The sequence below is a fragment of the Manis javanica genome, chromosome 3 (assembly GCF_040802235.1).
Source record: "Manis javanica isolate MJ-LG chromosome 3, MJ_LKY, whole genome shotgun sequence".
NCBI classification, from domain to species: domain Eukaryota; kingdom Metazoa; phylum Chordata; class Mammalia; order Pholidota; family Manidae; genus Manis; species Manis javanica.
The window spans coordinates 192,300,469-192,372,557 of NC_133158.1; the positions used below are offsets into that span (position 1 = coordinate 192,300,469).

Here is a 72,089-nt window from a genome sequence, read left to right on the forward strand (position 1 = left end):
GACATGATGAAAACATATTTCTGCAGAAAAGGAATAGGACCATTTCCTGTCTCTATGTAGAGATTTTGGAGCTGGGGATCTAGTTTTATAAGGAAGAAGACAAATTGGGACTCAAGACAGAAACAGTCTGTGGGTCAATGTCATTCTTTGCTTCCTCTAATTTATATTACCCCTCTTTTCTTTAATAACAGAATCCTCAACTTATTCATTAAGGCATAGTGTCAGAATAAGATTTCATTTATCAGTCTCACTTGCAACTCTAGATAGGCAGATAAAAAGATAGATATAGATAAATAGATGATAGATAGATAGATAGATAGATAGATAGATAGATAGATAGATAGATAGATAGATGGATGGATGGATGATAGATATATAGAGACAGACAGACAGACACTAGATAGATAATTATAGTCAATGAGACCTAAACAGGTGTTTACTGGGAAATCCAGACAAGCTCTTTAAAACTGGCATCTGATGTTTGGCTCATTCTCTAACCCTTTCTTTTTGGATGTATCAGTTTTCAGTTCAGTATAACAAATTATTACAAACTTAGTGTCTTAACACAATGCACATTTATTATGTCACAGTTCTTGTGGGCCAGGAGACTGGGCTGGGTTCTCAACTTCAGGGTCTCACCAAGCTTGAATCCATGTGTTGACTGGGGCAGCAGTCTCACTAGAGGCTTACAGGGGGTCATTTTCTTCCATGTTCCCTCGGGTCATTAGCAGAATTCACTTCTTTGCAGCTGTGGGCCTGAGGCTTTCGTGTCTTGTGGGAAGTCATCTTCACCTCTTAGAATCGGCCAGCATGGGGTTCCATGTAAGTTTCTCCAGTGGGGCAGTTTGCTTCTCTAATGCAGGAGAGGGTAAAGACTCTGGTCAGTCTGCTAGCCACATGGAGTGTCATATAATGTACTGTCATCAGGGTGTGACATCCCATCACCTTTGCATATTCTACTGTTTAGAAGCAAGTCACAGGTCCTTTCCACATTCAAGGGAAGGGCATTGTGCAGGGTGTGAACAACAGAACAGAGGGGTCATGATGCGTCACCTTTAACCTTGCCTGCTGCAATGTGTTCACAAAAATGTGTTACAACTCCCACAACTGTCTTGTGGTCTTGAAGATGGGAGTTAAGTAATAAGGATAACAAATATGTGTCCCTAAGGACTTCATGAGATACTGAACCAACTTTAGAATGCCTACCTCTGGTCGTCTTGTTACATGAGAAAATTAACCTCTACTTTTCATAAATCTCTCTGTTTATATATCTGGCATTTATATTGAACATAATTATTTACTGAATTAAACCACTTTTAAAATGATGTATCAGGCATGTAGTTATATACATCATCTCATGTCTTCCTACAAAAGGTCATAAAAAGCAGGTGTTCTTCCCCTTACTGTAGATGACCACATCCCTTACTCACTATAACCTAATTTGTTCCAAAATGGCATCTCTCTTCTCTCCCTGTAGAACTACGGATTTCTTCACTGTGATTTTCCAGGGAACTTCGAATTCAAAGGCACTTTCTCAACTCAAAAATTTGGGGGTAGCTCCTGCATGTGATGGGGCATAGCTCCTTCAAGGTTTGAATGAGTGGTGCTCATGACATAATCAAGATGGAGAAGGAGACTCATGGTGTTTCAGTACAAATAAATGCCAAAAGTTATGCTTGCAAGGGAAGGAAACTCTCCTCTGTAAGTCCCACATGGACCATTGGCAACACATTGTCCTTTGTGGTGGAGGAGCTGTGCGACTTTTAGATGCTTCGGCAAGACAAAAGCAGAAATCAAAACAGAAGAGCATCTATAGCTCCAGGAGCAAACATGCACATTCCAGGATTTGAAAATTCACTTTCTGCAACCTTCCAGCATAAATAAGAGGGAAGGGGATAGTCACAGTTCACCACATCACCAGAGCTGTGCTGTCCAACATGGCAGCTGCTAGTGACATGTGGCTACTGTATGCTTGCCATGTGGCTGGGTGGGTGGGGAGGTTGAGAGGGATAAAGGGGCACAGAAATTCTCATTCGTAATGTAGGTTGGTCATGGGGGATGGTAGTGTGGTATGGAGAAAATAGGCAATGATTCTGTAACATCTGTCTATATTGACAGTAACTGCACTAGTGGGGGTGAGGATCTAATAGTATGGGTAACTATTGAACCACTGTGCTGTATACTTGAAACCAGTATAACATTGTATATCAACAATACTGAAATTTAAAAAAATTCAGTAGGAAAGCTATCAATTCCACCACAACAGCAACTCAACTGGAAGAAATTTCTCCAACAAAATTGGTTTCTAGAGCAGATATTTTAAAGAGTATGTTGATTCTGCCGTAATCAAGCAACCCTTTAGTAAACAATTCAAAAGCATGTTTCCATTGGCAAGTGCTGCATCTGATTTGTTTCTGCCACAGACGGAAACATTCATTAAGGAAAATAATCTGACAACTCATGTGAGCAGAAATATTGCTTGACAGAGATCAGAAATCTATCTCCTTTATCTACTTACTCAGACCCTGAAAGATGAGGGACTCCCGTAGGGTTAAGGGTAAGGATGGAATGGAGAAATCACGTCCAGTTAGCAGCTCCAGTTTGTGACTTTCAAGGGCAGACTGTGAAGGAAAACATGCCTGACTGGGTAGATGTGTTCTTCTAAGTGGTCACCGAAGTGTGAGGTTCCTTTGTATAAATGTGCTGCAAAATATGAGACAGCTTACTATCAGGGAGCAAGCATATTAAAAACCTTCTCTGTTTACTTATCTCTTCTATAAACTTCTGAAAAATTCATATACTTCCTATGAATTACGTAAAATTCTGTAGCATATCTGGCAATGCCTCAAAATTTCAGATGTATTTAGGAAAATGCCCAGGTTTCTGTGGTTTGTGCTTTAAGAAATCAAAAGTTTTAAAATCAGGGACTTGAGTGCCTAAGGCTGCTGGGCGGGCTGTGGCCGGCTTACTCGAAGTGATGGTGGTCGTGCTGGTCTGCTTTGGCAAAAGATCTGGAAGCAAAAAGTTTCCCAAGTCCAGTTACCTGGAGGCATGATAATTCTAATCTTTTCCTGGCTTTTACCCTTCAAAAGGGTTTAGAATAACCAAATAGTACTGGCTGATGACAGAAAGTGTATTTTTTTCTAAGTATTCCAATGAATAATTGTGAAAGGAATGAGATAATTAAAAAATCACTCATTTGCAACTTCTAATGAAATACATGATGCTGGCAGCAATAAAAATCTGCCAAGCTAAGGTCCAGAAGAGATGATCTTCATCATGAGAAAGCAGATATTACCTGACTGGCCCTGCCGTGGTCTAATGCTTTTTCTACTCTCTTATGAATTCCCTGCACTGCCTATCCCAGCCCCTCCTTCCACCTCCCCCCTTTCTTCCTTCCTTCTGTCAATCCTTCCTTCCCTCTTCTAGTAACTGCTTATTGAGACCATGTTGTCATTGGCATTGAGGATGTGAAAATCTAACATCCTTTCTCTATTTTGCCCTTGAGGAACAGTATTCAATAGAGAAAAGCTCAAGGACCAGGCACAACTAGATTGGAAAAACATTCTATTGCTTTCAAGCTATGGGATTTCATGTGTGTGACTTGAGCTCTCCACGTTTTGAGTTTCCCACTTCTCAGCGTAATGGTGAGGGTAAAAGAGAGAGAATTGGTAAAGCACCTAACATAACCACTGGCATATAATAAGCACTTGAAAACATTAAGTTCATGATCTGCCCCCCACACTGGTGAGTGAGACCAAAAAGGGCTTCCACTCTTGTCCCCGTCTCTGGAAATACATTTTCTTCATGACCTGATACCTCTACTAATTGAAAATAACATTTGTTTGATTATGGACAAACATGGAACAATCTCACCCCTTTGGGTCCAAACTCTTTCACCTCCAGCCTGATGTTGAACGATCTCCGTAATTCTTGAAAAACTTGAACATGTGTCAGCCCTTACATGTGGGACAGCTGGTTGTTTTATATTCCTCACACCCTCTTTACTACGCTCAGTATCTTCTCTGTGACCAATAGCTTTTAATGCTTAAGAGGGTTTTAGTTTTCTCTTTCCGCTTGCTGCTCGTGGGTTAGATGATATCAGACAAGGGCAAATAGGTCTGATGAGCTCTGGGTGACTGTCCTAAGGGCCAAGCCACCATAAAAGAAGCAGAGTTCACACTCATGCGCGTCTCTCTACCACTCTCCTAGGACGGGCCTGCACACGATGACCTACTTGGGTTTTTTCTTCCCCTTTGGTGGCCAAATGCAGCTCCCTTGGCTCTTTCTGTACACAAAGTGGGGCAGCAGGCTGGTTGTGGGCTGAATGGCTCTGACACTAACCAGCAGAGTAATGCTGGATAACACACTTCTGTTCCTTGGCCTTTCAGTTTACTGACCTGAAACCAAGGTCTTTAATCTAGATAACGTCTTCCAGCTCTTACATTCTGCGACATTATTATGACTTTGCTACTTGTGGAAAATCTTCAGAAAAATTGCTGTAAACAAACAAATAAAATTCAGGTGTGATAACAGGGCAATGTAATATAAACAACAGTGGGATTCTATAGGTTGGGTGTTCACGGATGGCTTTGATGAAGAGGTGGTATTAAATTGAAAATGGCGAGAAGGAATCTCCCTAAGGTCGGGAGAAGAGCACTAGGAGCAGAGAAAACAGCCTATAAAAAGGCTCTGAGGCAAGAAGGAGGGTAACAAGCTGGAGAATAGGAAGGTCATTTCTGCTGAAACAAGGTAACGTTGGAGGGAGCGGTATGAGACGAGGGTCCAGAGGGTCCAGTGCTGTGGTGGGCCAGGGCAGGTGTGGCCGGGATTGTCTTCTCCGGGAGTTCCAGGAGTTGTGAGTTGAGGCAGGTGTTGAGATTGCTTCTTTAAATCTGGAATGAAGTTCACCATAAAAAGCTCCAAAAATGAGGCTTAATATTCTAATACCACGATGCACGGTAATGCTGATTTTTCAAAAGATTTACATCCAAAGTTCACCCTAGAGCTTTGTAGATAAGGGTAATGCATTTTTCAAAAATCATAGTTATATTCTAGTTGGTCTTTTTCTTTTTCTTTTTTTTAACCTGGGATGCTTTTTGTTGTATAAAACTTCCAATAGAAATAAATTACAAACAAACTTGAAGGTAAATTACAAAATTCAAAATGTAATTCTTCTGTGCCACTGAATATGAATGCCCATTAGGTAATAACACAGGTTTTGCTCATAGAACTGAATATAGGGATATTATTTATTTCTTTTTTACTTAAGAAACAACAGGGAGTATAAACTTTTGCTACTGGGAATTTCAAACCCAACTTCTATTTGTGGTTCTATAATTGGTATAATAGGACAGGTCACTTTCATAATTACAGAAATTAACAGAAGTACATTTTAAGAGTAGAATGGTAATGGCATTGTTTGATAATATAGATGGAGAAAAAGCATTATTTATTAATAATTGTGATTTGGTAAGAAAACAGTATTTCTCAAGTGTGATCTAGTAAAATGCACGAGGGCTTAGCAGACAGGATTGTGTTCCAGTCCCGGTTCTCATGCAGTAGTTGTCTGAACTGCTGAGTCCTTTGACACTGCTTAGCCTCAGTATCTTTATCAGTAAAGTAGGGATGACAATGTCTTATTTTTCCTTTATAAATGAGACAGTGTTTGGGAAGCCTCTGCTAAAGGGAATTCATAATCAGTGGTCCTTCCACAGCTCATCCTGTGTGAGCCCATCACCATCCCTCTCTCTATTTGCACTCCCATCCCAGCCATAAGTCACATTTACGTAAGGTGCCAGGGACTGGTATGTTCAATGTGGTTCATTTTACTTGGGTTTGGTGAGTTACTTATTATAGTGACTTATGATGGATATTTTGCAGAACAGTTTTAAGAAAGAATAACTTGATCTTTGTCCAGCCATTTCCTGATAGAGGAGATACCCATCACAGTAATATATTAGAGTTTAAGTCTTATATCTCATGAAATAAGAATTCCTTGAAAATGTTAGCACAACCTAATACACAGCCCCCAAATAATAGGAGAGAATGTACCAAATACCAATATTTATTCATATACCGTGTACCCATATATGTTCATGTAGCCTGTATACATATATATATATATTTATTTATTTATTATATTTAAGGAATTAATAAAAGAAAGCAAAGAGATAATGAAAATTACTATGTAAGAAAAGGAATGACTATGTAAGAATAACAGACATGGAGATGAAGCTTCAACTGTTTAAGTCTTGCCAAACCAGGAGCAGGACTTATGTGTTATAATTCATGAAAACAAGAATCTTATCATCTGCATGCCAGACTGAAAGACATGGCATACAATGAATTTGCCTGCCTTGTTCTTTTGCAGTGTTTCAAAGCAGGCACCTTATCTCAAGGAAAATACATGCAGCTTGCTTTTAGTCAGTTTACTGACTGAACAAGGAAAGTCAAAGATAAAGATGCTCAAAACACGTGTCCTCAGATTTGGCGACTCATTTTACGTTTCACAGACCGCACTCTGCCCTGTCCTGCCACAGATCATTATCCACACTACTACTTCATTACTGCAGGAAACATCACCTTCACAGGCTACGTTCTTCTCTTTTAGTATTACGAAGTAAAATACCTTTTGAAAATAAGCAGGAGCAAACTTTAATAGATACATTACACTTATTAATTACTATATCACATATTGACCTATATCATTATTAAAAGGTTTGGAATGGAAAGCAATCTTACCTAAGGACTAAAACGCAGGAATGGGTAAGGTTATATAGAAGGACAAAAAAAGGAAAAAGCAAAAGCAAAACAGGAAAAGTGGTGAACTGCTATCAGTAATTGCCAGCCTGGCCTGAACTGTTAGTAACTAGGCAAAATAGCAAAAAGCTGGTCAAGATTTATGGCTGCCAGTGCACCTGATTTCCCGGCCAGCACTTAAGAACCTAGAAGAAGACAAATTTCTCTTAAGAGAGAACTTTTTCCCATGTTTTATATTTTACATGGTCAATATTGTGAAGCATTTGTCACACTCAGATGCCCTATCACAGCAGGTAATCCTGCACTTTTCTCTAGCTGATGGGTAAATTCTATTCGCTTTTAGCTTCCACCAGCCTCATCCCTTGGTAAATCTGATTATGGTATCCTATTAAGGAGGTTACTTACTTGATAGAGAAGCTGACTTTTTCCTGAAGGAGTTTGGCTTCAAGTTAGCAGGAAAGAAACTTTTTTTAAATATGTATAACAAATGGCACAGATATTGAAATGGTAAAACAAAATACATGATTCACATCATTGCTGCAAATAAATGTATACAAGATAACTTAAAGTTTGAGAACTGTGATTACCAACACAGGTTAAGTGTAAATATTATAGAACACCCTGAAATAGCCCAAACATCAACTGTATATGAAATTTCTTTTAAAAATCACCTTTAATAAGATACTCTATTTTTTATAGCCTTTATAATTCCATTATAGTGTGCATACTTTTATTTTTTTCATTGTGGCAAAAAAGAAAACCCCACATAATCTAAAACTCTTTCTCCTAACAATTTCTAGAATGTGTATTCTTAATGCTGCTCTTGGGATCTATCAAAATTTTGAAATGCCTTTTTGGACTCAGCAGAGACAAATGCATTCAACATAATTTTAGGACCACATTATTTGCTGAAGTTCAATACCTTGAGAAAAACACATTCACACAAAGTGGTTTTTTTTGCCCCCAAGCTTGCCACCTTTTAATTGAGTGGGAAGGAGAATTTGTTAAGAGTAGAATCTTTCCTGGAGACTTTGATTCAGTGGTTCTGGGTTAGAGAGAGGAATCTGGATTTTTAACCTTTGCCTCAAGTGGTGGTTTTGGTCAGTCTGTTTGGGAAACACAGAAGCAAAGATGTTTAAGTCTATTATTAGAATATCTCATTCCCCACCCATCCATGAATGCTGGGAAGCATATTGTTAATACTGTCTTCTTCACACATTATTGAGCAATGGAAGTTTTCTTCATTTTTATAAGGTTCAAACACTTCTGAGTTCTGATGGGCTATTGCTGTCACCTTGATTCTCTCTCTGCTATTTTAACATCTAACACCAAGAACCTGCTATGAGGTTAATGGGTCAGTGGCCATTATTACATGAGTAAAACCTCGTTATTACATGAGTAAAACCTGTGTTTCTACCAGTCCCCTTTGAAAAATCCAAAAGGGAAAGTACTGAAACAAATCTTTAGAAAAATTATCCACCCCAAAGGGAGAGATTAGTTCAACAAATAGTTGCTTCACAAAAGGTGTATGATAATCTTGAATGCTTTGTTTGGAGTTTGCAGTAAACTTTTGGATATTGAGATAAGTTTTTTTCTTTATAAATAACAATTAATTTTCTATGTTTTAAGCTTTTGACTCACTCATGTTTGTGTCAACTTTAGTAATACAAGTGATAAACATGTAGCTTTTAAACAGAAGAAATGTTTACATAAGCATAATGTAAATAATAAATCACAGAGAGGAAAAACTGAGCTATTAGAAGCTTATGAACAGATAGTAAAGCAAAAAAAAGCAAGTTTATAAAATATGTACAATTTATTTGCATTATTTTACAATAAAAATATGAATAGAGGAAAATAGAGACTGGAAGGAAAGATACCAAAATTCTGATGGTAGATTGTTTATTCTGCAATTATTGGTAATTTTAAATTTTTCCTCCATTTTGATTTGTATTTTAAACCCTTCTAATAATTATATTTATAATAAAAGTTGTTAAAAATTGTTAAAAAATAACATTGATTTTCCTGAAACATTACCAAGACTTTATTTTTGTGAACTTGCTTTTCAATTTCCCCTTTAAAATTGACCTTGGAAATGTCTGATATTTATACATCAACCTTAGCAATAAATTTATGCACCAAAATCAACTGCAGAAGAGTTCAGACTGAAAGGTGTGTTTGATAAGATGACATTAATAGTATATTGCCAATTCTAAATTTATGTATCTTCCAACTCATTTGGAATTTTTAGCTCCAGATGAAAACAATTCAGTCTTTGATGTAAAAAGAAAATGGGAACAGTGCTTAGAAGAACTAATTTAACAAAAGTGTGAAGGAAAAGATTATGCATATAATCACCTTACATATAGGTTATTTTTAAAAATCCCAATCTGTTTAATTTCAAGGTAAAAAATGCTACTTTTCCACATTGTCATTCAGCAAAAACTTCTGATTAGATACAGGGCCCTGGATTTTAGGACCGGCATTTCCACTAAAGGAGTATGGTGATGATAGATTAGTATGGATTTCCTCAAAGGTTTACTGTGAGCATAATTATGTTCCCTTTCAACATCATATGGAGGTGATGTAAAAATAAAATTAAAATAGATAGAGATTGTTTTGAAATGTCAAAAACATACTCTGAAAATCATACATGGTCTGGCCACGTTGAAGCAAGATGTTCCAGATTGACTCTTCCACCAGAAACAACCAACACATAAAACAAAATATATGAAATACTGTTTGCAGATGAACATTGTGCAGCACAGGGAGTGATCTCAAAAAGAGGGGAGAGAAACACTGCAAACTCCATGGTTGCTTCAGCTTACCAACTGCAGGGAGAACCCAGGAAGGGAGGTGAGAGGAAGCCTGTGCTGTCCTTGAGGCATGTTGAGAATATGGGACTGCTAAGGATGCTTCAATTATTGGTGGAGTACTTAAGAGGAGAAAACTTAGAGAAAGAGAGAAACTTCCAGAGAATTGCAGAGGCTCCACTTTGTTTTTAGCTGAGAACTGATCAGGTCTTGCATTTGGGGACTTTCCTGGATGCTGGGTAAGTAACCCCTTTTAACCCTTAGAGCTCACAGAGAACTACGAACAGTTTGTTTTCTTAACAGTCATAGTGGAAAGACTTTTAATTCACAGAGTATATTACTTAGAGGATTGCCTCAATAATAAGGTAAAATTAGCCTTAGACTATAGGCTACTGTTAGTTCCCCTAACAAAATTGAAAATATAAAACTGTTTCCAAGTACCTTAAGTGCACTGCAGGGCATATATCCAGAATACTAATTGGATCTAAAAATATCTAGCACAGAAAATGACATAATTAACAATTTACAGCATCAAATAAAAAATTAAGAGACATGCAAAGTAGTAGAAAAATAAGACCCATAGCTAGGATGGAATTCAATCACTAAAAATAAGCATAGAAGTGACCAGATAATAGAATCAGTAGATATGAACTTTTAACTCTATTTCATACATTCAAGAAGGTAGAGGAAACATGTGGAAGAAAGACTGCAAATATTTAAACATGCACAAACCCAAATAAACCCAACACCAAATAAAACTTCTAGAGATGAAAAAACAATGTGAGATGAAAATACACTAGAATGAATTAACAGAATTTTAGACATTGTAGAATAAAAGATTAGTGAATTCAAAACATAGCAATAGGAAGTTACTGAAATAAAACAGAAAAAAGACTAAATAAAGTGAACAGATCATCAGTGAGCTGTCAGAAAAGTTCAAAAAGTTGGCAATATATGTAATTGGAATCAACAAAGGAAGGAAGGAGATGAAGAACAGAAATAAAGATAGAACATTTTCCAAATTTGATGAAAACTATAAAAACAGAGGTCTAAGGAGTTCAAAATCCTAAGTATAAGAAACATGAGGAAAATGATCTCAAGGAACATCATAATTATATGGCCTAAAAAAGTGATTAAGAGAAAAACTTAAAAGTAGTCAGTAAAAAAATGATACACTAGGTACAGAAGGACAAAGAATGACAAGAGACTCTCCACTGGAAATGATGCAAGTCAGAAACAGTGGAGTAGCATCACTTAAATTCTAAAAGGGGAGGAAAAAACCCAACCCAACTGTCAAACTAGAAATTTATATACAGCAAAAATATCTTTAAAAATGAATGGCAAAAAATACAACTTTTCTGGATATATAAAAGTTGAACAAATATGTCACCAGCAGACTTGCACTACGATAAATGTTAAAAGAAGTCCGTCAGCAGTAGGATTATGATAGCAGATGGAATCCTGATCTACACAAAGGGATGGGGATCAGTGGAAATGGTAAATATGTGAATGAAAATATTTCTCTTCTAAATCTCCTTAAAATATACTTTATTGTTTAAAGCAAAATTAATAACTAGGCATTGGGAGCTTTCATAACGTACAGAAATAAAATGTATGACAATATTAGCCCATAGATAGTAGAAATAGAAGTATTTTGTTGTAAGTAAAATGGTTTGTTAATACTTAAGTGTAGATTGTAATTATTAAAAATATATAATATAGGCCAGGGTTTGGCAGACTTTTTTGTGAGGGGCCACATGGCAAATATTTTAGGCTCTCTGACCACACAGTCCCACACATTTCAAGTACTGAAATATGCCATTATAGAAAAGACACTATATAAGTAAATGAATCTGTCTTTGTTACACTAAAACTTTACTTGCAAAAACACAGGGTGAGTTAGATTAGCAGGTGGACTATAGTTTGCTAACTCTTGATATAGACCCTGAGGCACATACTCAAAAAAAAATTACAGTTAAGAATCCAACAAAAAAGATAAAACAAATTAGGATTAATTAAAAAAACTATTAGTCCACAGGAATGCAGGAAGAGAGGAAAGGGAAACAAACAACAAACAGGACAGAGGGAAATCAAATAAGCAGTAGATGTAAACCCAAACACATCAACAATTGTATTAAATATAAATGACCTTAAAACTTGAATTAAAAGGCAGAGGTTTTCATATGACCATGAAAAAGAAAGATTCAACTGAATACAGCCACAGTAACTCTAATTTTAATATACAGAGACAATAAGTTAAAAATGAAAGGATGAAAAATATATGCCATGTTAACATTAATTAAAAAATTAAAATAAGGTTGGAGTGGCTATATTAATGTCAGACAATGAAGATTTCAGAAAAAATAATTTTGTCAGAGGTGAACTGGGTCATTTTATAATCATAAATGTGTCAATTCACCAAGAAGACATATATTAAATGTGTATACACCTAATATTAGTGCTTCAAATACTCAGGAAAAAATTTGATAGAGTGGAATAGCAAAATAAAGATATTGACAATTTTAATGAGACATTAAAACACCCATTTGCTTTATTAGTGATAGAACAGGTAGGTGGAACATCAGTAAATATATAGAAGACTCAAACATTGTTACCCAATTGGATCCAACTGACATTTATAGACTCCTTCAACCAAAAATAGCAGAATACACATTCTTCTCAAGTCCCCATGGAACAATACCAATATAGAATGTATATGTCAGGATACAAAATAAGTACCAGTTAATTCTAAACAATTCTAGTTATGCAAAGTATGTTCTCTAAACACAAATGAGAACAGAAATTAGTAACAGAAATACATCTGAAAAATCCCAAATATTTGAAATTATCTAAATAATCAGTTGGTTAAAGGATAAATCAAGGAGAAATTAGAACATATTTTGAACTGATTGAAAATAAAAACTACAATGTATCAAAATGTTCAGGAAAAGGAATACTTAGAGAGAAAGTGAAAGCATTAAATGCCTATTGCAAAAAAGAAGAAACATTTCAAAGGGATTACATCAGGTTCTACCTAATCTAATCTAATTAGAAAATAAAAAAGTAAGCAGAAAAAAGAAATAATCCAAATTAAAATCAATAGAAAAGACAACAGAAAAACAAAGTAAAATAAAATTAAAAAATTGTTCTTTGAGAGTATAAATAAAATCAATATACTCTTATCTCTGATGAAAAGGAAAAAAAATTAAAGAACACACAAATTGCCAATAGTAGGACTGAAAGATGTCACAACTTATCTTGACACTATTTAAAATATAAAAAGGAATATTATGAAAAAATTTATGACAGTCAATTTGACAACTTAGATGAGATAGAAAAAATCTTTTGAAAGACAATACTGCCCAAGGTCACTCACTCAGAAGGAACAGATAATATGATTTGGTCTATGTTTACTAATGAAACTGAATTTGTAGTTAAAATTTTCCACAAAGTCTAGGGTCAGATGACTTCACTAATGAATTCTTCTAAACATCTAGGAAATAATACCAATTCTACACAAACTCTCCCAGAAAAATTCAATATGTTAGAACATGCATTAACTTATTCTATAAGGCCAGAATTACCCAGACAAAAACATGTAAGAAAATTATAGACCAATATCCCTCATGAGCATAAGAGACAATTTCTAAATATAATTTCAGCAAAACAAATCTAACAACATCTGAAAAGGAAAATACATCATAACCAAGTGGGTTTTATCTCATGAATGAAAGGTTGGTTTATCATTTAAAAACCAATCAATGCGAGCTAGCACTCAAAAGATGGTGGCATGAGGAGTGAGGCAAAAACATCTTCCCAAAACTACATATAACATGAAAATACAGCATACACAACTAATCCAAAAAGAGTGACCCAAACACTTCAAAACAGACTGCCTACATCTGGGGAAAAGAGAAAACCTCACAGAAAAGGATAAAGTAACAAAGCCATGATCCAGCAGAACCCAAGCTTTCCCCTCATAGCCAGCTTAAAGGCAGAAGAAAGTGAAACAGAGCAGGGAGGGAGCAGAAGCCTAAGATTGCTAAAAACCCAGCCCTGGAGATCTAATCCAGGAACACAAATGCACATTACGTGGTGTTCTGGAGATTAGTGGGGTTGAAAAGCAAAGATAGGCAGAATACTCAGAGAAGCTGAGATTCCAGCCACTTGTGGGGAACCGATATGCACAAGTTCCTGCTCTGGGACAAAAGAAAGGTGAGCACTTTGAAAGGATTCCCAACAGTGAGAGAAGTGCTAACGGGGCAGAGATTACACAGAGCTTGCTGCTCAGGAGAAAGAGCTGGTGGACAAAATTATCCTGCCACACTCAGCCCAACAGGTTAGGAACTTTCAGGAGCTTCAGATGCTCCATCCCCATGACTGGCAATGCAGCTTCAAGGCTCCCCACTGTGATATGCAGGCTGCCACACCTTCTTCCAAGCATATACCAGTCAACACAACTGCAGACCCCACCATTGGGCCAGGCCAGCCAGAGGGTGGCCCCACCTATAGCAGCTATAGGGGCATAAGGCAAAGGCTCCTCCCTGCATGGTTGGCCAACTGGACCTTTTGGTGGAGACAGTCACTGTAGCAGGGCAGCAAGAAAGAGCTCTTTCTTCCTGACAGGTCTCAGTGCTGCTCGTCTGCACCTGCCACCATTGCTGCAGATGCTCAGCACATCCAGGAGTAGAGCTTTTGGGTGCTGCTTACAACAAAGTTATTATTCCATAGGAATCACTAGAAAAATGAAACAGCAAAAAAGTTTTGTAAAAAAATTCAACACATGCCAGAAAGATGGCTAAGTGAAACTAAAATCACCAATCTTCTTGATAAAGAGTTAAAAATAAAATCATTAACACACTCATGGAGCTACAGAAAAATACTCAAGATCTCAGGGAAGACTTCAAGAAAGAGACAGAAACTTTGAAAAATAGTGTCTGAAATGAGACATACAATGGAGGAATTTAAAAGATTAGATGAGGTAGAGAAGATGTTAAATGAAAAAGAAATTAGAAACAGGAATAAAATAAGCTAAGGAACAGAGAGAAAAAAGATCTCTAGGAATGAAAGAATAATAAGAGAATGGTGTAACAAATACAAATGGAACAACATTTGCATTTTAGGGGTACCAGAAGAAGAAGAAGAGAGAAAAAGGGATAGAAAGTGTCTTGGAGGAAATAATTGCTGAAAACTTCCCCAATCTGGGGAAGGAAATAGTCTCTCAGATCATGGAAGTGCAGAGATCTCCCATCATCAAGGGACCCAAGGAAAGACAACACCAAGACATAATGATTAAAATTGCAAATATCAAAGACAAGGAGAGAGTACTGAAAGCAGCCAGAGAGAGAAAAAAGAACATGTATAAAGGAAAGCCGATCAGGATATTAACAGACTTCTCAGCAGAAGCCTTACAGGCCAAAAGGGAATGGCATGCAATGAAACAGAAGTGCCCCCAAGCAAGAATAATGTACTGGGCAAGATTACCATTGAAGTTTGAAGCAGGGATTAAACAATATTCATATAAGCAAAAATTGAGGGAATTTACCCCCCACAAGCCATCTCTACAGTGTATTTTAAAGACATTATTCTAGAGAGAAGTGTTCCTAAGGCTATATAGCTGTCACCAGAGAAAATAAAACTGCAGTAAAGGAAGTAGACCAATTAATTACTAAGCAAATATAAAATTAAATCTACCATCCACAAAGTCAGTCAAGGGGTACACAAAGGGTACAGAATATGACACCCAATATATAAAGAGTGGAGGAGAAAGAAAAAGAAGGAGGAGGAGGAAGAGAAGAAGAAGAAGGGAGAAAAAACCCTTTAGATTATGTTTGAAAAACCATAATAAGGGAGTTAGGACAGACTGTTAGATAGTAAGGAAGCTGCTCTTGAATCTTTGGTAACCATGAATCTAAATCCTGCAATTACAATAAGTACATATCTATTGATAATCTCCCTAAATGTAAATGATCTGAATGCATCAGTCAAAAGATGTAGAGTTAAAGAATAAAAAATTACCTATCTACACTGCCTATAAGAGATTCACTTCAAACCCAAAGACATACACAGACTAAAAGTGAAGGAATGGAAAAAGATATTTCATGCAAATAATAGGGATAAATAATTAAGAGTAGCATTACTTCTATTAGACAAAACAGGTTCCAAAACAAAGAAAGTAACAAGAGACAAAGAAAGACATTGCATAATGATAAAGAGGTCAGTCCAACAAGAGGACATAACCATTACAAATATCTATGCACCCAATATAGAAGCACCTAAATATGTGAAACAAATACTAACAAAATTAAAGGGGGAAATAGAAGGCAATGCATTCCTTTAGGAGACTTCAGACCACTCACTCCAAAAGACAGATTAATCAGACAGAAAATAAGTAAGGAGATGGAGGCAGCACTGAATGACACATTAAAACAGACAGACTTAACAGACATCTACAGAACACTCTGTGGAATTTTATCAAATATTTAGAGAAGACCAAATACCCATTCTCCTTAAAGTTTTCCAAAGAGTATAAGAGGAGGGAATACTGACAAAGTCATTCTATGAAGCCAGCATCACTCTAATACCAAAACCAGGCAAAGACACCACAAAAAAAGAAAATTACAGACCAATATCCCTGATGAACATAGATACAAAAGTACTCAACAAAATATTATCAAACTGAATTCAAAAATACATCAAAAAGATCATCCATCATGATCAAGTGGGATTTATTCCAGGGATGCCAGGATGGCCCAATGTTCAAAAATCAATCAAAATCATCCACCACATCAACAAGGACAATAATCACATGATCATCTCAATAGATGCAGAAAAAGCATTTAACAAATTCAACATCCATTAATGATAAAAACTGTCAAAAAATGGGTATAGAGGGCAAGTATCTCAACATAATAAAGGCCATATATGACAAATCCAAGGCCAACATCATACTTAACAGCGAGAAGCTGAAAGCTTTTCCTTTAAGATCAGGAACAAGACAAGGATACCCACTCTCCCCAACATAGTACTGGAGGTCCTAGCCATAGCAATAAGAAAACACAAAGAAATAAAAGGCATCCAGATTGGTAAGGAAGAAGTTAAACTGTCCTTGTTTGCAGATGACATGATATTGTACATAAAAAGTCCTAAAGAATCCATGCCCAAAATACTAGAACTACTAACTGATTGAGCAAAATTTCAGGATATGAAGTTAAGACACAGAAATCTGCTGCATTCATATATACCAATGATGAACTAGCAGAAACAGATATCAGGAAAACAATTCCATTTACAATTGCATCAAAAAGAATGATACCTAGCAATAAACCTAACCAAAGAGGTGAAAGACTTATACCCTGAAAACTATAAGATACTCATGAGAGAAATTAAAGAAGACACCAATAAATGGAAAACACCCCATGCTAATGAATAGGATGAATTAATATTATCAAGATGGCCATCCTGCCTAAGATAATCTACAGATTCAATTGCAATCCCTATCAAAATACCAGCAACATTTCAATGAGCTAGAACAAATAGTTCTAAAATTCATATGGAACCACAAAAGACCCCAAATAGCCAAAACAATTCTGAGAGGAAGTATAAAGCTGGGATGATTGTACTCCTCAACTTCAAGCTCTACTACAAAGCCACAGTTATCAAGACAATTTTGTACAGGCACAAGAACAGATCCACAGATCAATGGAATAGGATAGAAAGCCCAGATATGAACCCATACATATCGGGTCAATTAATATATGATAAAGGAGCCATGGATATACAATCAGGAAATGACAGTCTCTTCAACAATTTGTGTTGGCAAAACTGGACAGCTACATGCAAGAGAATGAAACTGGATGATGGTCTAACTCCACACATAAAAATAAACTTGAAATGGATCAAAGATCTGAATGTAAGTCATAGAACCGTAAAACTCATAGGAGGAACCATAGGCAAAAACTTCTTGAATATAAACATGAGCAACTTTTTTGTGAACATATCTCTTCAGGCAAGGGAAACAAAAGCAAAAATGAACAAATGGGACTATAAACTAAAAAGCTTCTGTACAGCAAAGAACACCATCAGCAGATCAAAAATGAATCCTCAATATGGGAGAACATATTCATAAACGACTTATCCAATAAAGGGTTAACATCCAAAACATTTAAAAAGCTCAAATGCCTTAACACCCAGAAAACTTGATTAAAAAATTGGCAGAGGATCTGAACAGATACTTCTCCAAAGAAGAAATTCAGATGGCCAACAGGCACATGAAAAGATGCTCCACATCACTAATCATCAGGGAAACGCAAACTAAAACCACAATGAGATATCACCTCACACCAGTTAGGATGCCCAACATCAAAAAGACAAGAAACAATGAAAGCTGCTGAGAATGTGGAGAAAGGGGAACCCTCCTACACTGTTGGTGGGAATGTAAATTAGTTCAAACATGTGGAAAGCAGTATGGAGGTTCCTCAAAACACTAAAAATAGAAATACCATTTGACCCGGGAATTCCACTCCTAGGAATTTACCCAAAGAAAACAAGATCTGTGATTCAAAAAGACATATGCACCCTTGTATTTATTGCAGCACTATTTACCTATTTACAATAGCCAAGAAATGGAAACAACCTAAGTGTCCATCAGTAAATGAATGGATAAAGAAGATGTGGTACATATACAGAATGGAATATTATTCAGCCATAAAAAGAAAACAAATCCTACTATTCACAACAACATGGTTGGAGCTAGAGGGTATTATGCTCAGTTAAATAAGCCAGGCAGAGAAAGACAAGTACCAAATGATTTTACTCATTTGTGAAGCAAAACTAAAGGAAAAAAACAGCAGCAGACTCATAAACTCCAAGGGACAAGCAGATACCAAGGGGGAGGGGATGGGTAGGGTGGTTGGGAAGGGAGGGAGAAGGGGATTAAGGGGCATTATAATTAGCACACATAATATAGGTAGGTCACAGGGAACACAGTATAGCATGAAGAAGACAAGTAATGACTCTATAGCATCTTACTATGCCAATGGACAGTGATTGCAATGGTGTCGGGGGATACTTACTAATATGGGTGAATGTTGAAACCACAATGTTTTTCATGGGAAGCCTTCATGAGTTTGTGTATCAATGATACCTTAACTAAAAAAAAAACCCCATTGAGACTCATGAAAAAAAATTAATGTGATTTACCAAATCAACAGAACAAAGAAGCAAATCTATGTGAGAAAAAAGTAAGTTTACCTTAATAAATGTGGAAAAACATTGAACAAAATCCAGCAACCATCTGTGTTTCAAAACTTCCAGAAACCAGAAGATAAGTCCTAAACTTGATGAAAGGGAACTATGAAATTCTCACAAGCAATATAATCTTCAGTATTTAGAGACTCAGTACTTCTTTTCTTAAGAGCAGGAAGAAGGTAAAGATGTCTTCTCTTAAAGCTTTTTCAACACTATCCTGAGGTTCTAGCTAATGCAATAAGGCATGAAAAATAATGAATAGGCATTTAGATTAGAAAGAAAGAAGTAAATTTCTCTTTATTTACTTTATTTACGTGGAACACACCATCATCTACATAGAAAATCATGTGAAATCTGCAAAAAATATACTAGAACTAATGAATGAGTTCATCAGGTTTGCAGGATACAATTTTACTGAATACAAGTCAGTATGTAATGATTGCATACTACACAGTGGCAATGAAAATCATTAATTAAAATTAAATCTCTAAAAACAAAACTATATATAGTAGCATCTAAAATATAAACTTTGAGGGGGTGGCTTTGAGAAAATATATGGAATTACTAATGACTAAAACTATGAAATATTCTTGAATGAAATTCCAAAGGTCTAAACTAGTGGAGAGATAAACTGTGTACATGGATCAAAAGACTCAATATTAATAAGATGTAAATTTTCCCAAAATTTACCTATATATTCATCATGATACCAATAAAAATTTCAGTAGGTTATTTTGTAGAAGTTGATAAGCTGATTCTAAAATTTATAAGAATATGCAAAGCACCAGCATATCTGAAATAACTACTAATAACAACAAAGTTTTTGGACATATACTATGTGCTGTCAAGACTTATAAACATACAGTAATCAAGACAATGTAGTCTTGTTACAAGAGGAGGCAAGTAAGTGATTGGGTAAAATGAGAGTTAAGAAACAGACCTAAATGTAAGAGTTAATACCATAACATTCTAGAATAATAAATGAAGAAAAACTTGGGGAGCTTAGATTTAGCAATGATTTCTCTAAAAACAGGCAAAATGTAAAAAGTATTGCAATTCCCACCCTTCCAAAACCAAGTGCAATGGTGTATTTTTTTCCCTATGTATATGTATAACAGTAACAGTATTATACACAGCAGTAATAGTAGTATAACTTCATTTGGGTATCCAGACCCAATTCCAATGTGTATAAATATGTGGGCAGAGGTCTTCCCACACATACTTACACAAAGCAATTCTTGAACACCTGCAAGGTGTTGGAGAACTCAGCTCAATTCTGATGCTATCTATCTGGAGACAGCACCAGATTCCCCAAGTTAGAGGGTCCATCCTACAAGACTGCCCTCCACCCACAACTCCAGATGCTGGTCACAAGCCCCAGGCAGTTACCTGTGCTTCTGACCTACCGGCTACAGATTGGAGGTTCCCACAACCTCCCCCTTAGTCTCTATTAATTTGCTACAGCAGCTCATAGAACTCGGGAAAACACTAAGGTTTACCAGTTTACTAAAGGATACAAGTTAACAGCCAGATGAAGAGAGACATAGGGCAAGGTCCCAAATGAAGGTGCTTCCAGCCTCATGGAGCTTGGGGCCTGGCTTGGTGGCCCGTGGAGGCATTCTGGTTCTGCAAGCGTAGAAGCTCTCTGACAAGAAGCAGGATCCAACCGAGCAGAGCAGAGCACAGAGAAAGCAAAAAAACTCTTCTCCTGGGTTTTTGTGATGGCTTTACTGCATAGTCATGATTGACTAAATTATTGATCATTGGCTGATTCAGCCTCCAGCCCCTGCCCTCGGATGAGGGGGGTCCAAAAGTCTCTAATTAACATGACAAAACACCCATTTCACCTTTAAGACTGTGCAGTGTTTTCAGAAACTGTGGATGAAGACCAGACATAACTGGGAAATATATATTTGGTCATAGCATGCTTTTCACAAGGATTTGAGAAAGTTCATTAAAAAGGCCATTACCAGTAAGAAAGATAATGATGATTCAGAGAAGTAGGTTGAAATTTATGCTAAAATAGTGACCACAGTTTATCTGTAGTCGTCTGGGTCAGCAGCTCAGGAATGTGGAGCAGAGCCCACGAAGGCAGGCCCATCAGGTGGGTTCCGCAGGGCAGGTCTAGGGAGAGATCTGTTAACAGGAACACAGTCTTGAAACAAATCCTGGGCCAAACAGTGCGAGGAAAGTTTTACAGAGAGGACCAAACATAGAAGATAATGATCTTGAAAAATAATATCTTCTTGATACCAGAAAAGATGGAAAGTCTATAAGAAGAAGTAAAAGGAGAATACAGAAAAGTGAGAGAAAAAATTGGCCTAAACATGCTTTTGTTCTGCATCAAGAGTCACTTTGAGATGAATCTCACAAACACTCATTTCTTGCAGTGACAAACCTCTGTAGAAAGAATTATTAGTTCCCTCCCTTTAGAGCGGTTGAAGATTCTATCGATTCTATTTAAGGCTCATATACCAATGTACCTATTTGAGATGTTCGTGATATGATTTTATCCATGCCCATTGGAAATAACTATCTAACCTGTAATCAGATTGAATAAATAACTCTTAAATATTGTGAGGAAGACATAAATCTTAGTCTTGGAAATAGGTTTTCAAGACATTTATTTTCTTAGTAGTTCTGTAAGTTAATTGAATTTCTCCTTTGAGGTCTCATTCTACTGTGATGAAAGAAACTGAATTTCAGAAAATCAGTAATTTTCCTGCTTTGCTTTCTCTGGGACTCTAAGTATTGCAGAGAGTGTCAGGCACAGCCCTACATATGTCATAACATGTCCAGCCCTTTAGGACAAACCCAGGCACTAGATCATCATTAGTGGCCATGTAAGCTTAAATATTTCTTCTAGGATTTAAAAAGCAATAATAATGATATCTACTGTCCAGACATTTTCAAAGTTCTCTTTTTTGTTAGATAATATTTAAAAAATTGTTACACAGGAGCAGAATTTATTGACACTTTTTCCCTAGAAAATGTAAAAATTAAGCCAGGATTTGAAAACAAATTCATAGCAGGGATCTGAGAAATTTAAAGTCTGACAAACATTAAAAAGAAGATACTTGGACAATATAAACAGAATATAATATATAGCTTTAGCATGAAAAACCAAGAAAATTCTGATAGTTTAACCTTCTCAGGAGGGAAATTAACTTTAATCAGAATTGTGTTTTACCCTAGAGTTCTTGTGTTATTTTATGAGTCAAAATAAGAATGACTTTTTCCCTTGGAACCTCAGGAGTCTTGGTTAAATAAGATGAACCAAGTCTACCCCAGGCAATTCAGTTAAGAAGTGGGTGTCTGGAGTGCTGTTTAGAATAACTCACACAGTGTTCATTAAACATATGGTCAGCTAAACTATACAACATAATAAAATGAAAAAAATCCTAAAATGTTAATACAACAAAAATAATTTTAAAAGTTGAACTATATGAGTCTTTATGGCTGAGACATTTTACGAACGTAACCCAGAACAGATCATTCTATATCAAATAGTAAAATTTAGAGTAGAAAATAGTGATAATGCTCTTTAGCCAAGGGTGCTTTCCTTCTCATCTTTATTTGTACACAAATCCAGAGTTCTGTCTCTGAACATAGACCAGGAGATGCTAGTTAAGTAACACTCTACACTGTATTTGTGAGCATATGACCTACCTGAAGACAGTCTCATAACTAAAAACAAATAGAAACAAACTGAAAACACGGTACTGTCAAAGCAAACACCTGCCTACAAGTTAAGTGTTTGAATTCTTGGAACAGACTTTAATCCATTAAAACAAAGGGTCCCTCTGTGCCTGGAACTGTATCTGGCTCAGAATGACACTGGATAAATATCGGGTGTGGAGAGTTGGCACCTTTCTGGGGAACCATAGAACCTCCTGGCTTTGCTGGAGGCTTCCGTGAACAGCTTTATTAGTACAGAGCATGAAATTGAAGTTTGTTCCAAGAGAATTAATAAAATACCTCAAAGTGATTTAAAAATGTAATGACATTCTGCAGTGTATTCTTTTGTCAGATAGGATGAAGTTTGAATAATGCCAGCAGCTGTCATCTAATGCTTCCTTATTTGTATTGATTCCCTTCAAGCTTATGTTTTGAACCTCTGTCAATGTCTAAGTAGTTCCACAAAGTTAAGGAGAGGTGCCAGTTAGTCACTTAAAATTAAAAAATGAATTAATGAAAGTATGCTGATCACAGATATACTGGAGGGGCCTATGAAAGAAATTGATCGCACATGTCATGATTCTTACATAAGCCTCTCAAGAGGCCTTTCTGAAGGAATATGAGTAGATGGAACTACTACAAGGATTTCAGTAATGACCTCATCTAGTCACTCTCAGTGAGCCACCCAGCTTATCTGAATGCTTCTGTCCGCTCTCCAAGTGAGCAGTAAACTTGATCTGGAAGCTATGCTGGAAATGGCCCATTTGCCTCTTGAGATCTGCTCTTCATCCTCCCCACTTTCCTTTGTGTCCTTGGAGCCTGACCTGTGAGGAAGACAACAAAAATCTTGCTCTCTGGTTTTGGGCTGGATTCAATAAATGAGGGATACTGGAAGGAGATCAAAGGGATGCAGGAACATAAAGTCCTCGTATTTATTTCCTTGGCTTCCCCTAGTAGGGGTTGCCATGAATGGGTCATGTCCCTTCACCAAAGGATACAACTCTCATTAAGAGACCTTCCTTCACCACATAGCTCTCTCACTCCTGGATCCCAGTAACAGCTTCCCTTCCTTGCCCCTTCAAGAGTGAGAAGAATAAGAGCTCCTTCTCTTACCAGCCCTAGACTGGTCATCATCCCCGTTGCTTTTCCTAAGCCCTGCACATACCTCTTTAAATAGTCCTCATAATACCTTGCTCCTCAATGAATCAGCTTGAGGGCATCATCTATTTCCTGCTGGGAGTCCAACCAACACATGCAGAATGACCGTAAGAAGTATTTGGGTACAAAAGCAGGTAGAGAACAGGCTTGCTGCTACTCAGAGACAAGCCGTCCGAGTAATCACACATAGCACACAAAACTGGGTGTGCCTGGTGGTCCATATTACCAAAAAGAAAAACTATTTTAAAAGGGTCCCAATAATTATCCGAAGTTTTTATTTATATTTAGGTGGCAGCATTCTGAAATCACACGGTGAAGTGCAGTCTAGTGAGATTACTAAAACGGTCTTGGTGAAATTTAGCTAAAATATTCTTAACTTAGTTAAATCTCTAAATGAAAATTTAAACATAATCTTAGTTTAAAATGCGTTAACATTTATATTGTGCAATACTTTAATGGACAAAGATTTGCCAGAAAAAGATAGTGAGAATGGAGATAAATACTGAAAAGAAGGGAATGCTGGGGAAAAGGGCTGATATTGAATAAGTCATGAAATGACAAATTGCTTATGGCCTGCTTGCTGAGCATGATGTCACAGAAATTTCTAGTGAAAACAAAACCTCAACAAAATGCCTCTTACAAGATTCTATATAGGAACCAATTTAGTCTTGTCCCAGTGTACATTTAATAAAGGGATAAACAGAATATTAAAGTTGTAGATTTTCTATAAAAAATGAAGACCATGTATATTAGGGCACCTACACGAAGTGAAGGTTCTTATACGGCACCATCAAATGACCTGATGTCCACAAGCAGGTCAAAAAATGTACTTGGGTGGTATTAAAGCTAGCAATGGTCATGTGTGGATGTGCTTGAAATTGGTTTTGTTTTGTATCTTCAAGTGTTTCATTTTTGGGGTGATATTTTCCCTGGATGAGTTCTTCTAATCTGTTAGTTTGCAATTCTCTCATCTGAGCAGCTTCATTTGATCAGAGACATGTTAATAGCTAAGCAGTGCATCTGATCAATTCTCTAATGAGCGGTAGAGTCTTCTTGGTAACAACTTCTCAGATAGCAAAGGAGAAAATGTTAGCACATCTTTAACTTTGTGTTTCATTAGGCTTGAATTCAGGAAACATTCTCTCCTATGAATATGCAATACTTAGAAAGCCAAAATGTGCTCAAGAAGATGAAAATATCTTACCAGAGTAACCAGCTGGAGTTTTCCACTGCTCAAAATGTGGTTTTCATTATGAATGAATTGGCCTTCAGGGGAGAATTTTCCTAAGAATATGATCTCTGATTGCCTAATATTACCAGTAAGCACGAATTAATAAAGTGATCTGCGTAAATGAAGGCTGTGAATGCTGCAATCTGCTACTGAATACATTTCGCAGAGACAGCTTTGTGTGTTTCAAAAATGTGTGTCTGGGATTGCTCAGACTGAGATGTGGTAAGTTAGCAGGCAACCTTCTTCTCACACTTAGGTCTGCCATGAAGAGATAAGGAGAGAATATTTCATTTTCTTTTCTTGGCAGAGATTTCTGGGAAACGGACAGTTAGATTTCTGGGAAAACAGTGGTATAGAACTCTTCAGTCCCTTAAGGAGAATATGAGTATGTTATGATACCTGGAGTTTCTTGACACTCTCTGCCACTCTCAGCTGTTAACCTTCCTCATATTTTACTTCCAGCTTTGAGTCTAAAGTCATAAAAGTGCAGTAGTGCTGCTGTTGATATAAACCAGCTTATGTCACTTTTCTGCTTAAGACTTGCCAAGCTCCCAAATTTCTTTCAAAGCAAAAGTGAAATCTTTACAGAGGTTCTCCAGGCCCTTTGCCCACCTTACGTCTTTGACTTACTTCCTTACCGCTGACCTCCATGTGTCCTTCGCAGTCAGCACTAACTCTGCCAGCTGCACTGACCCCCAGTCTGTTCACAGGACACGCAGGCACAGATCTTTGCTCTGGCCTTTCCTCCACTGGGACACTTTCCCCAGACATCCGCATGGTCAACCCCTGCATCCTCCAGGCTAGTTAACGTCACGTTCACAGCAACTTCCACCCTGACCACACTATAAAGCAAGCTGGCTTCCATACTCCACTCCACTCTCTACCCTCTTTACCCTGACCCATTTTTATCCTTTTTCCACAACATGTATCACCTTCTAAATGCTACATAGTTTACTTATATATTATGTTTATTCTTATTATCTGTCTCTCCCTTCCTGGGATAAAAGTAGCATGGGGCAGACGTCTTTGGCTCTCTTATTCACTGGGGCGTCAACAGCACCTAGAGTAGCAACTGGCTTAGAGTAAGTGGCAAATAAACATTTATCTAATTCTGAGGACTGCACGTGAAAACAAGAATATCCAAGTTAAGGTAGAGACCACCTTGAACAACTTATTCAAAATTCATTAAAAATATCTAAAACCTAAAAATATGTCAAACACATGAATTCTACAGAGAAAGGAATAACAGCACTTAAAGAATTAGCCATAAGCCTCGAAAGTATAATATTTGCTCTTTAGAATAGTGATCAGCAAACCACACGGCCTGGGCCAAATGGGCCAAGCCACCTTTCTTTGCTGCAGTTTTGTTGGTGCCCAGCCACACTCACCCACTTACAGACTAAGTCACAGCAGAGGTGAGTAGTTGTGACAGAAACCTTCTGGCAAGAAAAGCCTAATTATTATCTGGCCCTTTAGTATGTTGACTATGATTTAAATCAGTTACTGACATTTTGCAAACAAATTAGCTTCCAAATTCCAGCATTTTTCCAAGTAAATGTTTTCACTTACTATGTTAAGAGAGCGGAAGGATTCTAAACAGGAGAGGCTGCTGGGAGTATCACGGCTCCTTTACGGCACCACCTTGCTCTTGCCTGTCTTAGTGTGTGAATTCTCCAGTGATTATGGACTTAAGTTGAAATTGAAATATGCCAGAGTTCTAAACTAAATGACCTCTTGAAGTTCCATTTGGACTTACATTATTACTCATTCTTCTCTATGTTCCCTGCATTACTCAGCATTTTATTTACTTATTATCATATGCTGGATTATTTGGTACATATGTCATCAGTCACCTACAACTATTTCAAAAACAGTCCCCTTGATGTTCTCTGAAAGGCACTGTCAGACACTATTATACTACATTTATACTTCAATAATATTCTTGAGGGAAGATATAATTTTCCTTAACATTTAATCCTAATGTAAAATTAGCATACTTTATTTAGCAACATCGTTGTTAACCTAATGCCTGTATTGTAACTGATGATAGAGAAAGAAGGATTAAGATGACAGATTTATCATTATGCTTAGCAAAACATGATATCTGTACTTTTAAGGGAATGTATTGAGGTGTTATTTTAAATAACACTTAATTGGATATATTCAAAGATCTCAACAGAAATTAGAGTCAAGCTGAGGCAAGCCTCTGCATAATTCAAGTGAAAAATATCTAGAGAATTAAGGAAAGATCATTTTGTGTATGTTGATAAGATAGATGATTGATAGGTAAATAGGGTTTTACCTGGAGGCTGGCTTATAGGAAGTATTTAATCAATATTATTGCTCTTTTGCTGTGCATTCTTTCCTTTCTCATAAATAAATATCAGAAGTTATGAATGCCTTTAGAAAATCCTTATAAATAGAATGCTTGGAAATAGTCAAATTGGGTAATCATGGCCTTATAGCTTTCATATTAGACCCGAATTATCCAGCTAAGCTTTTTATATGAACAATCCAAGCAGACAATTTACAGCTTCATTTGTAACTCTGTAAATACAGGGTTAAGAAAAAACATATTTTGGGGGTGATTAAACCTGAAGGTTAGTAATTAAACCCTACTAACTAAAATACCATTCTTCATGTCATTAGAATATTAAAGGGTATGTATACACATCAGATTCACAACAAATATTTATTCAGCACCTACCAATGTCAGAATATAGTCGCTAAGAAATGTATGAACTACTCATTCCTCTGCTATTGTACCATTAGTCATTTTGCTGGATATTACTAAGTTGTGTTATTAGGAGGACACCACCTTGCTGTAAGTCACAGGGCTTTGATATTATATGATCATGGGATGTGAAGGAGCAATAGATAGAACAATAAAGGTGAGGCTCAAAAGAGACATTTATTCCAGTTACTTTACCTGGGAAAAAGAAGTGGTTCCACGGTTCTCTGTCCGTCCTTCTGAGATTCTTCATTGTATTGAACTTAACGGCATCCTGTGGGGCCGTTCTATCCACACCCAAATCCCTTTAGTTGCCAGAACGAGCCATGTGCTTTCTTTTCTTAGATTATGTTTAGTAAACCATTTCCCTTGTTTCCTGCTTGCCTAGCTAATTCCCACAGCTCCTTCAGGTCTCAGTTAAAACTATTGCTAAGAGTGACCATCCTCAACTCTCTGAATTTATTTGATTTCCCAAATTGTGTTGCCATAGAACTCTTTTTTCATTACACTCATAATTATTTGTTCAATGTATATGTCCTTCAACAAGGTACAATCTTTATCTAATACATAGGTTCACTGTTAGTATAACACCAGTATCTCCAATGGCAAGGACAGGGTGTGACACTGATGCTCATATTTAATAAGCATTGGATTGATAAAAGTGACTTCTGGTGGGAGGGCTGTGTAAGTTTCAATTATGCATTCGTTCAGGTCTGCTAAGAAGATCCCAAGATGGAATTAGTCCTGCAAGAGATTGATTTGTGAAGGCAGCAAGGACAAGAGCCTTCCGACTGAGGGGTGTGTGTGTATCTAAGTTCTGTGGAAGGAGAGAGGGGAGGGAGGGGCATTGGGTAGAAAGAATGCTGACTACAGAGCAGTTCCACAGAAAGTTAGACCAGGCCAGGGCGGAGGCCTAGAGCCAGAGGTGCTCACTGGAAGAGCCTCAGATCTTCAGAACAGATCTGCCTGAGTACTCCCACTGTGTCAGTCATGAGCTAGATACAACCACGGTAGCAGATCCAGAAAGATGATGGACTGGGATCATCACCCAATTACGCTCCCATTTAGCGGGAGGATCAGAGCAGCACATTTTGATGAGCATCACACAGTAACCTGAGACAGATTCCCTGCTAAATGTCCTGTTGGGTTGCTCATTTCTATAAAACCTTTACAAATATATAAGCATAATCAGGTCTTATATATAATATATTTATTTATATATATAAAATATATAAGCTTAGAATAGATTGCTATTCTAAGCTAAAAAATTGGTCATCATATCTTACTTGACAGATCACAACTATGATCTGGTTGTGATAAAGTTTACTTCTTGCTTTTGCTTTCCCAAACCAGTACAGTAGATAGCCCACTGTGAAAGACTAGCCAGAGCAGAAAATGCCTCGCAACGTGTTCAAAGGTGAGTGAGTAGCCATGCACTGTGTCCCTGGGAACTAGGAGACCCCGTAAGTCCTCAGGCTTGGTTGCTGGTTGCATTTCAACAAATAAGGCCATTTAAAACAGGAAGCTGTATCACCAATGTTACTAGATTTATTTAGCAGGCAAGTTAAAGATGATTTAACTGATACAACCTTCCCCAGAGACAAAAAGCAAAAATCATAAATACACTGTCTTTAAGATATTGCAAGGACCTATAGGCAATAGGGTGACAATGCTTCAGTCAAGATCTTTGATATGCTCCATGAAAAAGTCTGAAATCCTGGCAGTTAGGAGTGAGCTTTAGGAATCTATTTTGTCCAGACATTGTTTATTAGGATCAGACTACATAGGCCTCTTTAGACTCAGGCTAAACCACAAACTCTGTGTTAATGAAGGTATCGTGACTCACTCTGACATGACTTGAAATTACCATGGACTCCTTTTTCTGTTGTTTGGAGAACTGATTTTTAGATGATCATTGAAGAGCTCAGTTTCATCCAGAAGCCTTTAAGGTAACCCAGTACTTATTCATGATCTGGCAAAACCATGTCTAAAATGACTAGTGCCTATGGAATCATGTAAAAAGCATTAACTTTGAATATTTGATTTCTTTCTTCCTTTAGAAAGATGACATTTACAAAAATGAATGATTTGGAAATAAGATTCTCAAGGAGAAGGTGAATAAAAACATCATTCCAAGCATGACTAAATAATATCTTCAAGTGATTACAAAGGTAAAAAACTGAAGTATAAATAATAAAGATGCAAAATTTATTTTCATAAGTGAGGCCAATAATTCTCTGGTGGCCTTATTTGCCCTTCTATTCTACAATCAAGTTTTCATGACTCTATTAACTATTTGTGTTTCTTTAAGCACATGTTTATTGATTGCCAACTATGTGTCAAGTACAGTGAAGGAGCTAGTGGTACATCTAGGAAAACAAGGGGTACATCTAGGATCTTCAGTCAAGATCTTTGGTCTAAGAAAACAAGTCCCTGACCTCTTGCAGCTGACTTTATAGGAAGAGAAAATAGTTATTAGTGAGATACACAGTAATGATATTTTATGTTAATAATTAAGAATTATGGGGAAAAATAAAATATGAAAAAGGGACTAGATAATTCAAAAAAGGGAAAGTGAAAGGGAAGGGGCAGTGTGGATGCTCTGTCCTACAATTGCTGTAGAAGAGCCCAGCAGTAAGTGGACAGCTGAGCAGAGAAGTGTGGGGCAATATACGCCTACATCCGGGAGAAGAGCATTCCAGCAAGAAGAAACATCAGGGGCAAAAGCCCTGAGGTCAGGGCCTGAATGACAAGTTCAAGGAACATTGAGGAGGTCAGTGCAGCTGGAGGGAAGTGAGCAAGGGAGAAGTAGTAGAAGACACACTCTGCTCAAGGAGCTGAACATGACTTATGAATATAAAGTTCCCAGGTATCTTACTTAGTTGAGGTCACTGTAACAAAATACAATAGACTGGGTGGCTTAAACAACAAACATTTCTCACTGTTCTGGAGGCTGTAGTCAAAGATCTGGGTACCAGTATAGGTGGGTTCTGGTGATACAGACACTTTCTACTCTATCCTCACATGGCTGGGAGCACCGAGAGGCCACCAGCCTGTTTCTCTTCTTCCAAGAGCACTAATCCCACCCATGAGAGTGGAGCCTCATGAACTTACGCATCCTTCAAAAACCATCACATTAGGATTTCAACATATGAATTTTAGGGAGACACAAACATTCAGTCCATAATACTATGCATTTCATGGTTGTACGAACTTGTGGGTCCTGGTGAGAAATCTGTGCTAATATTCAAGAATTTGTAACATGAGCTATATTATACTGACTGAGAAGGTGAAGATTTGGAAGCCAGAGATGTGATCAACTCCAGCCCCGAGAAGGGCCATACTCAGGTTACCTATGAGGTGCTTCCATTTACTCAAGATTTGGTTGAAGGATTTCTTTTTCATTCACCGTTACCCTCACTGTTCACTACTAGAATCGTTATTGCATAACCCTGCCTGGTCTCTTTAAAGTTTTAAGGATGAGTATATAATTTATCATCCAAAATGGGACCTTGTTAAGAGTAAAAGGGGGAGCACCTACAGTTTCTCCAGAATAACACAAAGTGAACCAGGACTGTTGGAGGAAAACTGACATGTATGGTCATTCCACTTTAAATCTAGGAACTTTCATGCCAGCCTGGGCACTGGGTTCTGCAGAAACTCAGAATGTTCAGCCTAGTGTCAAGGCCTGTGAAATGCCCCCACAGTCATCCCTCCAGTTCTTGCTAATCTACCAAGGTGCTGCTGAGGAGCGGGGCAGAGATGGTCAGTACCAAGTCAGCATGCAGTTGATTGTTGGACTCAGATTTTTCCCACATTCCTCATCAGATTTAGGGACCTAATTACCCTCTGAGCTTGAGCCTCTCCAAAGTAGTGGGATTCTCTCACCCTTCCTTACAAAATATCCTTCAGAGTTCAGGTTTTCTGTAAACAAAAGCCTTTAGGTGTTTTGTACTTTTTGCCCCATATCAAAATTTATCTCTGTTGTGGGAAGGGGCAAATAATTCCTTTCCTTGCCTCAGTATTTTAGCACCACTTGAGAGGTAGTCAGAGGTTACCAGTAGCAAGAGCCAAAGGGCAGCTTTGTGATGTATATATAGAGCTGAGCAGACAGTGTGGTCTTAGATGCACGGCTAAGTGGACTTATAAATACTCACCTCATGGGAATTAGACTTAGCCACTTAGCCACTGGCATAGTTAGACAACTTTGGGTCTCCTTTCAGGGGCAAAGCCCCCTTAGAAAGGTCATGACATGAGTGAGAAGAGAATGTGACAGTCTGTTTCCAAAAGATAGAGCTTAGAAGAGGCTCTGTAACTCTGGAGGGAAATTCCCAGGACAAAACACCTTTGAAACTGAAATCAGTTAACAGGAGAAATAAAGTGGGAGAAATCCATTTATTGCTTATAAGCAGTCATCCACTTGTGCTCTTCTGTGTCTTTTGCCACCAGGCTGCAGAAGAAGGGACCCCACTCAACCTCCCTGGTCCAGATATGCCCTCGTTTGGCCTTTTTTGCTTGTAATCACCTATTGATATGGAGATGGCTACTTCTCACCATCCCTTGGGAACACCTACTAATATGGAAATGCACTAAGGCCAGGTGAGAGATCTGGAAATACTGCAATTTTATTCACAGGCTTCAATCCCACACTGCTGATAAATACGTCTCCTCTTATGGAAGATCTAAGTCCACAGGAGGGAGGGAAATAAAAAGCATCTCTACGGCCCACGTCTCTGAACATGGGGACATATGACTAGGGAAAAGTAGCTTGCCCACAGGATCTCTCATTTTCAGATTTGTCTATAGCAGTGAAAGCATAGTTAACAACAGAGAACAGTTCTGCCCAAACAGTAGGCTTTACGAGTACAGGGACTTTTACAAAAGAATCTAATTTTTTTTCCTAAAATTGCAATATTCCCAGTATCTCTCACCAGACCTTAGTTCATCTCCATATCAATAGGTGTTTCCAAGGGGTGGAGGGAAGTAGTCATCTCCATATCAATAGGCAATTGCAAGGGTTGAGGGCATGTCTGGACCGGAGAGGCTGGGTGGGGGTGAGGCCCCTTTTGCAGCCAGGTCATGAGAGACACAGGAGAGCAGAAGTGGACATGGCTTGTAAGAAATAAATGGGTTTCTCCTATTTTATTTCTCCCTTTGACTGATTTTGGTTTCGAAGGTATTTTGCCCTGGGATTTTCCCCATGGAGTTACAACAAAGAATCTAATTTTCTTTCCTAATGTGTAGTTCACAGTGAGTCTTCAATAAATATTTATACTGCATGTCTGCAAGAGCAGCTGAATCCTGACTTCCGTTTTTATCTTCCTACACAGAAACGTTCAAATGGCTCACTTTAATTTAAACATTAAAGTGGGTTTTCTTATCCTAGAATCCTTGGTCCTAATAAATCTTTCCACCTTACGTCTATACTTTCCCAACAGAATCTTCCCATTCCAATCAAAGGGATCTAGTGAAAATCAGTTATGACAAGTTCATTTTCATTTCTGATTGTTGGGATGCCAGTGTTTTTCTATCCCAATCTTACCCCTCCTTCAATGTCTAATTCAAATTTTACTTTTTTTCCCATAAGTTCCTAATTAAACTACCCAAGATTTTCCTTTTTGACCCAGATTACTGTCACTTACGCTGACTTGTACGACACAATTTTTTTTTTTTTCAAATATTTCCTTGTACAGCTGTGGAATTTTTCAGTTTTTCAGTCTTTTAAATGAGTAAGATTCTGGGGGACAAGAACCATCCCTGCACTTCTTCTACTTGCTCTAGTACCTCGAAGAGCAGAAGAGCAGCGCAGCGAGCAGACAAAAGCTGTTTGGAACATCTCAGTGTGAGATACGTAAACGAAAGTCTGATGTGCTGTCACTTCCTGCTTCCACTCTGCAGTTTAATGGCCCAGGGGACATCCTTCACAGCAATTTACGCTTGAGTCAAGCCACATTGTAATCAAACATCCTCCAAACTAAGTCAGAAATTAAACTCCAGCCACTTTTCCCAGCAGAGATGGATATTTTTCTAAGGTAATTCTGAGGCATTATCCTTCATCAAAATTAGAACATAATTAAAGTACTATTCTTATGATTAGCACATCAATGAAAATTAGAATGTAATTTCATCTCAGCTTTGCTTTGTATATTACATATTACATCGTACCTTCTCCTTGGTTTAACTTCAGAATAAGTTTATGCCATACAGAGTTCATGGGAGCATAAATTTTTAATTTTGGGGGGTCAACTTGAAATGGTATCACATGTCTAAAAATGTGTAAAATCTTGGTTAATAAGTTCCATTTCCATGTCCAAAGGAAATAGAAATATGTGTAAAATTTAGTTAAGCATGCTGCTTATTGTGGCATTATTTATAAGGATTAAAAGTTGAAAACTAGTTCTGTGTCAAGACATAGGGGCTGATAAAATTTAATTATGATATATGCATTATGTGTGTGTTGTATATAAATGTATGTGATCATAAAATAATGGAAAATAATTTTATCTCCATGGGGATAAGTTAAATGGTTGTGAAAGGGCAAGCTCCCAGATCCTATTTCAGCCAATCGGGACCTGGATCCTATTTCACCCAATCGGAGCTTAGTCCGTCTCCCCCTCCAGTCAGCAAGAAGTACACCCACCACCCCTGGACCCTGCCAATTGACCAACGCCACAACTCATCACCCCCCCAACTACCCCCAGGCCCAGCCAATCAGCCAGGGCCACGACCATCACCCCCCCAAACCACCCTGGATACCCATAAAACCTCTGTTCTGGAGAAAACGTGCTCTCTCTGGCACCTGGCCACTGTGTTGGCATGGGTGTGAGATTGAGCTCGGGCTAGCTCGAATAAAGGCCCTTTGCTTTTGCATCCGTGTTGGCTCCTTGGTGGTCTCTTTGGGATTCGCGACTTCGGGCACAACAGGTTGATAGTAAAAAATTGCTGATGAGCACCATGGATGACATATCACATTAAAAATTATAAAATATGTAAATATACAAATATAATGAAGGAAGTTCACCATGTAAGGACTTATTCAATATGTAAGAATTTGTTCATCATGTAAGAACTTGTTTGTTATGCTTCCGAAGATTGGAGACTGATGAGAATTAGGCTTGGGGTGGATTAATGATTGTGCATTGAGCATTGACTCCCCTATACAGAATTTTATTGTTGTTAACAACCAGTTGATCAATAAATATGAGAGATGCCCTCTCAAAAAAAAAAAAAAGTTCTAAAATATTTATAGAAAGGTGATCATTTGGTTTATAGAAAGGTTTATCATTTGGTGAGTGGGGTGATAAGTGTTTTTCATTTTTTTATTCAATTACATTTATCCTATATTTATTTTGGTTGGCTTGGGTTGCTTTGGAAACAATTAAAATTGGAAGAAATTTTAAATATGTAAGTATTAAAATATATTATTGCCAAGAGAATTCTCAAAAGACCTATGCATTCAATAAATTTAATGACAATTGTAATGATCAATTACTTCTGTTGGTAGGGGTGTAAGATGGGGCTGACAAACTTTCAAAGTAAACAGGGTCTGGATCATAAGAAAGGAAAACATTACCAAGGTTTGAAAAATATTGTCTACCTGAAAAGTCCATCATTTTCTAGAAGTTAATTGACTCTGTGCACAGTAATCTGCTATAGCAGTCTGCACAATTTATTTGCCTCTTTTAAATGATACCCATACCAATTCATCATGAAAATTCCCATCTGTGCTTTAGAGGTCACAGAGTTAATGATAGAAGCATGGTTTACAGACAGTTCTTCCATTTAATAAACAATGATAAACTGTCATATTTTGCTTATTATAAATTAGTTTGAAAATAACAGTGAAAAAATAAATATTTTAACAAAGAGAATTTAGGCAGTAAGAGGAAGACTAGATATGTGTTTATAGAAGATGTCTGTAGACTTTGTAACAACCATAGTTATTATTCTCATAGTACCTTTTGTCCTGGCTTCATAGGAACATTTTAAACACTAATTAATTAAGATTTGAGAGTGGATTTAATGAATAGCTCATTGTTATGGCATTCTTTTGGGCCTGGGCTATTCATTTATTCAAGTCCTAAAGATTTCTATACATATTTATTGAGCACCTGCTGTATGTTCCGAAAGATCTGTTGAGATTTAGTGAACAGTTGCAGCTCTTAAGGAATTGAGGATTCCAATTTGTATTCATGTGTTTTTCACTATTAATCTAATGTCCTTGATTGTTAGCACACTCCAACAGTGTTTTACATGCGCTGCTTCGGAAAGAAATAATAGTACTGGATTTCCCTTCATTTGAATGCACCATCACCGGAAGTCTCCAGACCAGGCCTTTATAAATCTGAGATGCCTGAGAACCACTCAAGAGGGAACTCTTGAAGCTCAGGACTATAGGAGCTCCTTAGCCAACTAAATCCTCCACGCCTTATTTTTTTCTATACACATCCCAGTATGTAAATTCCCTAAAGCGTATGCGAATTCTGCCTCATGCTGTAATATCTTTGATCCATCCCACTTTCTTTATGAACTATAGGCCTCTTCTTAGCAGGCTCCTTAGGGGTCTCACCTTAAATGTCTGCTCTTCAAGAAAACTAATCTCACTACCTAAGTTAGGTCTCCTTTAGTCATTTTCTATCTAAACAACACCATCTCTCTCCTGTTTGTCCCTCTCCCAACAATAATCAACACTTGTAAACATCTTGTTTATTTCTTATTTACTTATGAATTGTCATAGCATCCATTAAACTATAAGCTGCATGAGGACTGTGATCACCGTGCCTTCATTCTTGAATTCTTACTGTGTGGCACAATTCATAAAACATATAAGGGCACTCTGAAACTACTTTTTTTTCTAATGAAAAAAATTAATCAATTAATTGGGTAACGACCATCACCTTCCTTGGCAGCGTGTTTTCCCAGAACACCTCTCTGGATTGTTGGCAAAACGTTCGTCGGTCTCTCCTGGAGCACAGTAGGTGCCAACAGACCTTTGTATAATGAGTGATTGTCTACATGCAAAGAATGTCTTAAGTGGTGCTTCCTGAACAGTGGACTATGAGGGGAATACTGCCATTTAAAAACTTTGGCATGTGACAGAAATGTAATATTTAGTTTGAAAGCAAACTCAAAGCAATTATTATCTTTTCTAAGGTCAATATTTGAATTTGGATTTGTCTGACATTAAAGCCCAGGCTGTGTCCACACCAAACAAACTCTGGCTGATACAAAAAATTGAAATTCTTATCTGCCAGCTTCAATCCCAAATATTGTATTCTGCACCTCTGGAAGAAGAAAAAAAAATTGGAAGGAGAATGGTTGCTGGGCAACCAAGGCACCAGGATGTCCTGCATGCAGGATAATCAGCTGGAATCTGGCAAACCTCCCAGGATTAGAGTAACAGGAATCATTATTTATCCGGCCCTAATATTATATCAGGGCTGCCTTCAATTCTAGCCTCACATATTAAAATTATAAACATTATTTCCAACTTCACATCATCCAAGATATAATTATGTTCTTTGGGATAATTTAAAACTTTACTGGTTAATGATTTCATCTATTGATAAACTGACCCAAAATTATAGTATCAGCCTTAAGGGAATTGCTGCCTGATCCATGATTTTTAGGAAGGAAGTTTTCCTGATTGTAAGATAGTTTTATTTCACCTGAATTAATTATATACCTAGACAATTAAATTCTCTAAATCTAGCCAGTAATTCTGATTCATTTTAGTAAGGAATTTAAGGTTATAGCCATTATCCAGTCTCTTATTCCAATGTAAGGTACTAGCAGCCATGAAGAATCTACAGAAAGGTTCCAAACCTATTGTGTAACATTTATGCACTCCCTGGGAGTATAAAGATTTGAAATTGAAGTGGGTAAGAAAGCAGAAGATTGGTGAGGTTTTCTTTGGAGAGAGCTGTGCTCTATGTCCACTCGCCTCCACACCCCACAGCCTCAGTGAAGGAGGGAGAACTGTCTGTTCCCCTCAATACTGTTAAGGGGGCTTCAATTGACCACCACAAGTACTTGCTCTGGGTGCCCTACATTCAGAGACAAAGTGAGCTGATGGCTTATACCTGAGAAATCCCAACTGTCAAAAGCTGCCTCGAGGGATCTTTTAAATACAGTTGTTTTGAAAACAAACTGTACTGGCACTGGTTACAGTTCTAAGCTGTTTGTTTCTTGTGGACCTGTGGGCTGTACTTGAGAAGGATGGAGGGGTTGCCTGGTGCCTTGTGTTAAAGGGTTACCTGAAGGGGCAGAAAGACCCAAGAAAGATAGCAGAGGTGTTCCAAACTGTGTGGCTGGGAGGCTAAGAAAGAAGTCATAAATGGCCAGCTGGAAATGGCAGTTCTTAGTCATGGGAGGAAGGGGGATGTCTGTAACAGCCCCATGAGAGAAAAAATGGCAGGATGGGGCTAAGTCAAGAGAGAAGAAGCCAATTACCGCCCCTTTCCACTGCCGGCTTCCTGCTGGAGCAGAACCGGGCTCTGAGGAAGGAGACCTTTAACTGTTAATCAGCTCTCCAGTTGAGATTGTTATACTGCACTAGACATTTTAACTACTAAATGGAGTCTGTTTTGGGGAGCAAAGCGTCTGAAGGACTTTTATTTCCAAAGGTGTCCGGGAAAGGCATGGGGCCTGGCTTAGAGCGCAGGAGCGAACCGCCAGCTGCAGAGCGGCGTTCCTGAGCTCTGAAGGGAAACACCACGGCGGATTTGCTTTGTTTCTTGTGATTCCTGCCCCTTAACATCTCCTTGACACTGGTTATTTTCCTAAAGGGAGAACTCCATTCTTAGCTTTACTAGTATTTTTGACATAATTTCAAACACTTGATAACTGAATTTCCTAGCCCACAAAAAATAAAAGATAAATGGTACAGAGTGGGATAGAGTTATGTCAGAAAAACAGTGACAAAAATTATGCTCAGCAGCCTCCATTCAGGCTCTACAATGTTCCTGAGTTTTCATCAAATACAGTAAAGTCCTATTAATTTGAGCTAGCCAAGTGGAACTAACACGGTGTCTGCTGTGCGTCGGGCACTCTGGCGTCTGTTGACGCTACTCAGGGCTTTTCCACAAGTGCTAGAAACAGGATTCAGGTGGGTGAAGGTACTGAGCACCAGAGGGCCTGAGGCGGAGCCAGCCTTGCCTCATCACGTCACTGCGCTGCTTTAAGGTATTTTCTACTCTTGTCCTCCCTGACTTTCTGAAGGTGGAGAGGAGTCCTCCAGGCAATACTGTGAGAGAGAGATTAATAGTCCCATTTTGTGAAGTAGTAAATGGAAGCTCATTGAGATGCTAATGAAATTTGCACAGAACTAATATTTAATGTAACTGAAACTTTTCACCATACAACATTTTCTTCCAAAATAACAGCAAAACAGCAGACTAGATCTTTTTGCTATAACTTAGGAAGCATGAGTTTGCAAATAAAATTTCAAGAGTGCAGTATGCTCCTTGAATAGAGCTTCCTGGCAGTTAAATATTACCTGTCCCTATACAGGTGACACATATATTCATTGTAAATAAGAACTAACACTGTATGTGAGGCATTATTCTGAGTACACTATATGTATGCAATTATCTAATCATCCTACAAACATCAAGAGAAGACATTGTTTTTAACCTCATTTTACAGAGGAAGAAACTGATACAGGGAGAGCATAAGTAACTCATAATATATCACAGCAAGTAAGCAGAGGGTCAGGATTCAGGCCCAGATAGTCTGAATTCAGTACTTAAGAATGACTGGAGTACTTAAGAATTGCTTTTTTTCACTGGTTTAATATTGAATTAACATATAAATAGCAAAAGCCTTGAAGTAAAGTTAAGAACAATGACGTGAGTTGTTTTAAGTTTATTGGTCACAATTTAGAATGCATTTAAATGAATTTATGTAAGAAAAAACTCTCCAAAGTGGGGTAGAGAAAGGCAGGCACCAAGTGGTACATGAAACAATATTTACATACTAATGCTACTCTTAGGCTCTAAGACCAGAGCAAAGCTTCAAATCCCCACCTACCACTATGTGATCTTGGACAAATTCTTTTACATATTTAAACTTCAGTCCTTTTAAATAAATATGAGTGCTTCTGGTATCCTGGGAACACTGAATGAAGTTATATAGGTAAAGTGCTGAGCACAGCATTGTCACATCATACCCTTGCCATAGTGGTGGTATTATTATCATTATGTACAAAATAAAGAACAAGCTATAAAGAATAATAGCAGTAGTTTGAATTTCAAAATATTATCAAGAAAATTTGTTATGATGATTAAGGTTAAGTTAACCTTGTAAAACAAAAATATAAAAAATATCCATACCTGAATAATTTTTGTCTTTCTATGCAATGACAGTACAAGAAAACAAGGACATATCAGAAGTCGATTAACTAAGCTTTGTGACTTTGAGCAACTGACAGTCTCTCTAAGCTATGGTTTCCTCCTAATTAAGTAGCATAATATTTACCACCACCTGGGGAATGTTGTGAAAATAAAATGGGAACGAGACTACAAAGATAAAAGTATTTTGCAAACTCGAAAAAAAAATACAAATGTAAAGAATTGTTGTTTCAGGAAAATATATGTGGTAATAAGGGAACTCCTAAGGCTCTCCCAGAATTGTGTTTCAGAGAGTTGCTGTCCTGAACATAGACATCAGTTTTCAAATTTGAATTTCCAGTCTTGTTCCCTTTTGTTGCCATATGACATGTATTTATTTGAAAATAATTTACTCATAAGAAAACATTGCTTTTTTTCACTGATGATCAATATGTTTTATCTTAAGATAAAAACATATTTTTGCTGCATTTCCAAAGTACCAGTACTTCTTACACAGAGATTCTGTTTTGTTACTCTAGAATCTTATGTTGAAATGGTGACCTTTGGGGGGGCTTTAAGAGTGATGGGGTTTTTAGTTATAGTTATGATGGGTTCATGGTGTGATTTTAGAATATGATTTAATCTTTCTATGTTTACTTTGAAATTTTTATATGATGAGGATTATAAAACCTTCTCTTTCTATATTATAAAAATGTTTCTTCTGTAGAGTGAACTAGTTTGCCTGAAGATAAATTGAACCTTTGGAAATGTTGGTGCTATTTGATAGTAATAGACAGCTTTGAGTGTTTCTTATGCCTTTGAGTAATGGGCATTGACCAGATCAGACAGGGAAAGCTATTCAGCTCAATTTATATTCACTGAACCCTTATAACATGCCTATCAGTGAGACTCTATCATTGTTGCTATTATCTGTCTGTAACTTCTACCCAGTACCAGTTCCCTTATCCAACTCATTCATTATAAATACAATATGGGAACTACATGAACAGAGGGAACAGGGGCTGTGGCTGAAATCTGGGAGAAAGTTCAGTGGCTTTATTCACCAAGCAGGTAGTATCACTCAGGAGATGAGATCTCTGTGGGAAGGTGGAGTGAGGGGTGGCAGGTGGGTGCCCGACGTTACAGGATGTGCGTGCTGGTCAGTCTTTAACCCTGAGCTCTGGTAGGAGGGCTGATTTGAGTGTTTGCCAGTGTCTGTAGTGTGGATGCTCTCCCACCTTGGCTGATTTCAAGCTGCCAATGTGATGGAACAGAACAGGGGGTTGAGAGTGTAGGAGCACAGGTGGCTTTCTGGAATCAGCGCTGTCCAGCTCTAGTATAATACTGCATCAGGACCATGATTCCAAGAAGGGAAAATGACTGCTCCTGTCCTGCCTTTCAGAAAGAAAAGATAAGAATCAACATTTCCTGTGTTATTTTTCCACCCTGAAACTGGAAAAGCTCTAAAAATAATAATTTGAATCTTTACCCTCCGTAATTTTGTTCTCTTATTTAGGAAGATCACAGTTGTACAAATTAGATATCCTCTCACTCCTCTGAGCATGTCTTCCTTGATATTTTTTTTCTTTTATCAGTCAGCAGTTTCTTTTCTATTTTCTGTTTTTTAACAAGGATGTGATTGTTATTTCATTCACTTCTTTTTCTAGATGCATGTAATCATTTTGATGGATATAACAATGTTTTTTGGCTTTTTGATTATGAGAGGAGTCAAGAAATAAAAAGCTTTGGCTGAAGTTAGTGTTTTCTAAATATAAAATTTCTGTTTTTGTGCAATTTGTTTCTTGCACACCTCATGAGCTTGGTCACTGTGACATCGTGGTACACACATTCTATAGGACATCCTGTCCACACCTGTGAGTCTGGGCAGTGAAGAGCAGACATAAGTCCCTAAATGGGCTTCCAGTCTAGATGGGAAGAGCAAAGGGTTAAGGCCAAACACCACCAAAGGCACAACGCATGAAACAAACAGTTGATAAGACAGACTTCATTGAAATTAAAGATTGCCCTGAGAAAGACAATATCAAGAGAATTAGAAGACAAGACCCAGACTGGGAGAAAATATTTCCAAAAGACACACCTAATAAAGGACTGGATCCAAAATATACAAAGAATTTCTATAGTTCAACAAAAAAATATAAACAACCTGATTAAGAATATGGGCCAAAAACCTTAATAGACACCTCACCAAAGAAGATATACAGATGACAAAAAAGTACATTAAAAGATGTTCCACATCATATGTCATCACAGGAAAGACCATTACAAAAAATGGGATAATGATTATGCATCTATTGGAATGACCAAAATGTGGAATACCAACACCACCATATGCTGACAAGGATGTGGACCAAAAAGAAGTTGCAAGCATTGCTGGTGAGAATGCAAAATGGTGCAGCCACCTTGGAAGACAGGTTGGCAGTTTCTTCCCAAACTAAACATACTCTTTACATATGACCCAGCAACTGCACTTCTTGGTGTTTCCCCAAGGAATTGAAGCTGATTTTCACACCAAAACCTGTACACAGATGTTTATAGTATCAACATTTAAAAATGTTTATGGGATAAATAATTATTCATAACTGTGCAAACTTGGAAGCAAAACATCCTTCGGTAGGTGAATGGATAAACTGGGACATCCAGAGGGTGGAATATTATTTAGCACTAAAAAGAAAGCAATGAGCTATCAAGCCCTGAAAGCCAGGAAGGAACCCTAAGTGCATGTCAGCTGAGAAGTCCACACACTGAATGATTCCAACTACGTGACAGTCTGCAAAAGGCAAAACTGTGGAGGCAATAAAAAGATCAGTGGTTAGCAGAGCACAGAGGTTTTTTACGGCAGTGAAATACTTTGTATGAAACTGTGATGATGGATATATGTCATCATACATCTCTCCAGAGCCATAGAACCTACAGCACCAGAAGTGACGTTGACTGGGGACTTTCGATAATTACAATGTGTCAGTGTAGACTCATCCTTGGTAGAACAGTTACCGCTTTGGTGAGTGCTATTGATAAAGGGAGAGGCCAGGCATGACTGGAGACAGAGGGCATATGAAAATCTTTGTAGCCCCCCTCAATTTTGTGGTAAACCTAAAACTTCTCTAAAAATTATAATAAAGTCTTAAAGAGAAAGAAAAAATAAAAGATGTATGCCATATAAGATCCTAGAATAACGGTTCCTTGTATAGTATTATCTTTAGGAAGATTGCCAATGATAAATCCAATAGAACCATATAATAGCATCTTTAGTGACCTTCCAACTGATAAGAACGTTCTTCTCCAGGGATCACTTGTTTTCCCCGTTGGCAGAGTCGGGTCTCCTGACTTTCAGTCCTGTGCTGCCAATCTGTGGCACACAGCCTCCCCCAGTGATACACACATGGATTCTGTGAAAAGTGTGCCATTCAGTTATAATCAGGCCTATTCAAGAGGTTACCACCTGCTTCTTAAAAATATGCTAAGTTAACAGGCTAACCATTTGTCTCTTACTTGAAGACTGCTTCAAGTAAGAGATAAATTAGAGATGAGACCTCAGAAAGGCACAGTGCACTTCCTCCTGTTGTCTGGTGGTTCTTATGACCTCCAGCTACTGTATCCAGAATACCTGCTAGTGACAGGGATGCAGGGATGCAGTAAGCATGGGCGATGATTTGGGCTTTTTCTAAGAACAGCGTTTTGTGTGAGGGAGAATACTGCCATCCTGAGATGTAGAGATAAGAGATGGTTTTTGCCTTGGGGTAAAGAAAATAATTTTATTTTCCATCCTAATATGCACAAAATTTCAACAGATATAAACCAAATTAGATAACCAACACAGGTTAAAACAAACAAACAATTCTTTGTTGAAGTATTCAGGAATGATTTCCACAGTTCTCAAAGGAGGAATACATAGTCTTTATGAAGAGCCAAGTAAAAAGAATTAAATGTAGAGATACTGAGAAAGAGTAAGGATACCCTTATATTCACTGAAGTCTGAAAGATTCATTGTTCTTCCTTAACCAAACTTTTTTTCCTTACATCTCCAGAGTCCCTAAGAAAAAGAAGCCAACTTCTCAGTAATGAATCAGTCAGCATTTATTTATTTCAGAGAAGTATTTCAAATATTCCACCACTTATGAAGATGTCAAAAAATCTTTTGGAATTGAAAAAGTTTTGTTGCAGAATTATCTTTTTGACAAGTAGAACCTCAGAGGATGAAACAGTTCACACTCAGCATTAAGGCAATTATGTAACAATACCCACTGTGACACACACATGCATAAAGGAGTAGAGGGGAGGGTATGTTCTTAGTTAAAAGAAAAGAAAGTGACAATAAAATCAATGCCTCACCTCCTATCCTGAGTCACAATGGGCCACACCTGCAGAAATGACAAGATTCTGACACATGAAAGAACCGGAAGTCATTTTCTCTTGACAGTAATGTAACATTCTTGAAGACAGCCTGGCAAAGATTGCAAGGAAGAATAAGAAGCCACAAATTTGGAAATCACAAGGTCAAAACTCAGCAGAATCTCAGTTAATGTAGTCATCAAATGCCACTTCAATGTCAGTTGATGGACATGAAATAAATTTGACGACATCCACAATGCAGCTGTCCTCCCGGAGGTCAGAGCAGAGGCGCCTGGCAGGCAGCTCACACACTTATCCAAGATTTCCTGATACAGACATTTCTTCCCAAGACTCACCAGGGAAACATTTTGAAAGATATGTTAACAAAGTTTTCATTTATTTCACATGTAGTTTATTACGTATAATTCAATAGAAAGAATACACTTTAAACAAAAAGATTTTAAATTAAAAATTGCAATGTTTTCCTTCATCATAATTCTCTGTGACACAGAAGGATTTGCTGTGTCCTCTCACATCCCATAAAAATCTGTCAGTAATTCCTGTTGGTTCTTCCTTCAGAAGACATCCAAAATTCAACCACTTTTGATTACCTCCAGTGTTTTAGGATTCCTTGGAGCTACCAGAATCTCTCACCTGGATAATCACCTCCTAACTGGTCTCTGCTTTTACCGGCAGTCTTCCTAAGTGACTTCTCAACACAGCAGGCAGGCTGACCCTCTGATCCTTTTAAAATCTACAATGCATTGTTTTAAAATGCATCAAGGTACATCATGCTATTTCTGTGCTGAAACACTGCATCTCACAAAGAAAGCTGGAGTGCTGCAGTGCCTTACCGTCTGGCTCTGCTCCCCCAAAGTCTTCCCATGCTAACTCACTCAGCTCCAGCCCCACGTGAGCCTATGCCAGCCTCGGACCTTTGCACCAGCTGGTCCCTCTGCTGACTCTTCCCCCAAATCATGCCGTGGCTAAGTCCCTAACCTGCTTCAAGTGGGATGTCACTTCCTCAGTGAGAACTATCGTTCTCACTCCAAATCTCCCTTACCCTGTTCTATTTGTTTTTCTTATAGCACTTTTCAGCTACTGACATCCTAAACTATTTGCTTATTACACTTTTTCTTCATTGTCTGTTTCCCTGTTATAAACTCCATGAGGAATGAGATCTTTGAGCTGGTCACTCCAGTATTATATTCTGGGAATGTAGGACAATCTGGCACCCAGTTATTTCTCAAAATATATTTGTTGAATAAATTAATTTTGGACAATCGCATTAAAGCTTAAATCACTAGCAGGGCTGGAGTAAAATTTACTTGTAGAAGAACTATGGTCACTTGGAAGAGGTAAGGAAATAGGGCTACATCATAATAATATATTGAATAAATAATTTGCACATTTAGACTAGTGATAAAAATTATAAATATTCGCACATTATAAAAAATGCCACACACAAATTAGTATGAGATTAAGAAATTTCATGGTAGAAAATAATAAATAATTTATGAATCAGAGTTAAAATGATCAATCTTCCCAGAATGGTTTCTTACTTATCCATTAAAATAAAATGAGGATAATAAATAACATTTGAATCGCAGTTACACTTTGCAAAGAACAGTTCCCTGCATCCCATGGTGCTCCTGTTACTGGGAGTGCTGTCAGCTTATGGAAAGACTCTCTGCCAGACTCATTATATACTTTCTCTAATCTCAAACAAACCAAAAGTTTAACATTAGGATCCGCATTCAACAGACAAGAAAATTAAGGCTGCCGGAATATTCAGTCTTACTTAAGCTTACTCAGTGTATTTAGATTCTACTTACATGGCACCTTTTGTGACAATGCCAAAATCTAGTTAATTGATTCTATCTTCTGTGTTTTAGGAGTCTAACATACTAGAAAAACAGTTGTCTCGATGGCTCTGTGACAATTTCTTTAAGTTTACTTTCCCACTCTTACAGGGGGTGTCTTTGATTCTTATTTGTTTCAGCTTGCCTAAAGCAATTTGGACATACTAATTTAATAAATCTAAAATATCTTGCAGATGTTTTGGGAATAGCTTCTGCCATTTTGATATTCCATGATAGGACTGTTTTATTTGCATTTAGTAATTTCAAACTAGAAAGGAAAAAAGAATGAATCCCAAGATTAGGGCGAACCTAGTTAAATGAGCGATGCCAAGTTCAGGGACATTTAAATATGATTGGCTGAAATCTATTTTAATTAATAGTCAACATGATCTAGCCACAGGTATTCCTTTAATGTTTGTGGAATTGCTTTTCCCAAATAAATATACAGAGGTTGTATCTAGGAAAGTTGTATTAATATACCCAAAATGCTGGCTCTAAATGATGAAAATGGAGTAGACTAAGCATGTAAAATGAATGTATTTTTTCTATTGGTTTTAACAAAAAAGTTATTCTTAAGAAAACTGCAAACAGAACAAATGGTTAATTTTCACAGAACCTGGAGCAATATTAATGTGACCATCATTGCATGAAACCTGTAGCACGTATCAGAAGTGTAGTTATACAGAGACACACTCGTGTTTAATTACAAACTGCACACACCTGTGTAACTGACATCCAAATAAAAAAACAGAACTAACAGGATTCCAAAAGCTTGCCTTGCCTGTCTTTTCCAGTCACTATAGTACCCACTGCTGCCGCCACTGTAAGGGTTGTCATTTATGCTGAATGGAATCCTCAATTCTTCATTTGTTTTTTAAAGTATTTTTCTCCAGATTTATTCAGGTATGATTGACAAAAATTGCATGTACTTATATTGTACAAAGTTATTTCTTTGTAAGTGTATTATCTTGATGTTTTAATATACACATACCTTGTGAAGTGATTGCCACAATCAAGTTAATTAATACATCTATCACCTCACATAGTTACCTCACGTGTGTGTGTGGTAAGAATACTTAAGATCTTTCAGCAAACTTCAAGTATACAAGGTAGTACTGTTTCTTAGAGTTACCATGCTTTCCATCACCCAGAACTTAACTCTTCTTAGAACTGAACGTCTGTACCATGTGACCAATATTTTTTCATTTCTCCCACTGCCAGCCCTTGACAACCACCTTCCTGCCCTCTGGATCTGTGGGTTTGACTTTTTAAAATTCCAAGAATAAGTATGATCATGAAATATTTGCCTTTCGGTGTCTGGCTTGTATCAGTTAGAACAGTTCTGCCCAGGTTCTTCCACGTTGTTGAACATGGATTCTTCATTTCTTTATGACACTTCTAAACATTTGGAGATGAAATTCATCTAGGATCAGCTGTGGATGCTGCCACTCTACAAACGGACAGACAAAGGTTGTCCAGCTGGCACATTGGGAGTGGCCTTGAAAGAAAGACAAAGACACATACTTCTTACACCTGTCTTCCCGCCCTGGCAAGTAGGATCCAAGTTCTACAGTTTATGTTTTCATGTTCACCCTAATTTTCTGGAATGTGCTTGTTATTAAGAAAAAGAGGAGGGGAACCTGAATAATTCTCCCTGTATATTCTCAAAAATAACCAGAAAAGAATTATTTTAGACATGTAAACATGGTGTTAATCTAAAGATAACTTCAGAAGAGAATCTCAGGTCAGCAAAGAATGTAATTACTAAATATTCACTGGCCTTCCTTTTTGATATTAAATGTCTTATCAATAATGATGTAACTTTTTAGTATCTGACATTTTTACACAATTTATTCAGTGATGTTAGCATTGAGAAATGTAAAAAAATGTCCATGAGGTTAATATTTTGCTCAAGGAAGGACATAGTAGTGTATGTGGCTTAACAGAAAGTTCTGCTGGGAAAGTAGTTATGTTGAAACTAATCTGCTTAGTGTCATAAAAAGGAATCTTGTAAGCAGCGACATCTGTTTGACCTATCACAATGAAAATGCAAACACTGCAACCATATAAATTATAGCAGATTTTATTTGCTACCACAACTTCAGTTGCTTTATCCTAGGTTTAGTCATAAAAAATATATATATACTTTGTATTATTTTATTTTCCTAAATGTAATATATAATTATATTAGTGATAGAACTTTATAAAACAGATAGACAAGGAAGAAAAAACTGTCCACAACTACACCACTTACAAATTATTCTTAAAATGTTACTCCATATGCTTTAAGTCCTTGCACTTATATGTACACAACATTGTTAACAATTTAAGATAATACTGTTCATGTAGTGTTTTATAATCTGATTTTTTTGTCATTTATTCTTGCATTTTAAGCATTGCCACATCATTGATTATTTGCAAAATGCATTTTATTTTCAAGATAAATTTCGACAAACATGTTGGTGTTTTATAAGTATTTATACTTTTATAAGTATTTCATCTGTTTTACATATATATATACATACACACAGATATGTATAAAACATACAGATATATGTATGTATAAACTCACGTATATGAGTGTGCATTTATATGCAAATTATTTGTATCATTGGCCTAGTTTTCCATTGGTGTGTTTGGTATTACCATTGGTATATTATTTTCTAAGGAATAAACATATTAAGGAATTAATTGTCAGACATGTATTACTCAAAAATTTTCAGTTTAAAATTTGGCCTTTGAGTTAGTTTGCTTTTGAAATTTGCATTTAGAATTTTTTTCTTTATAGTTTCTTTCTTTAGTAAGATGCTTCAGTAAGATATTTCCCATAATACAATTGTATAATTCTTCACCCATATTTTCCTTAACTCCATTCATGATTTAAATTTTTTATATTTAATCTTTCATCCTTGTCTGGAATAACATAACTTTAGAAAAGCAGAGGGAATAGTGTTCTATTTCAAAATGATTACCTGTTTTCAAGAACATTTGTTGGATTATGAATCCTTTCCCACTGATTTCAGATGAGTTATTTATTAATACTAGTTCTTGTAAGTACTTTGCTCTATTTATAAGCTTTCTGCTCTTGTTATTTCTACTCTTGTTACTCTTTTTATCTTGACACAGCATTTTAATTTCTGATAGGGCATGATGTCTTGCTTCATTCACAGAGTATTATTACACTACATGCTAGTAAACAAAACATATCAATATGCTTCCATTTATTCTCTCCAAGCCATTGGCCTCTGTTGTCATACATTTTACTTCTATGCATCTTATACACCCCACAATATATTGTTATTATAATTATTGCTTTAAGTAATTACCTTTTATATTTATGCACACATCTGCCATTTCTTCAGCTCTTCATTCCTTTGTGTAGATCCAGATTTCCAGTTGCCATTGTTGTCCTTCTGGCTGAAGGACTTCCTTGATATAGCTGGAAAGCCCACTGGGTAAAATTTGTTCAGCTTTTTTATATCCAAAAAGTCTTGATTTTACCTTCAATTATTAAAAGTTTATTTTTGTGCATAGAATTCTTGATTGACAATTTTTTTCTTCATTTTTAAGTACTTTAAATGCTGCTCCATTGTTTTCTGGATTGCATTGTTTCCAATAGAAAGTATCCCGATATTCTTAACCTTTGTTATTTTATACTTACACATCTTTTACTCTGACTGCTTTTAAGGACTTTCTCTTTATCTCTGATTTTAATAACTTTCATTATTGTCTTAGTTTTATTTTTCTTACTTAACTAGATCAACTGGAACTTCTGTATCAAAACTAATACAACAGTTTTGGTAGACCTTATATCAACTACTTGAATGCAATGATTATGCCAATAATAATGGTAATGATAGTAACATTAATAACAAGTTACCATAATGGTAAAGGCAATGTTGCCTTACAACACTGCTCTAATCAAAACATAATAAGTAAAAAGAATGGGGTTTCAAAATGAGAATAAAAGACTTTTATCCTATTTTTGATAGTGTTTTGGAGAGTAGACAAGGCATAATTCTTCAACCCATGACTTTGGGCTGTATTATGTGACTCGTTTGTTTGACATGATGTAACTATAAGCTTGCAAAGTGCTTTTGTAAGGGGCTTGATGCCATGGGCCTCTTACCATCACAGAAAATGCCCAGTAACCCCCTAATTTAAGGTGGCTGCGATGCTCTGCATGGTGTGAATAGAACTGCCCCAGCCACTGCAGCCTGAAGAAGGGCTGTACCAGCCAACCCACAGATTTGTGAGAATAAATACATTTTGTTTATACCATTGAGTTTTAGAACAGTTTGTTACATAGCATAGTAGTAGGAATAACTAATGAACACAAGGACCTCCTTCAAAGACTTTTATTGTTCATTTCTTCATTCATTAATTAAATGAATATTAATTAAGCACATATTGTATGTCACTCTAGTGATGCTAGATACCAAGGCTTCAATAGTGAATAGGATATAAACAATATCTGCTCTCATGGTACTTACATTATCTGGGGGTATAAGGAGAAACCAAAGGGAAAAATAAACAAAATAATTTCAAATGATAAATTCCAACAACCTGTGGTGATTTATTTGAGATAGAGTATGTATGAAAGGCTTTTGTGAGCTTTAAGGGGTAAAAAAGAGATTGCTATATAATATGGCATATTAATTTAGACCTTATTCTAAGTGTAATGAAAAGTCACGAGTAGGTTTTAATTAGCAAAGCGACATGATACAATTTTCAGCTTAAGAAGTTTACTTTTGTTCTGAAGAATGGATTAGAGAATGACAAGAGTGACCAAACAGGACTCCAGTTCTTTAAGTAAACTGTATGAGCCCTACCTTGGAATTCCCCTTTACATCTTTTCAGGAAAAGTGATCTCCGTGTAGCCTCTTGTACTTGTGTGCAACAAAGTGGAAAGGTAAATGTGATCCAATAGACATTCACCAATCCACTGATACCCTGCCAAGAAATTGGTACCCAGTTGGAGGAGGGTAGCCCAGGAGTTTCAGGTAGTAACAAGAGCAAAACAGAGAGCAATCATACAGAAATTACAAGGGGCAGAGAGAAGCCAACTAGATCCATCATTCAGGGGAGAAGGTAAGGCATCCTTTTCCTTCCATCCCCCAAAAAGTCATTTCACTGCCACATATGAAATAGGGAAAAATGACTTTAAATGGGAAGTATCTGCTACTTGAGGTTATCTGTTTCTCTGTTTCTGTCTTTCTTTGTCTCTCTGTCTCTGCATCTTTCTTTTTCTCTGTCTCTCCAGCACAGCACTTTCCTTGCATCTGATAGGCAAACATTTACCACTTCGGGAATCTGCCTGACAATCTTGGATTAGATTACCTGAACATATGCATAACATAGATGCTTCTATGTGTAGATGTTCAAAAACCTGTTGTATTGTGAACTAATTGAGGTCAGGGAGTCAATGTGGGCTTTTCCTTTGCCTTTACATCCTGTTGACTAACAATAGTAGTTGACACATCGTCATAATAGATCATATAGAGGAGTATCAGTTAGCTATTGCTTTATAACTAACTACTCCAAAATGTAGTAACTTGAAACAACACACATTTATTTAGCTCATAATTATGTAAATCAGCTGGGCCACTCTGCTAATCTGGACTGGGTTTGGCTGATCTCAGAGGCCTTGTGCATGTGTTCATCTGTGGTTAGCTTCTTCTGAGAGACACAGCAGAAGCACAGAAAAGGCCTCCTTGACTCTGGCACAGAGCCACCTCTGCCATATTCTTTTGTCCAGGAAAATTTACCAAGGCCAGTCCTGGCTTAGGGAGCTAGGAAACAGACTCTCCTTCCTGAAGGGAAGGGTTGCAAAGCCAATCATAAAGGGTATGAGTTTAGGGAAGAGTGAAAAACTGTGGCCATTTTTTTCATTCATTTATAATAACAAGTAGTTGAGAAATAAAGATACTGATTGTATTTGAAAACTACATTAATATACTGCAGGACTATTTGAGCAAGACCCAAGATGTCCCGGGATGCAGATAGGATCCATGGTTCTGAAAAAGTGAAATTCATACAAAGGAAAACAGAAAAGTTCATTAAGTAGTACCCTGGTAATGTCGACTGACTTCACAATGGGCTTGGAAATTTTTTTAATTTAAACATGCATGTAAACTTAAAGAAGTGTAAGTACCCAGAATGAGGAAAAATGGCTGAAAAAGGTTGAACTCAATTCCCTAGGAAAATTTGAATAATTGTTTTGACTTAGTGGCATTAGCTTTAATTGGAGAAATAAAGATACAAAAGGATAACATCCCAAAATAGCAGTTCTTACAAGGACCTTGTGTAGATGTGTACAAATCTATATAAATCAATACATATAACATAAAATACATGTATGGGAATGCATATACCATAACATTTTTTAAGTATAGTAGAAAAATAGCACATATTAAATAAATGTATTGAGAAAGCTGACTCAGTAATGAAGATGAACAGACATCAACAGAATGTCTATTTGCCTGTAATTTCTTATAAAATTGTGCACACCATCCTGCAATGTTCAGTGGAACATAGTTATAACTGCCTCTGCAATAACAGTGGGAGTTTGCCAAACTGGGAGCTGATATAAATAAAGCTACTTTCCTTTCCTGTGGTATGAATCTTCCATAGAACCCTGTTTCTTGCTACAATTGTTAATATTCTTAATTCCATGAAGAGTACCAAATCATACGAACCCCTTGATGTGTGGGAAGAACTTTCTTGGCAACCCACCTTATCTGGGATTCCAGACAACTCTGGGGCCTCTCTTCCTAACTGATCAAAATGACAGTGCTTGCAAGCACTATTTTTCTGTGGCTTGGAACCGTTTTCCAGCAGCCCAGAGCCATCGGTGGAAAATGGAACAGTGGGATCCTTTGTTCAAAAAACAGAAAGAGGGCTTTTTCCTTTCTCCTTGGGTCCACAGGTATCTCTCTACCTGCTCTGGAATTTTTATTTGCTACTTAATGTCAAGCTTCCCTGGGCATGGGGATGTGCACAGAGTAACCTCAGACTATTACAGGTTCCTGGGCCTTCTCACACCTGACCTTAACCTTTGCTGTGCTCAGGCTCTGAGAGCATCAGCAGTTTCTGGGGACCAAGTGGTCCCAAACCATGCTGAGGTGGCAGGAAGGTAGCAGTGGGGTTGAGTGAGGTCTGGGGAGTGGTGCTAGGAAGTGGAAAAATTCATCAACTAAAGTTTTGAGCTTCTTGCAAATGCTTCACAGTTCCATCTGCTGTCACTTATAAAACAAAAATTTAAAGGCAAAATTGCTAAGAATTTCAAGAACATGACAGTATGGCATTGTAACTCTGGGGGGAAAATATTCTCCCAGCCCAGGGCAAAATACCTTTGATCCAAAATCAGTCAAAGGGAGAAATAAAGTAGGAGAAACCTGTTTATTGCCTGCAAGCAATCGGTGTGTCTCTCACCACCCGGGCTGCAAAAAAAGGGACCTCACCCAAATCTTGGCCCAGACATGCCCCCGCTCACCATGTAATTACCTATTGATATGGAGATGGACTAAGGCCAGGAGAGAGATACTGAAAATGTTGCACTTTTACCCACAGGCATTAAACCCCAAGAGAGGACCTACTTCTGAGCATGAGGCCTTGCACTAGAGTTTCGATCATAGGCCTTGTGAAGATGGCCCTGTTGCTGCACTTGTCCTATGGATAAAGATGAACCCAGAGCTTCTGTCACTGCCTGAGCCCCAGACATTGCTGCCCCCAGCCTGCAGCTGACAAGATACTCTAACCTCTGTTACTCAACTACAGCCGCTAGAAATGAGGACACCCCCCTGCCCATGATCTTCCAAGGCTGGTGTTCTCTAGCTCTTGGTTCCTGAGCTTTCTGTCTGCAGAGGAAAGAGACTGGAGCTCTGTGTCCTGAATTCCCAGGCATCCTGACCCTGTTCTCCACCCCTGATCAAAATAAAATTCAGAGGCCAGCTGGCTTGTATGTCATGATGTCTCCTTCAGAGTAAATGTACCTGAAAATCCCCAGGCTCACATTCCATTTCTAGGTGCACTGAGTGAACGACCTGGAGCAAATAGTAGCTACTTCTCCAGCAAGCTAATTTCAGCAGATATCAGCGTCGCCATTTTTCACTGGAAACTTATCATCAAGGCTTCCTGTGTAGCTTATACCCTTGCCCTGAGGAGGGACTTGAAGTTCATGACTCTCTGAAACACTCACATCCTGAAACAGCTGAGACAGACTGGAAGCTGAGTCAAGGCCAGGCTGGGCTGCTCTGAGTTCATCTGAGCTACAGTCCTCCGTGCAATCAGCCAGAGTGCTGGGTCTCCCTTTGCTAACTGAATTTCAGGGGACACCTGGAGAATTCTTCTTTCTCATGAATACTGAGATCATCTGACTCTGGAGATGCCAACTGTTAGGGAGCAGTGGGCAGATGCTGGAGCTGCAATTTAGTCAAAGACATGCAGTCCTAGAGACAGTTTCCAGAGGAAGTCCTGTCTCCAGCATGGGCTCAGTACAGTTACCTGTTGAGAAAGTCTTCACCGAAGTATTTGATATGTCAACTCTACCATAGCCAGCTACTCTCCACCTTTTTAAAACACTGAATTGCCTCAAAGGGATTTTTGGTCATGGCATTTTGAGTTTTGTACTTTAAGTCTTAAAGGATAGCACCATTTTTGACCTTTGCATCCTGGTAGAAACAGAGCTGAGTAAAGTAGGGGATTGCCACAACTTCTCTTCAGGAGACTGTGTCTTTGATTTACTCTTCTCACGTAATCAGAACATTATTTTATTTATCATGACACCCACAATAAAGGCTTTATTTTATTTCCTACATAGTATTGTCCCCAATTCATATCAACGATATACAATCTTTTTAAAAAACTTTATATGGCAGTGCATATAATAAAATGCACAAATTTTAGTACAGGTTGAATTCTGACATACGTATACACTTGTGTAACCATTGCCCAGGTCAGGTATCAGACATTCTCACTAATTTTTTTCCCCCTTCACCTATTTCATCTATTCTCCCAACCTTCCCTACATGGCAACCATCAGTTTGTTTTCTGTGTTTATGAGTTTATTTCAGCTTTGTTTCTTTTGTTCTTCAGAAGCCACATACACGTGAAATCATCTGATATTTGTCTTTTTGCAAAGTGCCCTCTATCAGCAACACGTTCACCTCCCATAAGTTATCAAACTAACTCACAGTAAGATGCAGTTCAATATTTTTATATGGGGCTTGGGGAACATTTTCTAGGTCCTTCAGTTTCATGTCTATGACCTACTATCCACAGACCAAGGGCCACATGTAGTGAATGAACAATGAAAATTAAAGAATAGACTTAAAGTGACTAAATGCTGCAGACGTGATTTTAAATAGTGACTTTCATGTAGTAATTCATTTAATCTTCCCAACAACTTTCATTCACAAACACTGCTGGGATGTGTGTATCTAAGTGTAAATGTAACTGGTCTACTCAGCTTGTTAGAGAATAACATTTTTATAACATCAGCATACTTCCATTCACACTCTATCCAGCAAGAATTATGGGTTCTCTGCCCACTACTTTTCTGTGCTATCCAAATTCCATATTTGTCAAGACTTGCAAGAACCTAAAGAATGTACATCAGTATCTCCTGGTTATTCCACAATGTGCATAAGTTCACTGCAGAAAGAATGCCAATCAGCGCTGTGCCTTGAGGAAGATATTGGCTCAAATTGGTATTCTTACTAACATTGTCCTATGTATTATAGGATGCTTAGCACATGCCAGTAGCCTCAACTCTCAGCTTCACTCCAGTGTCCTCCCTGTCTGCAACTTACCCCTCAAACATCTCAGGACCACCATTAACCCTGGTTTGGAAGCACAGGTTTGTTATAGGGTCTCACTTGCTTCTAGAAATAAAATCTCACATGACCTTGATTCAGGCTATACTACTACTTAAGGCTCTTCAAGGTGACAATAACTGACCCATATAACTTCAGGTGAACACTCGATATGAAGATTCTGATTTCCATAGTTTCCAAGGAATTCACATGCTTTTGTTTCCTGTTAATGTAATGTAAGAAAATACCTAGATGTTACCAGCGCTTCTACCACTTCGTCCCTAAAAGAGGAAAACTCCAATATGTGAAATATCTTGAGCTCTTGCTACTACTGTTTAGCGCTGTCTTAGATAGAAGGGTCTACAAACAGGCATTGCATACATGAGACTGAAGTTTAGGCTTTCTTCCTCTTTATCACCTATTAGTATGAATTATGAATAATAAACACTTGAGAGAAAACATATTATGTCTATACTTCTTATTTTTATAAACAAGTATTTTTGTTTACCTTTATATTCTGATTGGTATAGGGTTGACAAATGACCTCTTTTATTTAGACCTTCATACTTTAATAGTCTGGATCTCTGTAAATTAATAAATATATTATACATCTGGTCTTGTCTCTATGTGAACCATATGAATTAAAGTGAATCACTGTTCCATAATCTGAGTTGATTACTTCAGATGACTTCCAGGAAAGGACAGCTTAATCAAGTGAAAAATTTCTCTGGAGGTATTTACAAACCTTTATTATATAGGTATGAAGATTGAATTTGATAATGGCAGCATAGAGAAAAATAAATAGGGGTACACTATTTCATAACAGAAATGCCATTTTAAGGGGACTACCTTGGATTTTCTGATGAACTATAAAGAAACCTGTGAATTTTCCTTTTATAGAAGCAATACCAAGAAAATCCTATACCAGGAAAATCCTAATAGTCAAACATCATGAGGACTTTTACTATTTTTACAGAGATAATACAATCCCCAGGCATATCACGGCTACTTAGCAAGTGAAATAATACAAAAGAAAACAGTATTCTACTCACCAATTTATAAATTGATACATAATGAAGTTTATTCCCAGGTATTAGGAAGTGTTATGTCAGAATTAGATAAACCAAATGGTATGATCGGATAACTGTGTAACTTATATTCACTACCCTTGGCAGCCAGAGAGGATCACTGTCGCCATGGAGTAGCTTCTGAAGTCCATTGCAGGCACCTCCTCTGCTCTCAGTTCGCCTCTTTTACACAGGCTGATGAAAGCACTGGGCTTCGGTGGTGCTGTTTGCCTGTTTGGACATGTGGACATCAGGCCCGTGAACTGAGCTAGTCAGACTGGTTCTCTCAGGCCCTGGACTAAGATGCACAGATGCTTAGCCTCAGTCTGTGGTGGTCCTTGGAGATAAGAAAGGACAGAGACTTGAGAATAAGGGAGCTCATATGGAACCTTCCTGGTAAAAGAACACAGAGGGACAACCTCAGAAAAAAAGCAGGGTGATGAAGGATAAAAGGCAGAGAAAGGAGCTGCTCTGGCTCTTTATGGATCATCTCCTTGCCCTGCCCTTAGTTCTGGGAATTTCAACCAGCTGCACCCCACAGGTACTGACTCTTCAAGGGAAATCCCCCTTCACACAGCAGACAGGAATGGATTTCTCTTTCTTGCACATATTCTTAAATTAGTTTTTTGTAACTGAGACAATGATGTCACCTCAAGCTCAACATGAGCCTACAAAGAACTCAAAGTTAAGATGACTGGAGTATGAAATTGCGACTAGCCTTCCCTCAGGACCAGCATGTTTTGGAGGGATTATAGAATATTATTAAATAAAGAGGTCCTTAAGCCCATGTTACCGTACATGAGGGAACTGAGAGGGCCGTGACCCTTCTCCTCTGTGCGGAGCTGTGAATGCCTCCCAAGCAATGTCTCGTTTCTCAAGCTCTCAGCTGCCTGTCTCCAGCACAGCCTCGTAAATATTTTCCCGAGCAGCTGGAGGAACAACTGGGACACAAGGAGATTTGTGAATATTCATATATTTTAGCTGCTGCCAAGGTGAATCTTCCCAAAACCTGATTATTTTTATTTAAGTGAAACATCTGCCAATAAAAAAGAGACATGTTTATGGGGATGGCAGCACCGTGGCTACTGTTCCCTGAGTAATGATGCTCCTGACACTGGCTGGATGGCCTTGCCCTTGGGGATAGTGTTTGGTTCTTTTTACTGTTATTATGAAGTAATAAACTATTTAAAGGGAACTTCTTGTGCCATTGTGATTGTTAGGAGCTATAGCAATAAAAGAGCCATTTGTTGCCTTTCCTGTTGAAACGCGGCTGAGGGGGACAAGGGGAGCACGCAGGAAGCAACTGAGCTTCTCACGTAAACAAAACGGGGACGGGGACGGTTCTTTCCAGGGCTTTGACACTGACCAGTGACAAGCCAGCTGAGACCTCTGAGAACACTGCATATTCTCACAGATATGAGCAGCCCAAGTGCGAATTGTCTTTTTTTTTTAAATTCTGGGAATAGTAATAAATACAAAGTTGTCTACTGTCTGTGGATAGAACTACAGAAGATATGTAAATAGACCAAAACAGTATGCCCTGCCCTGGGTATGACTGCTTTCATCATCCTATTTATAACTTTATTTGGGAAAAAAAAGGACTATTACAAAAACATAAAACTTGAGACTTTTCATGTTTCTTCCCAACAAATACTTCCCATTTTGTGAGGATCCTTTCTCTGGGAGTGACTGTGAAGAGCCAGGTGGCTCCTGGCCTCGGGGCCTCCTACCTGAGGGTGACCGGGAAGGGGCAGGCGGTTCCTGTCCTTGGGGACCTCCTACCTGGGGGTGACCGGGAAGGGGCAGGCGGTTCCTGGCCTCGGGGGCCTCCTCTCCAGCAGGAGCCAAAGAAAGGTGGGTATGTGTATGCTCACTTGTGCCCAGTACTCTCTCCAGGAGCCGTCGGGCCGGGTGGTGGGGCTTCACAGCCAGCGTGACGCCATGTTGCCTGTTCCTATGGACGGTTTTCCTTCCCTGGGCTGCCGTAAGGAAGTCCCACAAACTGCATGACTTCAAACAACAGACGTTCATTCTCTCACACTCTGGAGTCTAGGAGCTGGAGGTCCAGGTGCTGGCAGGGCCGTGCTCCCCCTGAGGCACCTGGTGCAGGGACCTTCCTCCTCTTACCTTAGGTAGTGTTTTCTACTCTTAGGTACTTTCCAAGTTACTTTCTACTCTTAGGTTCTGTAGCCCCAGGGGCTCCCTGACCTGTGGCGGCGGGACCCTGGTCTCCGCCCCCCTGCCCAGTGACTGTCCTGCCTCCGTGTCTGTCTTGACCTCGTCTTCTCATAAGGACACCAGTCAGGCTGGCCTAGGGGCCCACCACCCTCCAGTACAACCGCATCTTAACTAATTACATCGGCAGTGACCCCTCTTCCAAATAAGATCACCTTCTGAGGTAGTGGGGTGAAGAATTCAATATGTCTTTTGGGGGGACACAATTCAACGCATAACATTGGAACACTTGGGGAAATATGCTATTTATGAAGTGGAGCAATCACACCTCTGTAGAAAATAAGGAGAAATAAAGGTAAAGGAAGAACTGATTAAGAACTGCCCAGGGATTTGAGCTGGAGGAGGACAGAGACAATGAGGAGGCTGATGGTCCTCCTGTTCGTCCCCGGTGCCCACTTTCCGATGCGTCCCACTCTCAGCTGAGCACACTGCTCTCATTCCCTCACCGAACACATTCGTAAACTAAACACAATTACTGCAGTTTGTCACCTCTGGATCCACCGCCTGGGTCCCTGAGACCTCCTATCAGATCTCCTAAGTCAGAGTTTCCCTGCTTGAACTCCCACCAGGCCTCTGGCACCAGGATTTCCAAGTTGGCCACTTTGGTAAGGACACCACTGAAGTCTGAGTTACTGCTATAATCAGGTTGCAGCTTAAAGTACTGAAATTACACTAGCCTCAGATTTGTTTCTTCGGGCCTATGTCCTTATGCGAGATCCTCCTCTGACGGCGGCTGCAGGTCCCTTGTTCAACCTTCCCCCATCTGTGTCGGTCAGACGATGCTTGGCCCTGCCTTCTATTCCTGAGACTCAGTTACAGCACATTCATGGATGGAAGGAACCAAGCAGATGGGCAGGAGCAGTAGGAGGGCAGGTGTTACTGTTACATGGAGAACAGTGGGAAGACACTGGAATCCAAGTGGAATAGAGAATCTGCCATATAATGTTATACTGAGCACAGACTGGACTGTTCAATAGAGAACAATTTAGGGCTTGAAGATGTTACAAGAGTTTCATATTATCAAAATGAATCAATCTAAAGTTGGGGTTACTTAAGAAGTTTTAGTTTCTAAGGAATACAAACCAAATATGTAATCAACAATACCAAAGGAAACTGCAGAGAATCTAAAGGCAGTTTTATCTTTTCCATTTTTAAAGGAAATGCCTATCAAGTGCTTAAATACCCTAACACAAATAATATCACATGTGTTTTTTCTGAACAACAAGCAAGTTTATTTTGAAATGCATCACATTATTGATTTTTCCAGCAGACACTTTATCTAGACAACGTTTTCAGGGAAATGAGTGTAAGCACTACCAATGACCCATTCAATACAAACTCTGTCCCAGAACAGGTATTTCCAGTGGCATTCTTCCGTGAATAAATACAATGTCCACTGAAATACAAAGCTTGCAGGAATAGCACATTGTGAACAGAGAGATTTCAATAGCACCGAAGTAGTTCAGAGTCACTGTGACATTACTCAGCAGAAAGAATGCTCTCGGTAAAACCGCCCCATGTGGTTTGGTTAAGCAGCTTGTGATCATGACCTCAGGTGTTTTGTCATCAAACTTCTGATTCTCATTTAAACAGATTAAAACATACACTCCACTTCCCTTTTATATTCTTCTAAAAATGTTCAACTTTTTTGTTTCTGGAAAATAGTGATTATTCCCCATGCCCACCCCCAAATATACATCAAGTTTATTTCTATTAAGGAAAGCACTTTGAAGAATTAGTTGCCTTTTATTCAGCTTGTTTATAATTTATTTTTTCCTACTTTAAGTTTGAACCATTGAGTAAAACTATGCCATATGATAGAAAATCTGGTCTGTTGTTTACTGTGGATACTTTCCATATTAAAAATACTTAATTGAATTTTTTTATAATAAAGCCTATCTTCTGGAATTGTTGCATTTCCTAGTAAGAGCTGCATTTACTGAACCACTTCCATGTTCTTTTACTATTAATTAAATGCTGACTATGATCAGAAAACTTTTTTTCCTAAAAATTGACCAAATATTGCAGTTTCACCTTATGTTGTTCTCAAAAAGTCTATCTTAAAAAAAATCAACTTAAAGAACTATAACAGATAGAATGAAAAGAAAATATGCCTGGATTGCAGATTAGGAAAAATTGTTCTAACTATGAGGATAAGCTCAGAAATCTGCCTTATTCACTGTGGCAACAATAAATAAATCCAACTGTGATACAGGTAGGATACTAAGACTGAAAAATTAGGACATTCTTAACAAAATCTAAAAGTAATGGTTAATATTAATTTTGAGATTAGTATATGACAAGTTTTGTGCATGAATTATTTGATTTAACTTTCCTCCAATTTTACAAGGTGCATAGTATTATTGTTCATATTTTATAGTCATTAAATTGAGGAATAGGGTAATTTGCCCAAATCAACTTGGCAATACCACCACTTGAGAAGCCAAGGCTCTGTGGCCATCCATAGGATGACATGGCCTGGGGCAGTTAGAAAATGAAGTTCAGAGCCAGATCTGAAAAGTTGCAATACTATTTAAATTTTTGCAGTTTTGGGTGTGTAGAGAAAATTACTGGTTCACACAGATATTGTTATTTTTCCCTGGGAGAAACACATTATTTAATTAGTGCAGTTAAATAAAATCTCTATTACTTGACATCTCTTTAAATATAAATTGTATAAAGATAGTTGATGAGTAAGAAAGTTGTAAATAGGACTTATTTTCCTTTCTCTGTCTTCCCCTTTCTCACCTGCACCTGAGGTGCAGAAAATGGAGTTCATTGTGCTGTTCAGAACATGGCACACTGGTATTACTGGTCTTTGGAAGGCTTCTCCCTTTTTGTTTTTCTCTTCATCCCCTATCACCACACCATTCTATTAAAAATATGTTCCATGAATGTTCTAATATACACATATCTTAAAGAGATGTGTGGGGTTGTTTTCTGAACAAATCTGTCTTTGGGTAGACCCCGTTCTTTTCACTAAGTAAAGTTGCACTGAGCTTCAGAATGTCTGAACCCCGCTTGCATACTCACCAGCATGCAATGAGAATTCCCATTTCTTTCTGTCCTTGCCAGATTTTACTGTTATTCAATTTTCCACATCTGTCTCCTTTGATTTATTTCACTGTTGCAATTACTAGGGTTAACACTGATCATTTCCTATACTTGCTGGCCATTCAAGCCTCCCCTTTGAAACTCTCCTTGTAGTAAATTTACTCATTTTTCTCCTGAGTGTCGTCTTTTTCTCAATGACATAGTTCCCAATTCTATTCTCCTTTACTTTCACCTAGTATCTTTTAATTTTAGCCATCGAATTGAGGACTTTAATCCATCTTGAGATTATTTTTATTTATACGATCTATAATTTTATTTTTTTCTGTATAATGGTCTCATTAAATGATCTACCATATGCTCTTTTATTGCTATTATTGATAATTGATTGACTCCATCTCTGTTATATATATACTTTCCAAGCAAACTAGACTCTAGAGTTTATATTACATTCCATTGATCTTTTGGTTTCTATACTGGAGCCATACTAATGCTATGTTATGTTATGGTATTATTTTATTTTACACTTTATTTTATTATTTAATGCAATATTTTATTTAATTCAATTACAATAGTATTGTGGAATATCTTCATACACTTTAGGGTGAGTCTCCCTCTTTGATCTTACTGATAATCTTTATTATTCATGGACACATGTTTTCACATATGATTTTTAAAACATTTTTCAGTCCATTAAAGAGTTCTGCTGAAATATTTTCAGGAATACACTGAATTTATAATCTTGACAAGAGTAACATCTTCATCATGTTAAATTATGCCAGTCATGGACTGTGTTTATTGCTATTTTACTTGTGATTTTTTTTTCTTTTGATGGAAAGTTTTTAACATGGATTTTTCTTAATTGTCTCCCATATGATGTAATGTACAAGTGTGTACATCTTACGTGAATAGCTGAATTAATTATCACAAAGCAATCACATCCATGTAATGACCATCTAGATTAAAAAGTAGGAATAATACCAGCACCCCAGAAGCTTCCCTCATGCCTATCCCCAAGAAAACTTCCTTCTCCTGAAAGGAGATGCTATTTTGATTTCTAATATCCTAGCTTAGTTTTGCTGGTTTTGTTTTATAGAATGGAATCATATAGAATGTAGTCTTTGTGCCTTTTATCACTTACAATTATGTTAGTGAGATTCATCTATGCTGTTTTATGTAACAGTAGTTAATTGCTTCATGATATAACAATTAACTTTTGTTTAAATTTATTTATCCACTCAACCATTTGGGTTATTTATAGTTTGAGGCTATTACGAACAAAATTCTACTATGTACACGTCTTTTAGCAGATAGGTACTGAGGAGTGAAATTACTGGGACATAAGTATTCTTATGTTCAGCTTTGGTTGATAGTACCAAGCAATTTTCCAAAGTAATTGTAACAATAGATTTTTATACTGACAGCAAAGAATGCTGTTTGCTCCACATTCTCACCAGCTCAGGGTGGGGTCAGTCTTTCTTTTTCCTGTGTCCATCTTAGTGCCTCACCATAAGAGGAACATTGTGTTCTTTTGCCCCTATAATATGGCATATTAATTTTGATGACTTGATGAATGTGGTATCTGCAAAGATCAACTGCTTTAAACTTGATAGTTTCCCTTTATAATATACAAGTGACTTGGGGGAGATAATTCAAGGCTGTGTAAATATCCAGTTCCTCATCTGCCTTTCATCCACTGGTTTTAGCATCTACTGATGATATTTTAACATTTTTCTTCCATATTTATAAATGAACACATCTACTGTCTATATGTATATATATGGATATGTATGTATACATATAGATAGATAGTAGGCTTTGTGTTGGAAAGTAGGCACCTGTCTTTTATAACATACTTTTAAGAGTTCAGCCATTTGTAATGTACTATGACTTGTTTCATGACCCAGCATATGATCTATCTTGGTGATCACTCTTATGCACTTGAGCATTATACAATGAATTATTTATGTTTCCATAGAGTAGATTTTTTAAAGATTTCATTAACAATACTTAAATTTGAATGAAACAGTACAAGTTCAAATTTGAAAGGTAATTTAGACCCCTTGAAGGATATAGCTATCAGAAATGTGCTCCGTTCTTTTTAATAAATTTAAAATGAAACATGGGTAGGTCTAAATGGGTTAAATATTTTCTTTCATTTTCTAACATATTCATACACATGATAGAACACCTGCACAAGGGCTGCTTGGTCCATTTTGGGATCTGTGACTCACCAGGACACCTACCCTCATGCAGGTCCTAAGAGCATGTCCACATTTATGGAATCTCTCATCATTTTCTCCTCTGCCTTTTGTACCTGAAGGTGGCCATTCCTCACTTTCTTGTTTATAAGATTCCCATGGGGATGTTTGTTAAAATTACGTATTCTTGGTACCTGCTTTCATATATTCTGCTTATTGGGATTGTGGATAGTGTCTAAGATTAGCATGAAAAACAACAACTGAGACGATTCTAATGCAGGTGGTTGGCTGTTGGACCACCTTTGAGAAACACTAGCTACATAGTATCTTCACTCTTTCTGATATTTAAACTGATACTGATGTGCCCATTCCTCCCAAGCCCATGGTCTGTTTGCACCAAAGGGTTTAAGAATTGTACTGCTAAAATATAACTACATTGACTCACCAACAGACATTTTACTGCAATCCCGAATCTCAAAGTTTGAATATCAATTCACAAAGGTATTTTTTTAAAATTTAGTCTTACATATAACAAATGGCTAGATTATGAAACAATTAGAAGTTCCAAAACATGGTTCACAAAGCAGTAACCTATTTAAGTGAAAGGAAATCTTACCATATTAGAAAATAAAGAATATTCTAAATATAGATATGCTATCATATGGTACTGATCTTTCCTATTGCTGACTGTATGGCATAAATACCAAAAGGCAACTCTGGGCTTTCCCTGCTGAACCATATTCCCTGTGGTGTGAAGTTGATAAAGCCAATGTGAAGATATCTATTCTTTTCTTTCTGTCAGGGGTGTTAATATTCTCAGATGTTCCAACTAAAGAAAACTAAATCACCTGTTTTTGCAATTCTTCATAAAACTTTTCATTTTTCACCCAAATCTTTCAGTTGTGAAAATTTTGTGTTTCTGTGATAAATTACATAGGCCTTTGAAAACAAACTTTTCCTTTCCAGCACAGCTTAGTACTAACAGCTCTATTTTAATTGGATAGAACTTTCATTTTCATTTTTTCTTTTGAGAAAACCAATCTGCTAGTTGTAGAAACAATTATCCAACATGCAGCTTAAAAAATCTATTAGAACAATCTCTTGGGAAAGTCAAAAGCCAGGCGGGATCAGCTCTCCAAGAGGGAGGACAGTTGTTTACACTGAAATGTGCCATCCAGCAAATCTGTAAGGTTTATTTTTAGCATAAATTTGGCTATTTCATTTTCCCCTAAGTGAAAACATTAAAATGATTAACATGGTACTAAATCATTGCACAACCTCATGTTAGAAAGACAGGAATTAAACTAGATACATAAGGGAACAGAGAAAGGCTGTGAAATTGTAATTTTCACTTCTTTTTTCCTGCAGTATTTTTCCAAATACTTTTTTGTCTAATATTTTATGTTATCAAATAGTAAAAAATAGGATAGACAATTTCAGAGAAGAGTAAAATTGATGCTGCCTTTAGAGAAATCAGTCTGAGGGCTTTGCTGTCTCTTTCAGGTCTTTATTGTAAAATAATAATTGTAAAGGTAGCAATAATAATAATACAACAATAAACAACAACAACGATAATAGCAAACCCTGCTTACTTCCAAGGTCACTGAAATATGAAGGACAAGATAATAAAAGAGAATCCATTAGGAATTATCATGAATATTTCTCCCTGGGTAATTGGCTGTTAGAAGAGCAATAAATCTCTGGGAATATGGTTTCCTTAACTATAAAAGTGATTGAATTTAATGTCATAAATTTATTCACCAATGAAACAAGCAGAAGTAATACCTACACATGTATTTTAAATAACAAGACACAATTTATTAGAGTGAGGAAATAATTTTTTCATTAGTAGATAACAGATTTTTAGGTCAAAATAATTACAATCTTAAGTAGATCAGCTAGAGTCTATGAGCTTCAGTTTCTTTGTCATCAAAAATGTGAAGAGCTGCACTAAATCAAGGATTCCTTACCCAGGTTATGATTTGTGGCCTAGGAGAAACAAACAACCTTGACACAGTATGAATGCATGTGCATTTGCTGTAAAGAGGGCCCAAAGCTTTCTTTTTGAATTCTTAAAGGGGTCCAAGGCTACGAACATAACAGATAATCCCAATATCCCAGCTGCTCTGAAATCCTACAGGTTGTATGACTTTCAGTTGTACTTGGGTTCTGATTAAGGAAGAGATTCCCTTGGTTTTTGAACTTACAGTTCAAGGGTAATAGAAAATTTAAATTGCCCTTTGCCCATCACACATATTTCCTTGTAAATACAATAATTAGGTCTCACAATCAGCATATTCTGTAAATCAACTGTCATGATGTTCCTGAAACACTCTGGTTGTGTAAAAGGGCAATCCAAGTCGATTACAAATTCCATTTACATGGAGACATAATGTCCATAAAAAGAAAAAGAGTTGTTTTTATATGCAACATGATTTGTCTTGAGGAACAGATGGAAAGTAACCCAGAAGCAGGTGGGTTGTGTACACACTTGTTACATAAGAGCAGGCAAAAACTTTGGCTTAATGAGAAAGTCATCTTCAGTGAAGAGCGTGGGAGGACATTTTTCCATTGAAACAAAAGCATAATGATGAAATGCTAAAGCTGTCAAAATAAAAGTTGCTTTAGCAACTATGTTCAGTTTTTGTCTTGGTGTCTGAGGAAGGGAAGAGTGCAGAGATGAAGCAGATACAAAATAAGGATAACCTGAGCTGGGTTTTGACAGAATGGGGTAATGCATTGATGTTTAGTGGACTGTGCTTCTGGCTTGATCAATTTTGTTTCAAATTTCTCTTCTCCTTATGAATTGTCTTATGTGACAAGATGCAGAATTTAGGAATATAATAAATTCGACCAATGACTTATAATTCCCAGAGCATAAAGATTTTTGTTCTGATATCCTGGGGCTAATCTGTGAGTGTCCTTGGAAACTGCCCCAGTTCTAAGACTCTTGAAGGGATATATATTACTAATGAGGGGCTTTTTTGGTTTTTTTCCCTAGTCTGTTTCAATGTTTCTGATTTTGGAACTGTATGCAACTTAACGTAGAGGTGGTGTGGGTGAAAGAGAAGGGGAAAGGATATTTCTTCTGGCTGGATTCAAAAGATTTGAATTATGAAGTATAGGTGTATTGGTGTAAGTGGATCACATCAAGCCTGACAAAACAGTTAACTGGCCATTGATATGCATGCATATGCCTTGATGCGATGCAAGGGTTTTCCAGAAAAGAAAGACTGAAAGGACCTCTAAAGTGATGTTGGAAGAAGATGCTAATGCGGGGAGGTGTAGATGCTGAGGTACAAGCAACTGAGTTTTTAGAAATGTATTCATTCACTCCCTCCCTGCCCTGTGCACTGGAAACTCAAGGAACCAACAGTTTTGTGGTTTAAAAAGGTAGAAAGAAGAATGGAAATATTATATGAGGCAAAATCTACAGAATGTGATGACTGAGATGAGAAGTAGTTTGCAGAAGACTGATTAGAATGTTATATGCTTAAAAAAGAGAGAAGAGTACATAACAATAAAATTGCCAGTAGAAAGCTCTCAGGGGCTCTCTCCCTCCCGTGACTATTCGGGTGACCCTGTAGAGCGATTGCACTCTGAAGTCAAGGGGCTGCCCTGGGTTTCAAGCCCCCAACAGAACTTTGTTCTTCCAGGGACTTAAAGAAAAGAAAAAGGAAAATTGTATCCTGAGAAGCCCTCTCTCTGAGGTAAAAATAGCCACCCATGGGAACTGACAGGACCTGGGCAGTACCTTAGTAAGCCCTGTGAGGGAGCGACACCTTAGGGAAAAGACATCTAGGACCTAAGACTGCCAAGGACAAAAATAGCCTTGACATTTTAGCACTCAATAAATGTCACCATAATAGAATAAGGGAAGAGAGAGGTGCAGATGCCTGATGTTCCAAAAGAAAGATATTCAAGAGCTACGTTGTGAGAACTCAGAGGAAATTTGTTTGGGAATTTGTTTGGAGACATTGTTCAGAGACAATTGAGGCTCAAGGCTGTAAAGTTCCAAACTCTGAGAAACAGAAAAATTGACCTGCCATTTGTTTTCTGCACCTGAGAGTGGGGTTCTAAGGATATCATAAACTACCTTTAGGGAGATTTAAAGTTTTATGTTTTTACCTTAATCCTCCAACAATTCTTAGAAAACTTTCTACTTTCAGAGGTAGCAGTCTCCATAATTCCTAGATTCTCAGCGGAAAATAAATGGCATTCATAGACATAAGGAAGACACATATGGCTTCTTGATCACCACACTATAACATTAGTGATCTTGCAGTAGTTGCTTGTTCCTGAGTATCTAGGTATATTCTGTACCCCCTAAATCCATGTTTTTATCCCCTTATGATCATATCCACATTATGAATTTACCCCCTTCACACTTAACCAGGTGCCCAATGGTCAGCATGTGAACAAGAATTTATTCTATGTGATCTAAAACGTAGAATTAGGACCATTCTGCTGAGGTTTCCAGGAAATGGTTTAAGATAAATACAATGGGAAAATTCTCTAGGAGGTCTTAGAGTTTTTATGAAGCTGTAACAGCTTGGCTGGTGAAATAGTGAATTCCATATCACCATAGTTATTCTCGAAGAAACTAAGTAATTCAGAATTCAAGACAATTGTCCAATTTTCATGAACCAGACATTTTAAGCTCAGGAGTTCAATTTACAAAGATCTTAAAAATAAAAATAAGTCCAAATCAGGAAGAAAAAAAGCCAACGTTTTCAAATACAGAATTCTAAGAAAGGAACAGGCCACAAAAATTTCAAAACTAAACACAAGTATCTGGCTGCCTCTGATTTATGTGAGAATGGAAGAATAGAGATGTCAGAGGCAGGACGAACAGGATTGGCCATTACCTCTAGCGGTTAAGGAGCTGGGCTCTGAATATTAAGAAGGGGCAGCCATGTGAAAGCATTTCCGAAGAAAGACACAGTTGAGTGTAGAATCCTAAAATTGAGAACAAGAGTATTCCACCAGAAGAAAGAGATGTCGGAGTGGCTGAAGTGTAGGCAATAAGGGAGAGAATGGAGGGAGAGAGGTTGAAGGGATAGACAGGGCTCAGTTCATATAGGGTTTTGTAGGTTTTATTAAGGGATTTCGATTTCATTTTGATTCTAAAGGAAGCTACAGACTTTATGGCCTGAGTAACTGGCAGGGAGGGGAAGACATTATCACAATATCAGTGGTATGAGACATAGACACTTTATCTCAAAACTATCATGGAACAGGGACAGGCAAGTTGAAACAAGGGCCTCAATCATATTTCGCCATTGAGGCTTAATGGAATTAACGCCATTAAGATTTTGAATTATGTGGTCAACATGTATCTTGAGTATTGGAACAGAGCCCTGGGCTTCAGGAGCGCACTGCCATGAATATAATGGAGCAATGGAACTAAAAATTTATTCACAGTGAAGTCAGGAAAGTACTTCAGATCCAGTGGGATCTCTGGGAAGCTGCAAAGTTAAGGAATAAGGACTAACAGTGTTATATAATTCCTGAATAAGTTGACATTTTGGGAGGACAAGAAGCCATAAATGCAGGCAATATGGTCCCTTGGTGGCTAACTTTGAAATCCAGGATTGTGGGTCAAATTGATTTTGAAAGAGAAAAATGTGAGAAGAATGTTTATTAACCAATAATATTTGAAGTCCTCACAAGCTTTTGATGGTGATGATCTGACATAACTTCCTACATCATCCATTAACTGGAACAGGATGAAGACTGTAGGTAGGAAAATCTTTAAATCTTGGGAAACTATCTCAGAGACATTAAAATACAGCAGACAAAAATGCTGCTCAGTACAGCCTTGTTTTAAGGAAACAGACATTATTCAAAACACCATATTTGTAAATTTTATAACCAGATGATACTTCTTCAAATGATTCATCTTGGGAGCCAGACACTAATTCCAAAAATGCTTTTATTTCTCATGGCAACTTAGCGCTCTTGTATAAGGCACATCCATGTACATACCTGTATGAACAGATACGTCTGATGCCTTCAATAATATTTCTCTTTTTTTGATCTATGCATGAAATCTGGTTCTCAAGCCTCAGAGTATTTGATACCATGTATGATTTTTTAAATGTTCTTTTACATTTTAAAGCATTTCCAAAATTGTTTTGAGCATGACATTGTCACAAAGTATGGGATTCCAAAGTAACTATAGGACTTTCTTGTTTTCATCCATGATGAATTCTTGAAGATTCATCTGAAAAATTCAATATATAAAAGTCAAACAATAAGCAGTTCCCCATAAACTGGCTTAAAAACATGATTCAAACGTATCTTTAAGTACTGTGTATATATTTGTAATTTCATAATTAAGCAGACAGTTGAATAACCATTAACCTGATAGGTAGACAATTAAAGCTAAGGATTGGCTTGTTTCTAGAATTGTCTCAGTTGTATTATCATTTGTATCACATTTTCATTTATGGATGTTTTAGGTTTTTATAAGTAAAGAGAGCTGAGAGCAATAGCATGTTGAAAGTAATTCCAGAGACACTGCTGTACAGATAAAGATTGCAGATCATAGTACAATAAGCCTGAATATAGGTTGTCCAGAGCTACTACCTTAGGGCCAATAATTGTCCCAGTCATATTTTCACATAGTTCTTACCCTCAAAATCCCGTCAGGTTCAGGGTGACTGCTGCAACTTGAGTGACCATGCCTGAGTCGCAGATCAGATAGAAGAGGAAAGCTAAGAGAACTAAAGAAGTGCCTCTTCTAGAAGAATCTCTCTATGCAGGTTTTCCAGAAATCTCATATATGTTGATTTTAATTCATTGGCCAGAAGTTAGTTATATGATCACAGGCTAGTGAGGTGCCCAGTTAGAAACTGATTTCTCAGACTAAGAAGGAAGATGGGGGGCAGGACGCATGGCTGTTGGGGAAACAACCAGAAGTCTCTGCCAAGACTGGTTTCATCAACTAAGGGTACTAATTGTGCTGCAATCTCCTTCCTCAGCTTCTTTTGGTCCCCTTCACAGGACCAATCATTTTCTCCATTATGAGGTTAGTTCTTCTCTCTTTTTAAACAAAACTGTGTATGATTTAGGACACTGACATTTATTTAACTTGCAAAATTATGATATTTGAAGATTGACTTTTTAGTAAACAACAGTTCTGTGAATAAGTACTTTCTAGTAAATAAGTACTTTTTTACAAAAGGATATCTTTGTATAATATAACCAAGTATCTAGCTCAGTAGGGAGAACACTATAGAGAATGAGACTGAAAATGATGTTTTGAAGTTAAAGTTGGTTAAATCCCAGATTAGTTTGCTCTTATTTTCTATGTAATATATGTTTACATTGAAAAAATTCCAAAATATTTATATGAGTAAAAATTGGCTGAAATATTTCGAGAAACACAAAATCCCTTACTGTGTGTCTACATAGCAAAGATGATTTTGGAGGACTTGCCTGACGTAACCTTCCAAATGCATATCTTGTCTATTGTGAATAATGCCATAAGGCACATGAAGTACGTATATCTCTTCAAGATCCTGATTTCAATTCTTTTGGATAAACTTCCAG

At 37.5% G+C, this 72,089-nt stretch overlaps 1 long non-coding RNA gene across 1 annotated transcript; it reads right to left on the reverse strand.

The window, feature by feature from the left end:
- Positions 1-642: 642 nt before the first annotated feature.
- On the reverse strand, positions 643-27,865 carry LOC118968363 (uncharacterized). The gene is made up of 4 exons (XR_005055979.2): positions 27,821-27,865; positions 4,401-4,499; positions 2,519-2,703; positions 643-853 (listed from the first exon to the last, which is right to left on the reverse strand). It is a non-coding gene; the product is annotated as an uncharacterized lncRNA (long non-coding RNA).
- Positions 27,866-72,089: the final 44,224 nt, after the last annotated feature.